General features: G+C 36.4%; 1 protein-coding gene and 2 pseudogenes across 1 annotated transcript; 2 read left to right on the top strand and 1 right to left on the bottom strand.

The window, feature by feature from the left end:
- LOC115974136 overlaps positions 1-693 on the bottom strand; it is a 10112-nt pseudogene extending 9419 nt beyond the window's left edge.
- Positions 694-24100: 23407 nt separating this feature from the next.
- On the top strand, positions 24101-25684 carry LOC115994352. Its single transcript, XM_031118467.1, has 2 exons — positions 24101-25110; positions 25591-25684. The coding sequence occupies exons 1-2, from the start codon at positions 24101-24103 to the stop codon at positions 25682-25684; spliced, it is 1104 nt and encodes a 367-aa protein (XP_030974327.1).
- Positions 25685-35727: 10043 nt separating this feature from the next.
- LOC115974057 lies at positions 35728-60982 on the top strand (annotated as a pseudogene).
- Positions 60983-72089: the final 11107 nt, after the last annotated feature.

Raw genomic sequence — 72089 nt, 5'->3', positions numbered from 1 at the left:
CTGCTGTTTTACATCCCCACAGTATATGGCTGACAGTTTCATCTCTTCCACACACATCACAGCTAGTTTCCACCTCCACACCTTTCGACTTTAGTCTAAACTTTGTTGGGAGAATTTTTTTGCACGCCCTCCACATGAAGTGCCTAATTTTGTTTGGGCAGTCCAAGTTCCAAATGAGCTTCCAAATGGCTTTAGATTTCGACCCATCTGAACTTTCCCCTCTTTCTCCATGCTTACTTAGCTTCGGCACCAACTTCTGGGCTGCCCAGTAAGCACTCTTCACAGTGAAACAGCCATTAGGAGTCCAAGCCCACACTATGGAGTCTTTAGGAAGCCTAGGACTAAGAGGAATTCCCAATACAGTTTCAGCTTCATGGGGAAGGAAAGAGTTTTCTACTGCAAATTTGAAAGAACGCACATGTGCACATAATAATATTGATCATATGCTTCACATCCCAAGACATTTGAAAAATAAAAATTATAATACAAATTAACATAGAGAAAATTGAGACTTAGTTACCTGATAAGACGCTGACGCTGACGCTGTCCCAAAAATAAAACCTCTGGGAAAACTGGTCCGGTTGAATGAAGTGTCATGACTTGATGAAACAGCAATGACATTAATCAATAAGGCAAGAAGAACTAGGAGGCCTAAGTCTGGATATCCTCGAAATGCCATAATTGATTTTGGCATTTCGTGTAGCACTAGGTATAATCTGCTGGTTTTTATAGAGGAGCATTACGTAATCTAATTTATTTAGAAAAGAAAAAGATAGAGACGAAAGGAAAAAAATGGAAAAGGACATGCTAATGTAAGTGATCATAGCTGTCTTTCAACTGATTGTTTGACATTTTAAGTACCACGTAAATTTATAGATACCCTCTAAATTACAAACTTAGACCGTCCACATCAACTCGAGAAAAAATTAATCTATTTTAGCATAAAAATTTATTTTTTCTATTTTATTTTTAATCATGTTTTCAAAACACTCATATTATTTTTAATTTTTTAATGGTCTATCTATTCATACTCTATTAAGATAAAAATTGGATTATATTAGAAGGTATAATCTGTCATCCACTCATCTTTTGTCTTCACTTAACAAAAAAAGAAAAACAAATAAGAAAAACTTATTAAGACTTATTTAAGTGAGCCTAGTTTTAGTACATATTTTTTTGGCCTCCAGGGCATTCAAGTACATGATTGCCAAAATAAGTCGGAATGCCTTATCATGCCTATTTTATTCTCATGCATTCGGCATACGTGAGTACCTCACACCTTCCCACAACATAATTTGACCCCGAACTCGTCTTTGGTGGACATAGATCATTTTTCTTATCCATTGAGTCAATCAAATAAAAAAAACTTTTTGTTTTTTGTTTTTTGTTTTTTTTTTTTCCCTTTAAAAATAAAATAAAATAAGTTGCGACTCCTTCACTCTTCAAAACCCATGATTTTTAATAAAAAATCTCAAACACATCTTCTTCTTTTTTTCCCCTCTAAAAACCCTTCCAGAGGGGCGTTGTCATGTGGTGGGTGTCCACAATTAGCTTGTGAATTTGCTATGTAGCTTGCGTTTTCAGCTTTGGAGTGATCTGAAAAAGCTACATAATTAGCTGTATTGAAGTTTAGACCTAGAAAATCAAATAACCTATTTACTAGTTTGGATTGCTTTTTTGTGAACTTGGATAATCGGTCACCAATGAGAGATAAAAAATAAAAAAATCTTTTGTTTAAAACTCATAAAATAATATCTTATTTAACAAGCATTTCTGCATTAGATTCTTGTGCTCCATACAAGTTACATAATTTAAAGAGCACAAAAATGGAAAATAAATTATCTTCAATTCATTGTTTGGAGATTGTCCATTGCTAATAGATAGTTCATAATTGGAGCATAATTCGTCTACTTCTTGAGGAAATTCTTGAACCAATGGGCAGAATATTTGGGGTATCTTTTATTCTCATTTTTGCAGTCTACAAAGTTGATTATGAATCTAACAGTGTAACCAAAGGACCACTCAAAATTGTCCAACAATGACCATGCAAAGTGATGATGTTCTAAAATCGTTAGTGAGTTGTAAGCTCCAAGTCGCTTCAATGGGTATCTGTGAATAAGAACAAAGAGACCAAACAGCAGGCACCGGTGTGGTATTGGCCAAAAACCCTCTGAAGGTCAAGTGAGTGAATGAGAAGTCTCTATGAACTCTATAGTGAGAGAGCTAGAGAGTTTCTGCGTATCTGAGGAAAGTGGAGGTCTAGTGTTTATATAGCAGCTGGTGGGCACCAAGATCCCTTGAGAGTGTAGATTTTTCCTTATGGAGAAGATCTAGTACTAGGCTTTCCGAGATTTTAGGGTGTCTTTCCATATGAGGGAGATATGAATCTGTTGCAAGTCCATCTTGCGTGATTAGCACGATGTTTCCTTGTGTGAATTTCTGTGAGGGTCAAGTAAGGCCATACCAAACCCGTCAGCTCTAGATTCTCCTCATTGGCCTTCCATTTTCCCTTCAAATAGTCCGCCTCGTTAGGATTTAGTGTGGCCTCATTGCTTTTTATGCCGGCGCTCTAGTCCCTCTATCTACTCCTGAAGGACCGATGGACTTGTAGGCACCGTCGATTACTCTTGTATGATGTGTTTGGTCCTTAGTAAAAACATCCCTATCAGTTGCCCCCTACTCCATGGCTCCGTCAGTTTCAGCTGACAGGCTGTGGAGTATTGTGAGTATTTTATGGTCATTAATTACAATTTTATAAAGAGAGTGTCATTAAATGGCGTGAGCAGCTCTAGGTTTTAAATGTTAGGTGACATGTGGCATTTACTGCTTGGCCTCATTTCTAATCATGAGCGTAGTTTCGTGTACCACACCTCTTCTCTTTATAAATAGTTCTTCCCTCTCTAGTCATTTCATTTACTTTACTTTATTCTTCATCTCTTGAGAGCTTTGAGATCATAATATACATGCCAACCCATCACCTATGCCTTTGTCAGTCTCGTGAGTCCCGTCACTTTTACAAAGCCATCTATTTATCCAGTAAGTCTTCTTGTCTCCCTTTATGTTTTCATTTTATTTCTATCTTTTCCACCTAGTCATCACCTCTATAGAGACCCATCAAATAGTTTCTTAGAATACCTCCATTGCTTGTAGGTAAATAGATGTCAGGTGATAGAGAAGCAATGAGTGAACAATCTTCGTCAGTCCGTGAGGGTGCAATCCTATGAACTTTACCCGTTAGGCTGTGAGTTTGAGGAATATTTAACCTCGTCCCTAGAAAGGGAACCATTTACTCACTCCCCTACTGAGGAGGAAGAGGAGTATGAAGAAGACGAAGGGGAGGCTATGGGTGATGAGGATAAGGAAAGAACGGGAGAGGGAGAAAGTGAAGGGAATGATGAAGACGACGAAGGAGTGGTTGACGAGGAAGGGGAACGACAAGGTTGGTGACGGTCCTAGGCCCTTCATCCTTCCTCTTATATGGATGGTGAATGACTTCTACCCAACCATGTCACTAAACGTTTTTAACAAATTTCGCAACCGTTTCCAAATCCCAGATAGTATTCCTATTCGTCTACCACAGAAATACAAGAGGTGTTACTCTAAAAAGACGGTAGAAGTCGGTATGTACAACGCCATGTTTGCTACAGGTTTAAGGTTGTCATTGATGGATGATGGTTTTTAGACCCCTTAAAACACAATTGAATTAACCTAGGTAATTAGCCAAGTTGTTACTTAGTCCAATTTAACAAATCTAGGTTATCACAATCATAGAGATCATATCAAGCAAAGCAACGGAAAGAAAAATAACACAAAGATATGATCACCCAGGAAACCAAACCGGTAAAAACCTGGGGAGGATTTAACCTAGCTATCCTTAAGGTAAACTTGAATCCACTATCTTGAAAAAATCAAAGTTCATACAATAAGACTTACAAACCCCCATGCTCGACTTCTTATTGCTACCCACCAGTAGAACTTACTAACACGACCACGTGCAAGCTCCAAATCCACAGACTCCTTCTTTCTTGGATTCACCACTAGATACAAGCACACCCGCTTGTGTTTCTTTAAGCTTTAATGGCAACAACTGAGTTGATCATCAAGGTGTAGATAAAATCTCTTCCTTGAAAACTCTAAGTTTGTGTAAAGGAAAGCTCCTCTAGATCTCACAAGAGATTTACACAAACAGCAATATGAGCAACACTAAAATGTGGCTAGGGTTTGCCTTTTATACTTATGACAAATTAAAAAAACCCTAAATGTTTTAAACAAACTAGGACTGAGTTGGAAATCTGTAGAAAAACGCATTCTACCCGTGATTCGATCGATTGAGCCTAAGCTTCGATCGTACAAGCCAGGCCAAAATGCACAGTAACTTCTGCATTAGCTCGATTCCAACTTTACATACAAGATACAAGTTTGAGCAAGACTAAAACACTTCTAAACATATTGTTTTGATCATGGTTTACCAACAATACACATTAAAATTCTAAATACATAAAAACCTAAGTCTTTAGAACCTAACAAACTCCCCCTTTGGCAATCCGTGACAAAACACAACTAGAAGCTCAAAGTTTACAAAGAAAATCCCTTTACAAAACAAATGCTCATAAAACAAACTCAATTCTAACTACTATCCATCAGTTGCAAGTGTAGACAGCAACTCAATTGAATCAACCTGTATATTTCCTGAAACACTAAACAAAATGCATAACCGCATGTGTGGAAAAATACAAGTAAACAAAATAACTTCTTGATTTCAAACAACACACAATAAAAACAAATATCAATGAAAAACTCATAAATATAAATCAATAAACAGTTGAAAACAAGAAACATATAAAGTAATAAAAGAAACTCCCCCTAACATGAATATCCTAACAAAAATATGGCAAGAGCTAAAAAGATAAAATACAATGTGAAACACCTAGATACAATCTAAACTCCACAAGCTCCAACCAACAAAAATACTCTCCCCCTGAAGACAAAACTCTACAAGCTCAAATATGTACTCCCCCTTTTTTGTGATGGAATGCCAAAGGGCAATCAAAATCCATCATCAAAAGGGAGATGGCGGTGAAGATCGTCTAAACTGTGCCAACTCTGCGTGTAAAGCACGGATCTCATCGAGCACGTCCACCAAAATTTGTCCATGAGCCACCTGAACGGTCAAGACATGATCCAACATACGTCGAATGTCTGAATCATCCAAAATAGTCAGTGGAGGAACATCAGCATCAGCAACAACAGCACCAGATGTCTCAACATCATCAGCACCTGTAGAAGAGGGAGGAGGGGGAACAGTACCAGATGACACACCTCTAGGACGCGAAGGAGCAACTCTCAAGTAAGCAGCCCTCTGCCTAAGAAAGGTGGCACCTATGGGAGCAACAACATGAACAGGCTCACCGAAAGGAAAACCATCTAGACCCAGAAACAACAGAATCCTATGAATGAAAATAGGATGAATAAGCGCATGCCCTGCGGCAGAACTCCTATGACCCTCGTTCAAAGAACTAAGGAATAGATGAGGGAAACTGATAAACGTACCAGAAACAAACGCATACAAAAACACACATCGCTCTAAAGGGATGATGTGGAGATGAGAAATAGGCCACAAAGAATGACACACTATCCTAAAGAAAAGATAGGCAGTCTCGGTAAGCTCAGCGGACGTGATCCCAGGATTAGAACCCCACTGGATAGAAGACCCAGTGATGTATGACATGACAACATCTAAGGGAGGAGACTTATCATAGGGATAGTCAAGCTCCCGAACAACCAAAACCCCAAGAGCGTTAGCCACTACCCGAGGGGTAATGGTGAACTCAACACCTCGTATCCAACTTCTAACAAAGGTGTTGGAATCATAGACGTGGCAAGAGAGATTCGAAAAGAACTCTCTAATCAGGGCGGTCGGGGGTGGATGATCTATCTCTAAGAGAGACAACCAACCTCTAGACTTAAAGTTAGCCCTAATGGCCGAATTAATCTCATCTAAAATCACAACACGCTCAGCCCAAATCTTACGCTTACAGTTAAAAGTCTCAAAGGCCTCTCTACTTTTATCATTCCTAAACACCTCACTCCTAGAGGGAGACTTAGAGGAAGTGGAGGGGGTCCTATAGGCTCTAGTTTTCCTAGGCATGGTGTTAGGATAAGGACCAAGACAAAAAGCAAAGGAACAAAACAAAAAAAACAAAGGGCAGACTGCAAGTTAGCACAAAAAAAATATAGAACAAAAATCTATATGATGCATGAACAAATTAAATGGCATGATGCATGTCCTAATGCAGTGCAATTAAGTTCAAAATAAGTTCAAATTCACAAAACTTGGCTTGAGCATAGAGTTTTTAACAAAAACCCCAAATTTTTGAAAAACCACTTGATCAATTTGAAATACATTGACTAATTGATCATCATACAAGATAGATTTCAGAAAATAATGACCAATTACATCAAATCAACAAGCCAATTTCATCAATTTAACCAAATTTGAACAAAATCCCCAATTCGAGTTAATTACAAGCCCTAGAATTTTCAATTCCTCAAAAACCACAAAATTGATCAAATTAAACCACAAGGATCATGATTATAACATCCTAGAACAAAAACCCAATGATCAATTTCACAAAATACGGTTTGAATCATCAAAAACCTCAGAATATGCTAAGTCTGAAAATAACCCTTCAATGCATTTAAAACAGAAAATAAATGAAAAAGAGAGGGTAATATGGACATACTAGCTTATGGAAAGAAAAACCTTGCAAAAGGATTGGCCGAAAATGACAAAAAAATCTCTGTGGAGCCTTGCCAAGTCGGAGAGAGAGAGAGAAAGTTTTGAAAAAGTGAGAGGAACAAGTCAAAACTGATATTTTTAAAAACCTGATTCACGAGTTTCGATTGATCGAAAATCAGTTTCAATCGATCGAAACAGACAGAGGCTCTTTAACAAAAATTTAAAACAATTTCAAAACAATTTCGATTGATCGAAAATTAGGTTGGATCAATTGAAATGGGCAAAGACTCACAAAGTTTGAGAAGAAAAAAAAAACAATTTTTGAAGAGACATTTGGGAACAACTCAAAGCATTGACATGAGGAACAAAATGCATGAGTATGTGATGATATGATTTTCAAAAACAAGAATTTAAGCCTAAATTTCCCAAAATTAAAATTTCTTGCATTCTCCATAAATTTTCAAGCATCAAATCAATTTTGCTCAGAATTCAAAGTAATTGCAAACTTGGTTGGTCAAACCATAAACACACACAATAACGTGTGCAATGTTTAGCAAAGAGTAACTTGTGTAGTGTGTGCAACTAGTAAAAGCTTGAGATACATGTGAGGTGATATGTGAATAGCAATCAATCACAAAGTCTACAAAATTCATCACATAGAATTTAAAAGAGGCTATCACCTAAAGAGTTACATCATATAACTCCCACATCTCCTAGATCATAAGCTTGCAATCATGTAAGTTTCTTGAATTTTGCCTCATAATATACACACCAATTTTAATCCATTCAGAAACTTATTAAAAGGCCAGGATAATGTACACACTAGTTTTAATTATGTGATTTTGGCATCAAGCCTAATAGTACACACCAATTTTAAGTATTAAGTAATTAAACCGAGGCTACACCTTATGTTCTTTTTGTGCATGTGCTACACTTTTTCGAGCACAAAATCTTACGATATGCACTAAGGTGTTCATGATTGGCTAGTGAACAGTGATCAGATGGTTATTTATGCCTTTCTCTAAAAGTTCAAGTCTGACAATCAAAGACATGTGACTTCAAGATCAAGACAAAGTGATAAAAAACTATAAACATTTCCCACATAACATGCACTACAAAGCTCAAACTAGTAAAGTGCAATAAAAGAAGCTCATTCAAGCTAAACAAGGTACAAAAAACATGTTATGTGAAAATAAATTGACCAACCTTGTTCTAAAAAACCAAGAAAATAGTACAAAACACAATTTGCTTCCTTTTTCTTCCCTTTTCCTTTTTTTTTTTTTTAATTTAAAAAAAAAAAAACACCTAGAATGAAATGCATGAGTGTTATGCAATGCAAATCCTAGAAAAAAAAAAAAAAAAAAAAAAAAAAAAAAAAAAAAAAAAACAAAACCAAAGAACAATGGTCACAAAGGGTAGAGCAATGAAGCACAAGGACCATGTCAAAAAGACTTAATTAGTTCTAGTTTTTTGCATCCAAAACCTTTTAGATGCACCATGAGTATTGGAGTTCTTATTCACATGGGAATGATTATCAACTCCAGGATTGGAATAAAGGTTTGAAGCCTTTACCAATTCACCAATGAGTACCATAGGATCTTGTGCTTGAGGGCGGGTACTTTTGGTTTGTTTGCTCTCTTTGCAGCTTGTAGCTTGTAACAGTTTGGATGAATGTGTTCAAACTTTCCACAAAAATGACAAACCCATGCAGGTTTATCATGTGACTTGTCCTTAGATAGGGTAGGCTTCTTAGATTTAGACTCTTTCAGATCAACCCTAATCTTCTTCGATGGTGAAACTTCTATGGATTTGACAACCTCACTCACAGAAGGTTTGATAGTTTCACTCACAATCTCACTTACAGAATGTTCAGAAGAAGATGAATGGACAAAGTTTGTGGTATGGGGAGCAGACACAGAGATGTTTTCAACACAATCTAATCCAGATTTGTTAGAAGGAGACTTTTGAATACTCAGCATTTGATTAAGTTTAGAACTAACAGATCTAGCAACAGATAAATCAAGTTCCACAGATTTAACTTTATCAAGTAAAAGCATATTCTCAGTTTTCACATTGTTCAAAAGTTCATTAGCATCAAACAGTTTTACAAGCAAATTCTTCTTATTAAACTCAAGAGATTCAATTTTCTTCAAGCCAAGTTCAACATTCATAGCATCCTTTGTAGCAACTTTGCAAAGTTTATTGTAGGCCCTTTGAAGATCTACATCATCAGAGAGTTCCCCATCAGAAGGGTTCTCTTCAGTAGATATGCTCTTATTTACTACAGCAGTAGCAGTGAAAGCAATGAATTTTCCATCCTCGTCACAATCAGACTCATCATTAGAAACTTCACCATCACTAAGGGTTACAGCCATACCTTTATCCTTAGACTTCAAATAGGTAGGACATTCAGATTTCATGTGATCATACCCTTGACATCCAAAACACTGAGGACCCATAGAATTATTAGAAGATTGACCTACTTTTCTCTAGGTTTATCATTATTGTTAACCTTAGTGGGATCATTCTTCCTAAAGTTTCTAGGTTCAGCAGTGTTCGTGCCTCTTGCCTTTCTGTTACTATTCCTGAGAAAGTTTCTAAAGTTCTTAGCAAGGTAAACAATCTCTGTAGCAGAGAGCTCATCATCAAATCCACCAACCTCAACATCATCAACTGACTTAAAAGCCATTGATTTGGATTTGTTAGTTTTGGGTAGGTCCAACTCATAAGATTGAAGAGATCCTACAAGCTCATCAACAGGGATGGAGTCCACATCCTTGCTTTCAGTAATGGCAGTCACCTTGGGTCTAAAGTCTTCAGTTAAAGATCTAAGAATCTTTCTAACAATTTTAGGTTGATCATAGATTTCACCCAAGTTAAAAGTAGAATTAACAATATCATTCAATTTAGCATAGAATTCATCAAAATATTCATCATCAGACATCCTTTCAAATTTTGAAGTCAATTGCTGCAATTTATTGATTTTGACAGCCTTTGTGCCTTCATACACAGTCTAGAGGATGTTCCAAGCAGTATGAGCAACCTCAACATTAGAGATTCTCTTAAATTCCTACATAAAAACAGCATTAAAGATAGCATTCATAGCCTTGCTATTGAACGCAGCTGCTTCTTTTTGAGAAGTTTCCCCCTCACTAACAGGAATAGTGGGCTTCTTTCATCTGTATTCAACGGAGTTCCAGACTCTCTCATCAATCAATTTCAGGATTGCTTTCATCCTTACTTTTCAATAAGCATAATTATTCCCATCAAAGTAAGGAGGAATAACTAGAGAGTGTTCGTGTTCGTGTTCGTGCCATGACAAGAGGGGTCAAGGATCAGCTCAGTGATCAAAAGATCAACAACAAGAAAGCAACCCGCTCTGATACCACTTGATGGTTTTAGACCCCTTAAAACACAATTGAATTAACCTAGGTAATTAACCAAGTTGTTACTTAGTCCAATTTAACAAATCTAGGTTATCAGAATCACAGAGATCATATCAAGCAAAGCAGCGGAAAGAAAAATAACACAAAGATATGATCACCTAGGAAACTAAACCGGTAAAAACCTGGGGAGGATTTAACCTAGCTATCCTCAAGGTAAACTTGAATCCACTATCTTGAAAGAATCAAAGTTCATACAATAAGACTTATAAGCCCCCACACTCGACTTCTTATTGCTACCCACCAGTAGAACTTACTGACATGACCACATGCAAGCTCCGAATCCACGGACTCCTTCTTTCTTGGATTCACCACCAGATACAAGCACACCCGCTTGTGTTTCTTTAAACTTCAATGGCAGCAATTGAATTGATCATCAAGGTGTAGATAAAATCTCTTCCTTGAAAATCCTAAGTTTGTGTAAAGGAAAGCTCCTCTAGATCTTACAAGAGATTTACACAAACAGCAATATGAGCAACACTAAAACGTGGCTAGAGTTTGCCTTTTTATATTTAGGACAAATTAAAAAAACCCTAAACATTTTAAACAAATTAGGGCTGAGTTGGAAATCTGCAGAAAAATGCATTTTGCCCGAGATTCGATCGATCGAGCCTAAGCTTCGATCGATCAAGCTAGACCAAAATGCACAGTAACTTCTGCATTAGCTTGATTCCAACTTTACATACAAGATACAACATTGAGCAAGACTAAAACACTTCTAAACATATTGTTTTGATCATGGTTTACCAACAATACACATTAGAGTTCTAAATACATAAAAACCTAAGTCTTTAGAACCTAACAATGGAGTTGCACCTTCAGCTGGCTAACTATCTTGGGTTATCCGTCAGCCAAATAGCCCCAAATGCGTGGAGGATATTCTTAGGGGCAAAGATGATATAGAGTCAGCTGAGTGGTGGCAATCGTCGCCTTACCCTTGACGAGTTCTTCTACTGTTATAAGCCCCAATAGATTACCTCGTCAAAGGGCATTTATCATTTCTTAGCAAGGAAGATGTTGCTTAGGTTGGTGTCGAACATGCCTGATTCGAATAGAAACTAGAAGAATAGATATTTTTTTGTTCAGATTTTTTCGTTTAGGGAACAGATTGGGTGTGTAGACCTGAGGAATGGGATAGCATGCCCAATGGGTTCAATAATACCTACGGTGTCAGATGTGCCATCCGCCCCTTTTTCTTTTTTTACATCGTCTGCTTCTCCAAATACTTATATATATTTCTTATTGTTTCTAGCCTAGGTCCGTCTAGAGATTATCGACGAGCAGGAAAGCTTCATTAGGGGCGTCTTGGAGATCCCTTTCGAGCAGAGGAAGTGGAAGGATTTAGTTACACTTGATACTATCCACGCCTTCTATGGTGGTCCAGTGTTGACACCAGAAGCCTGTTGGCTACAAGCCTTCTCCCACTGTCATAAGTTCTCTTTCCTTGCTTACCTATTGTGCATATCTACTTTTGTTTTACTCCTGCCTTCTTTATTTGTTTTTTGTTCTTCAGAGATGGATGCAGGAAGGCAAAGAGTGTTGGTAAGGAAAGTTACCACTGCGAGCAAGCAGAAAGACCAGGCGTTGGGGTCAGCTCCTAATGTGGCCCCTAAAGCCACACTTAAGAGAAAGAATAATGCCAAGGAAGACCGTCCATCAAAGAAGGGGACAGGTCAATCGATTGGAGATCAATAGTTGAAGGCTTCGTTACCTCCTCCTCCCCCTCATCATGGAACCGAGAAGGGTTTGATGACCAGGAAAGGACCCGTCACTCCTGGCCCCATCCAAAGGCTAATCACCCATAAGGATTACGCAGTGAAAATGGTCACCTCAATCATTAAGGAGGCGGACTTGGATCCTTATAGTGAACATTCTTCAGAGGATTTGGGGGCTTCTGGTCTCTATGACCTATTAAGGGTATGTCCCCGTCACTTACATTTTATACTTCAAAATATTTCCTCTCAATTTTATCCACCATGCTTTGTTTTAGGCACTGGTGTGCATGAAGGCCTTTCAGGATGTGTGGCTAGCGGTACCACAAATATCAGGAGATTGAGAACAAGGAGCGAGCACAGTACTTGGAAGCCATCTTTACCCTCAATCAGGAGTTAACGGCCAAGACTAAAGCACTCGTGAAGGAGACCCATCGGCTCGAGGAGGCAGAGAAAGCGAAGACCAACTTGGTGAAGAAGTTGGCTGCTCTTTGTAAGTAGATAGAGAAAGCCAGAACTGACGTTGTGGAGGAGTTTCGTATTTCTCAACCCTTCTTTGATGCATGTGGTGTCTACTATGGTGATGGATTCAAGGATTACTTGAAGCAGATGAAAGCTGCTTAGCGCAACTTGAACTTTTCCCATATCGTAATAGACGACACAGTCCCACTGAAGCTTGGAGGGGATGATACCGTCAGTGATGAAACCATTGACTTTGTTCACATGATTGAGCAAGAGGTGAAGGACACCACCAGCGTGGCCATCGCCCAACTTGCCCCTGACAATCCTGATATTGTTGTGGTCCCATCTGCTGAGAATCCAACTACTGTTGAAGGTCTGCCCGTCGTGAACCCAACCGCTCTTAATACTCCTCCGTCTTGATTTTTCTTTTCCTTTTTATTTAAGTTATTTATTTATTTTTATTTGTAAGACAATAATTAATGCCCCCTTCTTTTGGGGTTTTTATGAAAAAACATTTACCCGTTTGGGCTACATTTACTATTTTTATCCGTTGCCCATACTTATATTTTGTCTTTATTTCAATCGTGTATGGCTCTGTTGTATTGGTACCATTGACATTTCATTCTATCTGTCTACCCCATAGGTAGGGCTTAACGTAATTTTGGGACTAGGTACCCGTCGATATCCTTGATCTTCCGTCCATCCCAAAGGTAGGACTTAATAAAAAATTTTAAGACCAGGTACCCGTTGGTATCCTTGGTCATCCATCTACCTCGTAAGTTGGACTTGGTAAAATTTCTAAGACCAAGTACCCATCGGTATCCTTGGTCATCTGTCCAACCCATAGATAGAACTTGGTAAAATTTCCAAGACCAGGTACCTGTCGGTATCCTTGGTCATTCGTCCACCCCATAGGTAGGACTTAGCATGGTTTAGATGGTCCACTGAAGGTAGAGAGTAGAACAACATTTCTGATAATGCATCCAAGTCTTATTTATAATAAAAAGAGCTAAAAAGAAACTCAACATATTTAGAGGCTTAACATCTTTTGACATTCAACTTTTGATATAAAAATGGAAAAATGAAAAGAAAGCGATAAAATAAGCTGCATTTGACTACTTCTAGTAGTACTTCCTTAAGTACTCAGTGTTCCATGGATGATGGAGCCTCAGCCCGTTGAGGGTTTCCAAGTAGTAAGTGCCCTTCCTATGGCAGTCGGTGATCTTGTAGGGTCCCTCCTAATTGGGGCCTAGCTTACCTTGTGAGGGATCTCTGGTGGCCCTTGTTACCTTCCTTAGGAATAGGTCCTCGATCTGAAAATGGCGAGGTCTGACCTTGGTGTTGTAGTGCTTTGCCATAAAGTCCTGATAATGTACCATCATTTGTTCTGCCGTTGCTCTAACTTCGTGAAGAAGATTTAACTATAGGTGCATCCTTTCTTCGTTGCTTCCTTCATCATGATGGGATACTCGATGGTTGGTCAGTCTCATTTCTGCTAGGATGACGACCTTGTGTCCGTATGCAAGGCAGAAAGGCGTTTCTCTTGTAGATGTGCGAATTGTTGTCCTATAAGCCCACATGACATCGGGTAACTCATTTGGCCATATGCCCTTTGCCCCTTCAAGCTGAGTCTTGATCATCTTGAGTAGGGATCAGTTTGTGACTGCAACCTGTCCGTTGGCCTAGGGGGTAAGTAGGAGAGGAGTAATGATTCTTGATCCCCAACTGTTGGCAAAAATATCTGAATGCATCATTGTCGAATTGCTTTCCATTGTCAAAGACGATGACCCTGGGTGTTAGGACATATGTGGATCATGTTAAAAACATATGTTATTTAGAATTGATGAATCCTTTGACAAAACACACTTTACTTGTAATTGGTTAAATCTAAGATGTGTTTAATACTTTGAGGAACAAGGGTTCAAGTCCAAGTATTGAAGCCATGCAAATCTGTCCAAGAATCAAGTGAAGAAGTGTTGTTCTTTAAAACTCGACAGATATCTCGACAGATGTATCTATTGAGATTTAAAATGTGAAGCTCAACAGATAAGCTTGATAGCTGTATTTATCGAGAATTATGAAAATCTATTTTTTAAATATGTTTTTCATGCATATCCAAGCTATGTGTTTAGGTTTTCTTTTCTCACAACCCTAGACATATATAATGATTATTTTAAGGGCTGTCTCACTTGATGCAAAGGTTTTATGCAAGCATATTGTGACCAGAGACATATGCCCTAGTTCATATTTCTCTTGAAGAAACTACCGTGTCTATACGTCATAGGTTTTTGTGACTAATGACCTTCTTGATCTTCATCGTGTGGATGAACTAAAGAACTTTGCAGCCAACATCATTCTCAAGTTGGTGTGTTAGTCACGTACTAGGATCCGTACATTAATTGGTTAGTCACGTACTTAGAGCCGTGTATTAAAAGTAGAGATTGTCACTACATTACAAGTCCAATTGTGTATTAGGGTAAGGGTTCAACTGTAGGTCGGTATTAGGTACTAGGATTCATTTTACTTGTAACCGCTTGTTTTGATAATAGTGGATTCTTAGGAATGGTGACCTTAAATTCACTCGATGGGGTTTTTGTCTTAGAGGTTTTCCCCATTTGTAAACAAATCACGTATGTCAAATTTAATTTCTGCTTCATTTAGTTACTTGGTGATTTGTTTGTGTTACCACGCGTATTGCATGTTAATTGACTTAATTAATTAACTTGGCTAATTAATTGGTTAATTTACCATAAGGGGTCAATACATTCTTAGCGTAACACTTGGGATTCCGAAGCGGCAAATGATGCTCCTCTAGATGAAGCTTTGGACATTTTTCTCTATGATAGTGGCCAATGGTTCTGCCTCGACCCATTTGGTGAAGTATTCGATCCCTATGACGAGGAACTTGAGCTGCTGTACGGTGATGGGAAAAGGTCAAACTATGTCCAATCCCCACTGGGCGAAAGGCCAGGGGGCACTCATTGGTGTAAGTTCCTCGGTTGGTTGCCGTATGATATTGCTGAAGAATTGGCACTTGTCACACGCCTTTACGTAGGACTGGGTGTCCTTCTGCATAGTGGGCCAATAGTATCCAGCTCGTATCAACTTGTGAACCAACGAGTGTGCCCCCAAATGGTTCCCACATATTCCTTCATGTACTTCTCTCATGATATAGTCTGCTTTGTCGGGGATTAGGTACCTTAGATACCCCTTTTGTAAAGGACATCCCTCATCATGATGAAAAGTGAAGATTGTACCTTCAGCCTATGGGAATGGTCGTGATCTTTTAGCAGTATCCTGTTCCTAAGGTAGGATATGATCGGCGTCATCCAATTAGTTCCTAGGGGGATAACCTGTACTTCCATTTTGTCAATGTTAGGGGAATATTGGATGAAGGATAGTACCTGATTAGTGATGTTTGTATACTTAATGGATGCTGCTTTGGCCAAAAGATCTTCTTGTTCATTCTCTTCCCATGGGATTTGTATGAACTTAACCAAGAATTCCTCGCTTATCTTGCTTTTGACCATACTCAAGTATTCTTTCATCTGTTCCCCTTTCACCTCATAATCGCCATTGATGTGTCTGACCATAACTTATGAATCGTGGTGTATGACAGCTGCCTCAGCCCCCATTGCTTTAGCTAAGTTGAGGCCTGAGAGAACTGCTTCATATTTGACCTTATTGTTGGTGGTTAAGAACTGGAGGCGGACCGCACATTCTATTGTATCTCCTTTCGATGACCATAGCACGACCCTAGCTCCTCCGGCCCGTTACTTAGATGAACCATCTGTTAATATCATCCATGCCATCGGTTTCTCCTCTTCATCTTTCCCTGTCGTGATTTCGGCAATGAAATCAGCTAAAGCCTGTGGTTTGATTGTGGTCTTAGGTCGGTATTGGACATCGAACTCGCTGAGCTTAATTGCGCATAAAACCAGTCATCTTGTTGCATCCAGGTTGTTCATCGTCTTTCGCAGTGGCTTGTCTATTTGGACTACTATGGTGTGCACTTGGAAGTATGGCCTAAGTTTCCGAGTAGCTATGATTAGTACGAAGGCCAGCTTCTCCATCGGGGGATATCTCCCATAAGCTCCCCTAAATGCCCAGCTGGTGTAGTATATGGGTAATTGCACATGGTCTTCCTCCCGTATAAGAGTGGAATTGATGGTCATTGGCGATATAGCTAAGTAAAGGGAGAGCTCTTCACTAGGCTTGGATGGACTGAGCAATGATGGGGAAGCGAGGTACGCTTTTAGTTTTTCAAATGCTCGTAGCACTCGTCGGTCCACTCAAAAGCCTTCCTTAGCACCTTGAAGAAGGGTAGACATTTATTCGTTGCCCTAGAGACGAAACGGTTAAGGGCTGCAACCCTGCCATTTAGGCTATGCAACTCTTTGATGTTCTTTAGAGGTGCCATCTCCATTATAGCATGAACCTTATTGGGATTAGCTTCCACCCCGAACTGTGACACCATGAAGCCTAGGAACTTCCATGATGCCACGCCGAACACACACTTACCGGGGTTGAGCTTCATATCATAAAGGTGAAGGGTATTGAATGTTTCTCGAAGGTCATCTAAACGGCTGACTTCTCATGTGCTCTTTATGAGCATATCGTCTACGTATACTTTTACATTTCACCCGATTTGCTATGCGAACATCTTGTTCACAAGTCTTTGGTACATCAGCCTTGCATTCTTTAATCCAAACGGCATGACTTTGTAACAGAAGAGTCCTTAGCTTGTGACAAATGAGGTTTTCTCTTGGTCTACTTCATCCAACCTGATTTGATTGTATCTGAAGAAGGCGTCAATGAAATTTAGCAACTAGTGGCTAGTCGTCGAGTCCACGAGGAGGTCGATGCGTGAAAGTGGATAGCTGTCCTTTGGGCATGCTTTGTTTAGGTTGGTGAAATCTACACACATTCTTCACTTGCCGTTTGCTTTTTTGACCATGATCACGTTGGCCAACCATTCAGGGTAGTAGACTTCCCTAATGAAACCTGCCTCTAGTAGTTTGCATACTTCTTTAGCTATGACTTTGTCCCTTTCTTGGGTGAAAACCCTCTTCTTCTATCGGACTGGGTAAATGGACGAGCATATGTTGAGCTTGTGTACCATGGTACTAGGGCTGATCTCTGGCATGTCCTTGTGACTCCAAGCAAAGACATTTCGATTAGTCTTTAGGAAGAGGGCAAGCTTTTTATGAACCAAAGGGTCGGCTTGTGTGCCGATATGTGCGATTTGGCCCAGGATGTTGTCATCAAAGGAAACTTCCTCTAGGTCATCCGTGGGTTCTACTGTTACGCTTCTCTCTTTGATGTTTAGTGCCTGTAGGTGATCATAGATTTCTAGCATGGAGACTTAACATTTGCGGGCGGCCATTTGGTCCCCTCGTGCCTCCCTTATCCCGTACTTTGCTGGGAACTTTACAAACAGGTGGTATATGGATGTAGCTGCCCTTCATGCATTAAGCGAGGGTCGACCAATGATGGCATTGTAGGCAAAGAAGCAATCAACTACAAGGAAAGTTATTGGCAAGGTGATGGTTCTTATGAGGAAGACCTTGGTGCCACCGAGACCTATTAACGGTGCGTCTGATGGTAGGAGGCATTCTCTGTCAATCCTCAGTGAGTTGTAGGCTCCAAGTCGCTTCAATGGGTACCTGTGAATAAGAACAAAGGGACCAAACAGAAGTTACCGGTGTGATACTGGCCAAAAACCCTCTGAAGGTCAAGTTAGTGAATGAGAAGTCTCTATGAACTCTATAGTGAGAGTTAGAGAGTTTCTGCGTACCTGAGAAAAGTGGAGGTCTGATGTTTATATTGCAACTGGTGGGAACCAAGATCCCTTGAGAGTGGGGATTTTTCCTTATAGAGAAGATCTGGTACTAGGGTTTTTGAGATATTAGGGTGTCTTTCCATATGAGGGAGATATGAATCTGTAGCAGGTCCATCTTGCATGATTAGCAAGATGTTTCCTTGTGTGAATTTCTATGAGGGTTAAGTAAGGCCATGCCAAACCCGTCGGCTCTCGATTCTCCCCCTCAGCCTTCCGTTTGCCCTTCGGACAGTCTGCCTTGTCAAGATTCAATGTGGCCTCGTCGCTTCTTATGCAGATGCTCTAGTCCCTCCGTCTACTCCTGAGGGATCGACAAGCCTGTAGGTGCCGTCGGTTACTCTTGTATGACGTATTTGGTCCATAGCAAAAACATCCCTATCACAAAGTATCCCTTAACATTTGCACCATCCCTATATATACCAAAGAAAGAAGTGAAATCTAGTTAGAATTCTATAATTGTGTAATTGGGTTTGAGAGAAAGAGAGAGAGAGAGAGAGAGAAAGAGAGAGTTATTGCACTTACTTAATAGCCCTATGAAGATATAAAAGATGTTTACAGTAATAGTCAAATCTTTGGAGGACAACAAGGGCTTCCTTGTGTGACAAGGTGGCATTATTGAACTCATCAATTCCTACAAATATAGTTGGGAGAATTGAGTTTCAAATGGAAATCTAATAACTACCAATAGCATTCCAATTTTGCATGACCTTATGGGATAATGTAAGAAAAAAGAAGTTAGAGGAAATAACCCTTCTCGATGATGTAAATTAGTGGATTGTGGTACTTCCTCTTTATGTAGAGCAAAAGATCTTGAAATCCTCAAGGATAAACATGAAGCCAACTTGAAGCAGCCTGCAATTCTTTAGGGATACTATCTTAAGGCCAAAACACAATGTGTTTATCTTTTCTTTTCTTTTCTTTTTTTAAGGAAACAATGTGTATATCTTTAATTGCAACATAAAAGATTAAAAAAAAAAATTTAAGATATTCATTATGTCAGTGATATGGCATCAATCATATTATAATTATTTAGTACCATCAATATACTAAAAGCAAAAATGTTGTTTGGTTTTTTCCTCTAACTACTAGAACAAAAATGTTGATCAGGGGTGGTTCTAAAGCATATTCAGGGGGTTCAAATGAAACCCCTGACTTCAAAAGAAAAAACTATATATATAATTTTTTTTTTTGTTAGCTTGATACTTTAATTTATTTTTAAAAATATATTTTTTGCACACTCTGACTTAAATTTTGCACATCTTTATTACAAGAATTTTCGACTTTAAGAATAAAGAGTAAGTTTTTTTTTTTTGATAAATCGAATAAAGATTAAGTGTTTGTGAATTGTAAGTGTAATTCTTTTTTATAAATTTATATTATATGTGTGTGAGTGTGTTTAATATTGATTGTGTACATTACTTTTTGTTATAATGTTACGTATTTGTGTAAATTATGATGTGTGTGGATGTTTGTATGTACAATATAAATATAATATAACTTTATATAATTTAATAATTAAGAAATAGAGAAGTTTTTATTTATTTAATTTTTTAACATGTGTGTGTATTGTTATCATATTATAATAACTTTTTGTAATAAAGTTAGTAAAATTCAAGAAAAGAATTGTAAAGTTAATGATTGTTCAAGCATTTTATTGGTTAAGTAGACATGTAGTGTATAATTTATGTATGAATAAATGTGATTGTGTGCATCAATAATTAATACAGAACCAATGAGTTGAGATTAGTCATTTAGTCTAAAATATTTTTATGAAAACAAAGTCAAATAGATAATTACAACTGTATAAAGATAAAAATGTTAGACAAACTTAACAAAATAAAATGATCATAGACTCATAGCTACCCATATTGGCAATAGATATTCATAATGAACTATCATATAACATTCAAAATTTTAAAACTTGTAGAATAAAATTGTAAAACTTTATGTATTATTATTATTATTTTCCGATAACTCGATATATTCAAGTTCTCTTTTTATTAAAATTTTGTAATGACCCCCTTAAACAAAATTCCTAGAGCCGCCACTGACTAAATGACATATCATGATTGGTAGAACATAAAATGAACAAAAAAAAAAAAAAAAAGATAAATTATTGGTGCCTTGGTGGAGGAGGATTATAAACTAAACAACCAAAAGTAGAACAAAATATTTATATTCCCTATAGCAGCCCACTCTCTAGCCCAATGGATTTTTTATTTTTATTTTTTATAATTGGAATGGGCCAGTACCCATTTCTGTCTTCCCCCCACTCAATTCGTAGAGCACTGGATGGTGATGATACTGGGCCTAGTGACCTTCTGAGCCCTTTTGATTGATAAAAATCATTTACTTAGCAAAAGATATTGTTTAACTCTTTGCTGAGTTAAGTTCTAGGAAAAAATTCTATAATTATACAAAATTTATTTTTTATTTTCAAATTCATGAATGAGTATGACCTAAGAAAGGGAGAGCAAAACTAATATATTTCTAAAATTCTTACTCTAGCACAACTAGTCAACCGCACTCAATAGCGGCTTCGGAATTTTTCCTACGGGATCAATAATGGCGGACTAGAAATTTGTCATAGACGGCAAGTGAAAAATAAAATGATAAAATTTTTTTCCTATATATACAACTTTATATACAATAATCTAAAATAGCATTCTAAATATAATTTAGTATACAAAACAAATATATTGTACAATAGTCTTTTCTCAAAAAAAAAAAAAAAAAAATTGTACAATAGTCTAAAACATATAAATATTAGTAAGATAGCAACCATTGAACACATAAACAAATTTAATTAAATAACTAATCATGCATTTTTGTCAAGTTAATAATAACTTATTACATTTATAAGTAATATCAATTAAATGAAAATATATGATAAAGAAGAATAGTAACACACTAGGAGTAGGATTAAGAGTAAATGTGAAACTAAGAAAAAAAATTGTAACTAATATAAGTTTTTGCTTTTGAAGTATATGACTTTTTAACCATACATGTGGTCACTCTCTTGGAATTTAATCGAGCAAGTACTAAAAGAATTTTTGGACTTGGAAATATTTAGATCTCAAACTAATTGATCAAACAAAGAGAAAAACTAAGAAAACATAGAAAAGAGAATGAGGAAGAATGAAAAATGTGAATACAGATTTATTGGTTGTAACGGTAGTGTATTTTTTTATTATTATTATTTTTTTGCTAATGAAAAAGAAAAGTGTAGGGAAAAATAGCTTTATTTCGCTATCAACGCCAAAGTAATCTAGAGTCCTAGAGAGAAGGTTTATTATTATTATTTTTAATGAAGGACCAAAAAGTTGAAACTATATGTTCTTAGACCCCTTAAAACACAAGTGATATTTAGCCAAGTGATTACTTAGGTAAATTATTCAAAACTAGGTTAACACAAGTATATCATATCAAGTAAACAATGCGGAAAATAAAGAACACAATGGTATGATAACCTAGGAAAACTTAACTAGTAAAAAACCTGGGGAGGATTTAACCTAGCTATCCTTAAGGTAAAACAGATCCACTATGAAAGAATTGAAGTTTTACAATAGCAATTTAGACCACTAATATTCTATTGCTACCTCGAGTAGAAAACTTATACCACGACCACGAGACAGCTCCAAGTCCATAGAATACTTCTTTCTTGGATTCACAGCAACCACAAATACTCCCACTTGTGTTTTCTTTAAACTCTTTATGCAGCAACTAAAGCGATTACTAAGTTCTCGACATCAATCTTGATCTTAATAACCCTAAGTGTGTATGAAGGCAAACACCTCTAGATCTCATAAGAGATTCACACACACAGCATAAACAACAACCTGAAAACGTGGTTAGGGTTTTTCCTTTTATACTTAAGGCAAAACATAATACCCTACACGTCATATGAGCTTGGGTTGAGTTGGAAAATTTTGCAGAAAAACATTCTGTACGAGTTTCGATCAATTGAGTCTAATTTTCAATCGATCGAGCCTTACAGAAAGTGAATAGTAATTTTTTGCAATTGCTGGATTCCAACTTCACAATAAAAATACTTTGAGTAGCCTAAATCTAGACTCTAAGTTTTGATCATGGTTTGCCAACATTACATATTGAAGTTCTAAAACATTTAGATCCTAAATCTTTAGAACCTAACAGAAACATTTTTTGCTTTTTTATAATATTAAATATTTTAAGAGTAGTGCTACTGACACGATACTTTCACAATAAAATTTAGATGGCAAATTGTTAAAGATAGGTAAAAAAATTATGTCAGTTATAAGTCCATATAAAAACCAGTTACAACTTGCCACATAACCTTTATTGTAAAAATATTGTGAAAGTAACATTAAGATGATTATATTCAAGTTTATTTCAATTAGGTTTAAAAAAAAATTTAAGGTTAGGGTGTTTAAATTTTTATCTTATGGGGTCAAAACAAAATTGATTTAAAAATTTTATTAAAAAAAAAAAAAAAGGCCAAATCAGGGAGTTCATTTGATCCCCCACACTATAAAGAACAAGAATCCTGCATATATATATATATATATATATATATATATTTATTTATTTATTTAGTTTTAATTTGAATCTGTCGCTAAAATTGCTTTTTGTCCATTAGCAATAGCCAATAAAGACCTACTACCTAGAATTTGTTGTGAAAATGTTATCAAAAAGTTATAGACGCAACACTTCTCCATATTTTGAGGTTTAGAGAATATGTTGAATCACCATATATACATACATACATACATACATACATATATATATATATATATATATATACATATTTCTTCCGTCAAAGGAACAATCCAATGGCAGTATCACAAAACATTCAATGGAAAATATTTTATGAAATTCAAAACGATTGATGTTGAGATAGTTGGTGCTATTTGGAGCTTGGACTGATGTACAATGAAAAAAAAAAAAAAAATCTAATTTACTACTCACAATTTATAAGAAACATTAAAAGCCTTGTAATTTAGTTCTGGTATTTTTTTGGTATTTTCAACAAAAATATTCATGATTCAAATCCTCCACCCTTACCACCGCACAACCTTGGTGTGTTGGTCACTCCATAAGTATAAGTGCTTGTGGGGGGTAAGGGCCGGAGTTCAAGTTTCCAAGAGAGAGCTTCACACATATATACACTTAGATTATACAAGAATAGAATTTCTATCTTGTATATATATATATATATATATATATATATATATCCTCCACCCTTAAATTTTCTTATTCTTGGCAATTTGAATCTAAAAGGAAAAATCAACTCCACTTGAAGTAACCTTCACCACTTGAGCCAAAGTTTATAGAGCTTTGAAAATTCTCCACAAGAACTGGTTAATATAGCCAATAATTAATTTGAGAGGTCAGGACTTGTTTATTATAAATTTAATGCACAACAACAGAACCATTAGCATAGAGGGATTTTTTTTTTTTTTGGACATATTTGTTGATGTACATATCAAAATATGGAGAAGAAGGATGAAGAGCATGAGGAGCAAGGAATGAATCATGCCTTGACAGAAGCAAGACCAAGTGAATATGCAGAATTGAAAAACAGAGTAAACGACTAGTAGCTTAGGAACTAAAACAACATGTAGCTTTGGATTTAATTATTAATGAGTTAGTTATTGCAAGTGAGAAGCTTGGTTATTTTACTATTCACACGTGTCAAGTGTAGTTAGTTAGAGATAGATTTTTTACTCTGTTTCGTATATAAGTTGTATAGCTGATTCTTCTAATGATAATTGAGAAGTATTTTCCCAAATTCCTTTTGATATGGTATCAGAGCAAATTCCCAAATTCTAGGGTTCTTAGGGTTTTTTTTTTTTTTTACTTTCTCTCAATTTTCTTTGAGAAAATCACTTTCTCTCTCCAAGAAAATTCTTCGTTGACAACAATGGCTTCTGCTGCAACTCAAGGTGCTACTACATCAGAGAATGCTACGTCTTTGTCTTCACAAGATTCACCAATGAATGATCCCCTATTCTTGCATCATGTAGAGAGCCCGAGTACAATTCTTGTCACTCAGCCTTTGATTGGTGGAGAGAACTACTCAGCATGGGCTCGAGCTATAAGGAAAGCGTTACTCACCAAGAACAAACTGGGATTTATTGATGGTTCACTCACTTTATCATCTCCAATGGTGTCTACTCCTTCAGCTATTCAAGCTTGGATTAGATGTGACAGCATGGTTGGAACTTGGTTGACCAACTCAATGTCACCAAAACTTCAAGCAAGTATCATATATGAGGACACGACTTTGGAGATTTGGACTAATTTGAAGAATCGGTTTGCTCAGAGTAATGGACCAAGAATTTACAATCTTCAGAAAGAAATTGTAGATTTACACCAAGGTGAAGTTCCCATAACTGAGTTTTTTACTCAATTGAAAGTGCTTTGGGACCAATTGCAAAGTTTAAGTCCATTTCCTTCATGTACATGTGGAAAATGTGTGTGCAATGTGAATAAGAGGCTTAGTGATCTACAAGTTAGAGAGTCAGTGATGAAATTTTTAATGGGCTTAAATGACTCTTTTTCACAAGTAAGGTCTCAAGTCTTGCTCATGGATCCTTTGCCCTCTGTTAGTAAAGTTTATGCTTTGTTGATTCAAGAAGAGATGCAGAGATCAGTTCCTAATCACTCTGGTGTAAAGGTTGATTCAACTGCTCTGGTTGCAAAGATGCAAAACTTCAATGCTGGTAATCCTTCTGGTGGTAATGGTGTCAAGGGCAAGGACAAACTTGTTTGTACCCATTGTGGCAAGACTAGCCATATAGTAGACAAGTGCTATAGATTACATGGCTTTCCACCTAGGTTCAAGCTCAAGAATAAGCCTTCAATGGCTCATCAAGTTTCAGCCATTCAATCACAGGAGTTCAGCCTTTACTCCATGAAAGTTCAAATAGTGTATAAAACATTATGAATGTTTAGACCCCCAATAACAAAATTACCAATTCAAGCTTTATGACAAACAATAAGTGTGCGGAACATGAATAAACTTAATACAGAATTGATAAACAATCTAAACCAAATAAAATCACATCCACAACAGAATTTAAATGGCAAAGATAAAGGAAAGAGAGATGCAAACACAAGGACAACACATGATGTGTTATCGAAGAGGAAATTGAAGCCCTCGGCGTAAAACCTCTCTGCCGCCCTCCAAGCGGTAAGTAATCCACTACAAAATGTAGTTGGGATACATGAACAATAATAGACCCTCCAAGCCTAATCTACCCAGTGTACCTAAGCCTTCCAAGCTTCTTGCTCTAACGAGGTTGCGCCGAACCTATTTCTTTTCTAGCTTCCCGGATTCCACTACTTGACCATAGCATCAACCAATGTGAAATTAGTTCCTTCCTAACTGCTTCCCAAAGCACCAAACAGCTTTCTCACAGAAATGGATATGGTGAGAAAAGGTTTTGGTAAAAAGCCTCTTAAGGATTTAAGAATGGAGAGGAAGAGAGTTGAGGAATTTTAAGAGTCTCTTAATGAAGATTGGGGATGAATCAATCTTGATTTTCTCCAGGATTTCTCTCTCAAAATTATCTCTGGAAGCTCTCTTTCTTTCGTGGGTAAAAGGGGTATTTATACTAGGGTGAGAATCGAATGTGAAGAGTCAGGTTTTTCAAAATAGGGCTAGCTCCCGGCTTGACTGAGTCGCGAGTTCCAACCACGAGGTAATTGAACGGCTAGTTGTCCTATTTTGTCCTGTATTGCTCCAGCTAGCATGACGTTTCAACTTCTAGCATGCTTGGCACGTGTGCAGCTTTTAGTAGCTTGCAGTCGCGAGTCACCCACGAAATCCAGTAGCGAGTCACTGTTTTTCTTGTACACTCTTGAGCATTTCTTCACATTATCTCACTCACTACCCTTAAAAGAATCCCACCTAAATACAAGGTTACTAATTGCTGAAAAACATTCTGCCCGAGTTTCGATCGATCGAGCCTGTCTTTCGATCGATCGAGCCAGGTCGAAAGGCACAATCCTTTCCTACTTTAACTCGATTCCAACTTTACATAGACACATAACTTTGAGCTAGACTTAAACACTTCTAAACACATTGTTTTGATCATGGTTTGCCAACAATACAAATTAGAGTTCTAAATACATAAAATCCTAAGACTTTAGAACCTAATAGTTCTTACTCAATTCAATGTCAAAATTAAACAAATAAGGACTGATAATGCTTTAGAATTTCACATGCCAAATTTCTTTGCTTCCAATGGAATTGTCCATCAACACAGTTGTGTTTATACTCCACAACAAAATTCTGTTGTGGAGAGAAAACATCAACACCTTCTTTTAGTTGCCAGAGCTTTACAGTTTCAGTCCAATATTTTTTTTTTTTTTGGTGATTGTGTGCTTATTGCTGCATACTTAATCAACAGACTTCCTTCTCCATTGTTAAACAATAAGACTCCCTTTGAACTTCTTTTTCATAAAACCCCATCTTATGATCATTTGAGGGTTTTTGGCTATGAGTGTTTTGCTTCCACAATTTCCAATTCTATGTCCAAGTTTGACCCTCAATCTAGGAGATGTGTGTTCATTGGCTACCCTTTTAATGTCAAGGGTTATAAGGTTTTTAATTTACACACTCATACTGTTTTCATTAGTAGGGATGTTGTTTTTCATGAATCTGTTTTTCCCTTCCAATCAACTACTTCACCCTCCAATACTGATCTGCCTATTCCTTTACCTTGCACTACCCTCTTCCTTTTGATGACCTTTCTTCTTCTTCATCTCATTTGGTTTCTCCATCTGCTTCTTCTATGGATGATATTGTTCTTCAATTGCATCATGAGCTTGATGATGATTTTATGCATGATGTTCCTAATGAACCTCCTGAGCCTCTTCTTGATCCTATTCCTTTAAGAAAGTCTTCTAGAGTTCATAAGAAGCCTTCTTATCTTCAAGCTTATCATTGTAACATGGTTACTTCCACTCCCACTGTTGCTATTCTCCACTCAGGTACATCTTATCCCTTAACCTCCCATCTTTCCTATGCTTCTCTTTCTTCTTCCTTCAGGACCTTTTGTTGTTCTATTTCTTCAATTGTTGAACCTTCCCACTATTATAAGGCAGTTTCTGAGCCTAAGTGGCAGGAAGCTATGGCTACTGAAATAGCTACTTTAGAGGCTAATCACACTTGGACTTTAACTTCCTTACCTCCTAACAAGAAGCCTATAGGCTGCAAATGGGTCTATAAAGTCAAGTACAAGTCTGATGGGTCAATTGAGAGATACAAGGCTAGGCTTGTTGCCAAAGGCTTCACTCAGAAGGAGGGGATTGATTACATTGAGACTTTCTCTCCAGTTGCAAAAATGGTCTCCGTTAAGTCTCTTTTGGCTGTGGCAGCAGTTCAGGGCTGGTATCTTGGACAGTTGGATGTTAATAATGCGTTCTTGCATAGGGATTTATCTGAAGAGGTCTATATGGCTCTTCCACCTGGGTTTCGTAGCCAAGGGGAGCAGGTGTATAAGCTAAATAAGTCACTTTATGGTCTCAAGCAAGCCTCAAGACAATGGTTTGCTAAGTTCTCAAGTACCTTGGTTCAAGATTTGGGTTTTGTGCAGTCTAAAGTTGATTATTCTCTCTTCACTAGGCAGACAAGTCAGTCCTTCTTAATTGTTTTGGTTTATGTGGATGATGCGTTATTGGCTAGCAACAATAAAGCAGAAGTTGATGAGTTTAAGGTGTTGTTGAATCAAAAATTCAAACTCAAATATTTGGGGGATTTGAGGTATTTCCTTGGACTTGAGGTTGCTAGATTAGATCAAGGAATTGCCTTGTGTCAAAGAAAATATGCTCTTGAGGTGTTGAGTGATGCAAGATTCCTAGGATGCAAACCAGCCAAGACACCAATGGAACAAAATGTCAAGCTAAGCAAGTATGAGGGTGAAGAACTCAAGGATCTAGGAATGTATAGAAGAATGATTGGAAGGTTGCTTTACTTGACTATTACCAGGCCAGACATTACTTATGCAGTCCATAGGTTAAGTCAATACATGGCCAAGCCAAGAAAGCCTCACCTAGATGCTGTGTATAGAGTTTTGCAATACTTGAAGAATGAACCAGGGCAAGGGATATTGTTTTCATCAAATTAGAACTTCATGTCAAAGGTTTTGCTGATTCAGATTGGGCTTCATGCCCTAACACAAGGAGGTCTGTGAGAGGTTTTAGTGTGTTCATTGGAGATTCTCTAGTGTCATGGAAGTCAAAGAAGCAATGTACAATGTCTAGATCATCTGTAGAAGCAAAATATAGAGCTATGGCTGTAGCTACTTGTGAAATTGTTTGGATGTTGTATTTCCTTAGAGACATTGGGATTGAACATAAAAAGGAAGCTTTACTATTCTATGACAGTTAGGCTGCCCTTCATATTGGGTCAAATCCAGTTTTTCATGAGAGGACCAAGCACATTGAGATAGATTGTCATGTAGTGAGGGACAAGATGCTTGAGAAAGTAATCAAGTTAATTCATGTAAGGATACACTGTCAACTTGCTGATTTGCTCACTAAAGCATTAGGATTTAATCAATTCTCTAATCTGGTTTGTAAGATGGGAATGGTTAATATCCATTCTGCAGTTTCCCTTGAGGGGGAGTATCAGAATATGGAGAAGAAGGATGAAGAGCATGAGGAGCAAGGAATGAATCATGCCTTGATAGAAGCAAGACCAAGTGAATCTGCAGAATTGAAAAACAGAGTAAACGGCTAGTAGCTTAGGAACTAAAACCAAGGTTTTCAAACCCGGACCGTTCAATGAATCGTAAAACGAAGAGGTTCAAGGTTTTTGAGGTTGGACCGAGGTCGAACCGAGGTTGAACCGTGATAACGTCATAATTAATTTAATAATTATTTAAAATATAAATAAATATGTTAAATTAGTACAAATAAAAAAAACTAACTAAAATAGTCCAACTAAATATAAAGATTTTTTTTTTCAAATGTATTTTTCATATTATAACTTTTACAAACAAAAATATAGTGTTTCTTTCTTTATTTATATGTTGATTAGTTAAACTTATGATAATAATAGTTAATAATAATTATTATAATATAAAAATTAGAAGGGCAACCACCCACCTTAAATAAATTTTTTAAAAATGACATATATTATTAAAAAAGAAAAAAAAGAAGATACAAGCTGGTATCAACACTGGCGGATAGTAAAGTTTAAAAATATTTGAATAGTCAAATCACTCTAATTACTTCATTGGGCTTCACGAGGTCAAGTGGGTAGTGGTGTTGTCAGCGAAACAGTGCAGCACACTTAACAAAAACATGAATACAAGGAAGCTAGGCAGCAAGTGTCCGTGAACTTCAAATTTAAAACTTTCATTATTTCCAATGCTAGGCAGCAAGTATCCGTGTACTGTAGACACATGGAGAGTTTAGGAAGCTTTCAATATTTCCAATGCTAGGTAGCTTTCAAGTTTCCGTGTCAGTGTAGTCAAGTCATAACAAATACAGAGAAAGGGAAAGTGAGAAATCAGACCACATACTTAACAAAGTTCAGCAAAAAAGAGAGAGAGGGAGACAAACAGAGAAGAACAAGAAAAAAAAGAAAGAAGAAGCAAAAGATGAAGAAAAAAAAGAAAGGAGAAGCAGAAGAAGAAGAAGCAGTTGCTTCATGGCACCACTCCTGCTTCGTCGTCATCTTTCTTTTTCTCCTTTTCTGTGTTTTTTTTATTATTTTATTATTTTAGGTTCAGATTCAATGGGTTGCTTCATGGTGCCACCCCTTCTTCGTCGTCGTCTTCTTCCTTTTCTCCTTTTCTATGTTTTTTTTTGGTTCAAATTCAATGGGAAGTAGGGAACCGTGAGAACCGGTCTGATCACGGTTCTCAGAACCGTGGGGTCCGACCGTGGTTTGCACGAGTCCTTGTTTTTTGCTCATAGAACGGTTCTTAAGGCTAAAAGAACCGTAAAATGAACGGTTCGAGATTTTTCCGATCGGATCGTACGGTCCGGTCCGGGTTTCAAAACCTTAACTAAAACTACATGTAGCTTTGGATTTAATTATTAATGAGTTAGTTACTACACGTGAGAAGCTTGGTTATTTTATTGTTCACACGTGTCAAGTGTAGCTAGTTAGAGATAGATTTTTTACTCTGTTTCGTATATAAGTGTATAGCTGATTCTTCTAATGATAATTGAGAAGTATTTTCCCAAATTCCTTTTGATAGTACACTCCAAACATACAACATCCATAATTAGAGCATCCACAGCAGTGGAGCTAAAAATTTAACTTTTTAGCTCCACCAAAAGTTACTTTATCTATTTTACCTACACACATGCTGCAGCAGTGGACCTATTTTAGCTTTCAACACAATAAAATAATATAAACATTACAATAAAATAATATAACTACTACAATAAAATAATCCATCTCACTACAATAAAATAATATATTCACTGCACACAATTATCACAGCCACACACTCCACCAGCAACAACCTTCATGTGACAACCACAGCCCACGACAACAACCTTCATGTGACCACCACCAACACAGCCACAACCATAACCCAACACAGCCCATGACAAGAAAAAAAAAAAAAAAATCAAATCACCACCAACACAGCCCACGGCAACCACAACAACAGCTACCAAACCACCACCAACACAGCCACCAAACCGCCATTTCAACCACAATTCACAATCACAACCAAACCCAACAAAAAAAAAAAAAAAAAAATCAAACACCCAAAAACCCATAAACCCAGCAATCCAAAACCCATGAACCCAGAATTCCCGCCGTCGCCGATCATGGCGTCGTTTTACTACCGCCTTGACCGAGCATAGAGCTTCGATGGGTCCGTGGCGCGCTTGAGTTCGATGAAGGCGAGATGGGTCAGCGGCGTGGGACGGCAACTAGGCGACGACGATGAAGATCGATGATGAAGATCGGTGACGATGAAGATCAGCGATGGTGAAGCAGAGAGTAGACGAGGGAGAGAAAAAAAAAATGAGAAGGAAAGAGGAAGAAAGAAGAGAAGCTGGAGAGAGAGAGAGAAAAGAAAGAAAAAGGAAAAAATATTTTTTTAATAGAAGAGAGAGAAATTTAATAAAATAATTTTTTTTCTTTTAGATGTTATGAACAGTACACATCTATTTATAGATGTGCACTGTAGCAATGAAGCTAAATTTTTTAGATTTAGCTCCACTGCTGCAGCAAGGTTTTTGTGTTTGTGGAACTAAATTTTAGCATTATAGTATTATAGCTACACTGCTGCAAATGCTCTTATACGAGTGATATCAAAAAAAAAAAAAAAAAAATCCATTGTTGTCCACATTTATGCGAAATGGGTGATGTAGTACAGTAAAGAGTGTTTGAGAATCCATGGCCTGTCATATTAATTGTTTATGGTACTCTCTTTCTTGACATCCAACACAAAATTGAAATACTTTTTTTATTTTTATTTTTTACTTTGTTTAATGGAAAGAATCTTAGGCAAAACTTGGAGGATATCTATATTCTATGTGGTACATATAATATCAAACAATTAATCAGTCGATCATAAAAAATAAATATCAAACAATCAGTCCAAGCTAGGACTGCTACTAACATATTGCCAGTCCTTTTCCATGTCATTTTCTTTCATCTTTTGAAAATAAATTAGTTTAATGTAGTGTGACAGTTTTTAGACCTCTTAAACAATTGATTAAACCTAGGTAATTAGCCAAGTTGTTACTTAGTCCAATTAAACAAGTCTAGGTTATCACAATATAAAAGATCAAATCATGCAAAGTAGCGGAAAATAAATAAGACAATGATATGATCACCCAGGAAACCAAACCGGTAAAAACCTGGGGAGGATTTGACCTAGCTATCCTCAAGGTAAACTTGAATCTACTATCTTGAAAGAATCGAAGTTCATACAAAAGGACTTACAAGCACCCCCGCTTGACTTCCTAATGTTATCAACCAGTAGAACTTACTGACACGACCACGTGCAAACTCCGAATCCACGGACTCCTTCTTTCTTAGATTCCCACCAGCTACGAGCACCCCCGCTTGTGTATTCTTTAAGCTTTAATGGCAGCAACTGAATTGATCATCAAGGTGTAGAAAATATCTTCTCCTTGAAAACCCCAAGTTTGTGTAAAGGAAAGCTCCTCTAGATCTCACAAGAGATTTACACAAACCGCAATATGAGCAACACTAAAACGTGGCTAGGGTTTACCTTTTATACTTAGGACAAATAAGAAACCCTAAAAACGTTTTAAAACAACTAGGGCTGAGTTGGAAAATTCTGCAGAAAAGCGATCTGCCAACTATACAAATTTTAGACACATTGTTTTTATTATGGTTTGCCAACAATACAAATTAGAGTTCTAAATACATAAAATCCTAAACTTTAGAACCTAACATAGTGCTCCTCTATAAAAAGCCGGCAGCTAGCACCTAGTTCTTCTTGGCTTATTGACTAATGGCATTGCTGTTTCACCAAGCTATGACACTACTTCACTCAACCGGACCAGTTTTCCCAGAGGTTTTATTTTTGGGACTGCATCAGCGGCTTATCAGGTAATTAAATCACAATTTTCTCTATGTTAATTTTTATCATAGTTTTACTGCAAATGTCGTGAGGTGTCAAGCATATGATCAATATTATTATGTTCTCATGTGTGTTCTTTCAAATTTCCAGTATGAAGGTGCAGCAAAAGAAGGTGGTAAAGGACCAAGCATATGGGACACTTACAAATATCCAGGTCTCTTTCTCTCTCCATCGATATGAAACTTGAAAATATGAGTTACCAATGAATGTTATGCAATATTGTGTTAAAATTAATTCTAAACAAAATTATTTCAAATCTTCTCTATTTTGTTCATTTCACGGTTAAACTTTTTTTTTTTAGATCTATCAATATATAAATTGTTGCATTATTTAAAATTTTAGATTTATAAAAATTTTTCTTAACTATGAAATGGATCTATATATGTTAAATGAGGATGATTAATTGTCCACATGTTAGTAGGACCGAGTCCCACGCCCTTGGAGTTAAAGGATGGTATCCCATCCACCATGAATGAAATGAAGATCGATGATTATTTTCTTTACCTACTCCAATAAAAGTAGTACAAGGCTGGAAAAATGAGAAAACTATGAGGATTCCAAATTTTATACCTGATTTTTGCCTGAGTTTTAGGAGAGTGAAACAACATAGTTGGCCGGACCTTGAGTGAAGTACATGTTTGTTTTCGGAATCTAGCTGCTCAATTCTCTGTACATGTAGTGGCATTAAAAAAATTATTTTTCTTTGTTCCTGTTTAACACTAGCCCAGAGCCTAGAGTATATGCTCTTGCTTGCCAGAGCTTCTGTAGATCGTGAACACCTGTGGGACCAAATTAGTATTGTAAAGGTCAAGCAGACCATCTCTATGTGAAGATTTTTGTGTAGTTTTGTGTGTCTGCAGAATTACTGTATTAAAAAAATGACAAAAAGAAAACTACGAAACATGACATACTTTGGTCATGACTGGCCAAACTATGAACATGTCAAAGACATGTTTCGAAAAGGACGAGTCAATGTCAGAGCAAATAAAACATACCACAATTAATAAAGAAAATTATCTTCTTCCGATAGGAAAACTGGGGAACTAAAGGTGGTTTTGTTTTTGGAAAGAAAATACCACTCACATTTTTAATGTGGTGATCACTTTATAAATATAAGTGCTTGTAAGTTGTAGGGGATAAGGGTTGGGGTTCAAGTCTCTAGGAGAAAGCTTCACATACACACATACACTTAGATTATGTTAGAGTAGAATTTCTATCTTGTATAAAGATAAAATAAAATAAAAAGAAGAAAGAAAGAAAATAGAAATTTATTCATTTATGAAAGAAAACAATTACAATAATTAAGTACCAATAAGTATGTATCTTCACCCACCAACATGTGGGGCAGCCACTTAACACTCATTCATGACTTTGTTTGCCAACAAAACAATTAGCAATTAACATCTCAAAAACCAACTTTATAACATATAACACATCATTTTATAATATCTCTTACATCAAAACTTCTATTTTTTTTTTAACACTTAATTTAAATATTCTTTCTTTATAATTTTTTATTCTTCCTCTCTCTGTGTCTCTCTCTCCTTTGTCTCTCTCTTTCTCAACCTAGCATCGCTGGCCATCACATTCACCTACCCATACCACAACCACCACATCCTCGCACCATCGTCGCCACCAGCCAAATCCACCGCAACCACAAACAACAGTAGGGAAAAAAAAACACCCATATCCAAAGCCACTGAATCAACCCAAACCCACAAATCAACTTAGCACCCAGACTTCTCGACCTTCAACCACTACCTCTCCCTCATGCACCTCGCCGGTGATATCAACAATTGCACCACCATCCACCCACCGCATCCTCTCTCTCCACATCCACCCACCACATCTTGGACACGTCTATTTGTACGATTTTTTACCTTGAGCAAAGCCAAAATCTTGGACACATCTTCACCCATCAACCTCTTCTTCAAGTTGAAGTCATAATAGTACATCTGATTCCGAAATCGAACTCCAAACCGTCTGTGCCGTTTCGGTCTCGGAACGATGTCATCCTCATCTATGTTTCGTCGAGGATTTTCGAAACATGGAGGTGGAGCTTACGGCTTTTTTCGTCGGGCAGCCTCGATTTGGGGTGGAGGTGGTAGTCTAGAAGGTAAAAATGAGAGCATATGGTGGTCTAAGAAGGAGAAAGAGGAAGAGAGAGGAAAGCAGGGGTCTGAGAAGTTAGGGTCCAAGGCTTTTTGTCTAATTTTGTAAAGCCAAGATCAATGACTTCCTGCATGAGTCTATGTTGTAAATGTGGAATTTTAGTATATTGTAAAAATCTCGGACTCGGACTTAAGCACTTAAGGAGTGAAATCAGGGTCCAGATTAGATTTATAAAATAAGTGAAGTTTGTGGTAAGTTTATAAAATCTATGTTGTATATGTTATGGTTGTGAGGGTTAAGTACTAGTTCCATTTTTCTTATGGCTCTAATAGTCTAATTACTAGTTCTTAAGTAGTAAAAGAAAAAAAAATCCTTACAATGAAATTGCAAGTAAAATAAAGGGTGGAAGCAATGGAGACGTAGTTGTTGATCAATATCATCGCTACAAGGTATATATGTTGTTTAGGGTTCATAATAAAAATTGGAAAGAAAACCATATTATGTGGACAAAATTTAGCTACAAAATTGGTTGTTACCTAAGACTACAACCAATTTTATAGCTAAATTTTATCCTACGTATAATTAGCTCATAATTACCGAGAGTTGTTTAGCACAATTGCATAGTTTTGTTTTCTTTATAAGGAGAACCGGGGTTCTTATCATTCTTTCTCCACTTGTTTATATATATATATATATATATATATATATATATAAAGACTGTCACATGCTTTTTTCTAATTATTGACCATATCTAACCAAATACAAGAGAATCACAATATAAGAAATCTTCATTTCAGCTTTTTCCAACAATTTATATATGCTTTGTGATTACACATGGCAGGGAGATGTTTGAATCATGAAAAAGATTGGCTTAGATGCATACATATTCTCAATCTCATGGTCTCGAGTATTGCCAAGTAAGATTATCACTTTCATAATCCCATAAAAGGTCCGAACAATCCAATGACAAGGACATAAAAATGAATATCATCAAGTACACATCTTAGGTTAGAATGGAATGACTATTGTTTTGTGACCATATTATGTTCCTAACAATCTCTTTTTTGTGACTTATTTTAGAAGGAAAACTATCTAGGGGTGTGAATAGGGAAGGAATCAAATACTACAACAAACTAATCAACAAGCTCTTAGCCAAAGGTCATGAATAATTCTTAAATTCCATCACATATCATCAACTTATCATGCACTATTAATTCACTTTTTTTTACTATGATTGAATGCAGGTCTACGACCCTTTGTGACCCCCTTCCACTGGGATCTTCCCCAGGCATTGGAAGATGAGTATGGTGGTTTTTTGAGTCCTCATATTATGTAAGTGGTAAATTTACCTTATGATCAACGATTTTATTCATTTGAATTTTAACTAGTGTACTTTTAACAAATTTCATTGTGATTATGATCTTTAAAATTTTAATTGATGACTAAAATTCTAAGGAATCGAAAGGGGGGGGGGGATTTTGATTACTACTATTTTTAAGTAATGACTTATTTGTGAAGTCGCTGGCTTATTGTCTTACAAAACTATTGAATTTGATATTATTTGTTAAGAATTTATCACTGAAAACTTGTTATGTGAGATCATGATATGATACATTAACGGAATATTAACCTACAATTTAATAAAGAAAATTAATTTCCCCTTGTTTTCAATATAGTCCTATATTGAGTTATTTGACTTCTTTTTGTTTCCAATATAACCCTTCTGTCCAATTTGTTCCACTAAAATGATATCATTTTGAAAAATGAAAAATATTAAGGCTAATAGCGGGAGACAAAATTAGATAGAATGACTAAAAACTGAAAATATATTAAAGATAAAGGATTGGAATAAGAAACGAGGAATTCACACGATTGAATTGAAAATCTGTAAAAGTTAGAAAGTGTAATTTCACTAATTTGTGATTTAGTAAGTATTTGTATCAAGTGCTAAGTATTATTATCATTATGCATTAACAAATGTATTACACTAACAAAGAAAAATTGTAATCTATGTAAAAATGTTTTGCTGCCAAGTGCTTTATAGCTCAACTAGTTGGCCTCTTCAAATTCTCCTTCCCCAGTTATTGGATTATATATATATATATATATATATATATATATATATAATCCAAATTTTAGAGAAAATCAAATTAAAATCTAAATTGAATTTCAATTGGGAGTCATGTATCCTATTTAATTTTTAATTTTTGTGCTAAGTGAATTATTAGGTATGAAAATTGAAAATTTCAAATCCAATTAGATTCAAAACTGGTTTTAAATTGAGGTCCAATTTTATGCCACATGTTCATTTATTTATCTATTTTTTTGTGACAAGTGAATTATTGGGTTCAAAAATCGAAAAATGTGGATCCAACCAAATTCTAAATCATATATATATATAATGAGAAACCATGATATATTTTTAAAATCTATGGTTTAAAAAAGGTATAAGCTAATACCATATATAATTTCAATATTTTATTTAAAATATATAATTTGTTCCGTATATTTGTGATTGTTTTTAATTGTATCCGTACATATGCACAAGGTTACACACTAATTTATATAAAAGAGAGAGCTTTTTGCTTTTGGGATAGTTAGGCCTTCTAGATCTATAATTGAATTGTGCTAAAAATGAAGTGCTCATGTACAAATGCACAATTAATTTTTGTAATGCAGTTATTCAATTGTTTGAAAACTTTTGCATGTATATGTTTAGGGATGATTTTCGGGATTATTCTGAACTTTGCTTTAAAGAATTTGGTGATCGTGTCAAACATTGGATCACACTAAATGAACCATATAGCTATGTCTATGCTGGTTATGTAGAGGGGAAATTTGCACCGGGTCGGTGTTCTAGTTGGCAACAGTTAAATTGCACTAGTGGAGATTCTGCGATAGAACCATATTTGGCTGCACATAATCTAATTTTTGCTCATGCATCCGCTGTCAAAGTGTACAAGCAAAAGTATAGGGTTCCATATATACACCAAATTGCCTTATGTTTATTTTTCTACTTTTTTCTTTTTCTTTTTTTGTTTCAAAATTATACTCCATTCAATAAACGTGGTTGCATTGCACTTGATACAAGACAATCTAAGGTGCGTTATTTTAAAACTATTTGCAGTGATGATAAACTTAGATAAATTCCCGAGTAAAACTTGTTTTTCAGTATTAGTAATTAAGTATTTATCTTTTCCGTTAGTGTGCAAGTGGATTAACTGTTTGTTGAAAGCTTATGAATTAATTTGTTAAAAGTTTATCTAAGTGATGATGAAATTAGATAAACAAGCAAGCATTCGCTATGTGCAGGAAGTACAAAAAGGTATTATGGGTATATCCTTCAATACAGACTGGTTTGTGCCATTCTCAAACGCGACACAGGACCGTGATGCTGCGCTAAGAGCCCTTGATTTCATGTTTGGATGGTAAGTAAACGAGAACTACATGACTCTTTGTTTTGGACATCTATTTTACTATATTTGCTAGTTATTTCCAAAGAATAGAAAAACCCTTTGCTAGTTTAATATAATTATACAATAAAGACTTAAAATTTTGTGGTTTGTGGCAGGTTTATGGATCCCCTAACCAATGGTGACTATCCACATATCATGCGATCTCTTGTTGGCGACCGATTACCCAAATTCACGAAAGAGCAATCCAAGATAGTAAAAGGGTCATTGGATTTTCTAGGGCTAAACTACTATACTGCTAAATATGTAGCCGACTCACGTCACTTCAAGGTTGAAAACGCAAGCTATTTGACAGATTCGCGAACTAACACTTCTACTATGAACTAAATCTTTTGGAGCCATGATTTTGATTTTCTGTTGTAACTCATACATACTAAAAAGACCATGCTTTTTTTCTTTTTTTCTTTTTTTCTTTTGTTGTGGCAGGTGTGTGCAATGGAATCCCCATCGGTCCAAAGGTGCGTAAAAAAGTGAATATACATAATATTGATACGGATCTTTAGATGGTTATAGTAGTTTGATTCAATTTTTTTTTCTTTTATGGAATTCTTAAATGGTTTAATTTTCACCCAACTTAAAGATTATATATATACACACACATAAAAACTCCATAACAATTTTGTTGTTTATTAGCAATTTTCTGTGAGTAAAAATTGAACTTTGAGATCATTGAATTTTCAAAATGTCACATGTCACTTCTATTAAAAATTCAAGAGAATTAAAGGATATAAAAAGTTAAGAGTCTTTTAATTCAACTGATTGAAACTGTCTAGTATTTTTAATGAAGACATCTAGGGTTTAAATCCTCTCACTTCCAACTATTAATGTATAAAAAAAATAAAAATAAAAAAGATATAAAAAGGAAGATAGCTAAAAATTTTTGAATTAAAAAGAAGTAACTTTGTAATCCAAATTAGAAATTGTTTCCAAATGACCACGCATCCTTAGCATGATGATCACTCCAAAAGTACAAAATTCTTGTGGGGTGGGAGGGCAAAGGGCGGGGTTTAGTTCTCCAAAAGGAAGCTTTACACAAATATATATTTAAATTGAGATGGGTTCAAGTTACACCTGGTGTAACTTTGTAAGAATTACACCTTTTTTAAACCATTGATTTACAAAAGATCTAACAGTTAAAAATTCACTAATAATTATGTCATTATTAAATATTTAATGCTATGAAAAAGTCAGCTCACTCATTTAATACTGGCATTTTATTTTCTCTCCCTTTATTCATTAAAAGTTTAGATATTTTAGAACTCTTAAACCATTACAGCGAGAGATAAAGCAAGGAAAAAAAATTTTCAGAAGAAGACAAAGACAACTTCGAATCCACGACAAGCCACTAGACAGGACTGCCCATTTGCATAGCCATTAACTCAGACTGGAAGTGACTATTTGGATGGATTATGCATGTCAATTGCAATTATAGTTGGACTTGAACATCCAAGTATTTCTCTTTTTACTGTACTTGTCTTTCAAAATATTTTCTTTCCCCTAAATTTCTAGTGGCACGGAAATCCTTATAAAAGACATCTAATTTTATTCAATGAAATTTGTATATAAAAACCTTACATCAATTCACTTGTACATGTATGTTGTCTCCAACCAACTCATGTCAAGACTCAATCTCAAAAGCATATATTGTAAAGCTCTCAGTTTTTCTTTTCATCGAACACATAATAAGAGCCTTCATGGAGGTCCTGGCATATGAGAGAGAGATAGAAGAAGAAGACAACGATGGAGTGTGAAGCAATTGTATATATAATTGTATAAATTTTATTTAAAGTAATTTAATTTTATCATCAAATATCTATTTAATTTCTTTTTTAGGATGAATAGATTCTTGAAAATGACAAGTGCCCTTTAATCAAGTAAAAAACAATAAATAAGGAGAGAGACAAAAGTGGAAAGTAATAACATTTAATGATGTATTTTTTAACCGTTAGATCTCTTAAAAATCTATGGTGTAAAAAAGGTGTAACTTTACAAGAGTTACACCAGGTGTAACTTGAACCCATCTCATTTAAATTAGGCTAGAGTAAAATTTCAATTATGTATCAAAAAAAAATTTGTTTCCAAATAAAAACATTTCTAAAAAAGATCATAAATATAAGAAATTATCATATAATGATTTTAGTTTGATTAAAAAAATCAATAAATAATTTGACAACAAAAAAATGAAAAACAACCCAACGCCATAGAAATATTATTGGAGAACTCAGCGCCAACAAGTAGAAGCCGCCAGAAATTCTCTAAAGTTCTAGATTTTGATATTTGCATAAATTAAGGACTTTTCCTTAATCCTAAACATAGACACACACAGTATGAAAAATGCAATGAAATATGAAAAGCCTTTCACTAATCTTTAACCAGATTTCTCAATCTTCTTTATAGTTTATTCTCGAAACCCATGGCCAAAAAAAAAATAATAAAAAGGTGGCAGCTTAAGCCCAACCCAGAAAAATGCAGCTGAAACACCAAGAAATGCAGCTACAGAGCTGATCTTGGGCTGCGTTCGACGCATGCGGCTATACTTCTGGTGCTGTAGCTGCGTTTGGGTGAAACGTGGCTCAAACACAATCTGTAGCAGCATTTTTCAAAAAGTGGCTTAAAAAAACAAGGCCTAAGACCTGCGTTTTTTGTAGTGCCATAATATCAAGTTGAGGAATAAGTAACACCTCCCCGTAGTATTTAATGAAAAAATTTTGAAGAAAAAGATTTCCATGGCAAAAATATGTAATACCTAATGGTTAACGAATAGACGTATTAATTTGTTTTTTTGGGATCTGAAAAGATACATTAATTATTTTGTGTGGTATTCCCGGTTCTCCCTTTTGAAAATGAAAAGAAAAAACAATGTGGCATCATTTCTTTGGAGGGTGTAAAAAGAGAGTTTTATACCGAATCCATAATGAATTTAAAATCTTTCTTTAAAATGCCATTTCAGCTTACTTCTGCTTGGATTCATGTCTATCCAAGAGGAATTCGAGACGCTCTATTATACACAAAGACAAAGTACCATAATCCATTAATCTTTATTACCGAGAATGGTAATTTTCTTTTGAACTTTTCAATTATGGTTGCGTTAAAGTTATGGCACTAGCCATAGAAAAAAAAAAAAATTGAAAGGAATGCTAGTTTGGTTTCCATTCGAATCTAAAAATTTGCTACTATATTATAGGAATGGATGAGTTCAATAATGCTACATTGTCGCTTAAGTAAGCCCTTGCAGACAACTCTAGAATTGATTATCACTATCTCCATTTTCAATTCATTCATAGGGCTATCAAGTAAGTAAAGAAGACCTCTCTCTTTCAAATCTAATGATGATATAACTTTGTTTGTACTAATATCAATATGCCGTATAAACAATTATGGAAATTGTTATTTCTAAAGCCCAATTAATCCAATTTTTTCAATGTAGGGATGGTGTTAACGTGAAGGGATATTTTGCATGGTCATTATTGGACAACTTTGAATGGAGTTCAAGTTACACCGTTCAGTTTGGCATCAACTATGTAGACAACAAAAATGGGTTGAAAAGACTGTAAGAGGCAAAATTTTAAGCCAATTATAAAATGCCACATCAAAGTTTAGTGGCAAATTTTATGTCATTAAATTAATTAAATTAGATAACGACATGTGTCTTCCAAATTGGCATCACATTGGCAAATCAAAATTTGCCACGTGCCATTTGGCCCACAAGATAAAGATAAATTTCCTATTCAAAATTTATGGGTAATTATCTTTATTAAAATAAATAACTAAATAAAATAAAGATAAATTTTTTAGTCAAAATTGGTAGATAATTATCTTTATTAAATAAATTAAATAGAGATAATTATTTATCTTTGTTGATTATTATCTTTATCAAAATAGATAAATAAAGATAATTATCTCTATGAAGAATTTGGGCCAATCAAAAAGTCTGCTACATACTTTCAAGCATATCAATTCATAGTGGAGCTTATCCTCTGAAATCACTATAAATAGAGGACATCCCCTCTCATTTTCACCAACCAAGTTTTCAAGAGACCTAAGCTCTGGAGAAATTCTGTCTCAAGAAACTTTGAAGAACTTGAGGAACAACAAATCTCTATCAAGCTCAAGGCTAGAGATTTGTTGAGAAAACCGTTAAATCCATCTTCCAACCAAATTCAAGAAGATCTATTGTTCGAGTTCTTTGAAGTTCTATTGGAATTAAGCTAAAAAAGCCTCCATAAACCTTAACAAACCCAAATCTTTGAAGCTCAACGGATCAAGCCTCTAAAGCCTTGAAGAACTTCAATCCTAGAGCCTTCACCTTCGAAGAATTGAAGAACAAAAAATCTCTAATAAGCCTGAAGCTAGAGATTTATTGTGAAGACCGATCAATCCATCTTCCAATTAAAGTCAAGAAGATTCTTGTTCGAGTCAAATTCAATGAAGATAGAATCAGAGCGTATTATTTTGTAAGAGAATTGAAATAGAGATTATACTCATTATACATCAATACAAATTTATATTTGCAAACCTATTTCTTTTCAATTGTTTGATTTTCTACAATTAAGAAAAATTTGTGTTTACAAATTTTTGGCACGCCCGGTGGGACAATCTCTACCTCTCATCTTTTCTTCATCAATTTGTCATATCTTTTGAAGTATTATGGCTTCAAAGAAGATTCAAATCAACAACCCTCTTTTTGGAACAAGTGAAGTTGATCCTACAATGGATTCAAACTATTCATCAAGTTCTGACACTTCCTATGCGAGACCTATGACAAGGGGAAGAATGAAAGCTCTTGCAGAGGTGTATGCTCAAACAACACCCATACCCCAGCCCTCACCTGTTTCCAACACTTCTAAAGTTGAAAAGTCGCAGGCAGCTTCATCTATGCAAGGGGCAGCAAAGACGTAATGGGCCTTGTTAAAGACATGTTATCTCATCTAGCTTTGTCTCAAACTTCAGAATCAATCCAAGGAGTTCCAATAGCTGGAGAAGAAAACAAGTCACTTGATGGCTTTGAGTTTTCCTTTTCAGAAAATATTCCTACTTCCAAGCTTAAGGACTTTCCTCGCTCTGTTAGCTTATTCACCATACCAGTCATGATGACTAACACTACATCTCTGGAGGAACAAGTCTCAATTATAGCTCAGACTTTAGAAGAATTAATGAAGTCTATGAAAGAAAGGGAAGCATTGAGAGACACACAAATAACTCTCCTAATGGATAAGATGGGGAATACATCTAGACTGAATTGTGAAGATGAAAGCTCTAGGCCAAAACAAACCCATAATGACAAACCCGAGAGTTCAACAAAGGATCTCAATTTCTCTACAGATGGGTTTATCTCTCTTGACTAGCTTAAGGAGTTAATCAAGGAAGCTATCAAAGACCAAGTTGGGGGTGGAAGTCAAGCATCCATTGCCTACTCTAAACCATACACTCAAAGGATAGATCTCTTGAGGATACCTCAAAACTATCAGCCATCGAAGTTCCAACAATTTGAGGGTAAAGGCAATCCAAGGCAGCATGTAACTCATTTTGTGGAAACCTGTAACAATGCTGGTACTTATGGGGATCTCATGGTTAAGCAATTTGTTCAATCATTGAAAGGAAATGCATTTGATTGGTATATTGATCTAGCGCCTGGCTCTATTGATAGTTGGAATCAAATGGAAAGAGAATTCCTAAATTGTTTTTATAGTACTCGACGTACTGTTAGCATGATAAAGCTCACCAATTCAAAGCAGTGGAAGGAAGAGCCGGTCATTGATTACATTCAACGGTGGAGAAACCTTAGTCTTAATTGCAAGGATCAATTATCTGAGTCGTCTGCAATTGAGATGTGTATTCAAGGAATGAATTGGGCTATAAGCTACATCCTTCAAGGAATAAAGCCCAAAACATTTGAAGAATTAGCAACACATGTGCAGACATGGAGCTTAGTATTGCTTCTAATGGTCACCAAGGCCCGCCTGTTCAAAAACCCTACAATGGGAGAGAAAGACAAGATACTTGCAAAGGGGGCAAATTCCCTCATAAACTGGAAAACAAGCAGTCTTTGATTGTAACTATTGCTCCTCTCAAAGTTCCAATTAAACCCAAGATAAAAGAACAGACATATACTCTCACACAAGAAAGAAGAAGAAGACTAACATTACAAGAAATGCAAGAAAAGCAATATCCATTCCCTGATTTTGATATCTCCATCATGTTGGATCATCTACTTGAGTTGGAGTTAATTGAGCAACTAGAGATGAAACGTCCTGAAGAGGCTGACCAAACAAATGATCCCAAGTATTGCAAGTATCATAGCCTCATAGGCCACCCCATAGAACAATGCTTTGTGTTGAAAGATAAAATCATGGAGCTAGCCCATCAAGGAAAGATCACGTTTGATGATGAAGTTGCAATTGCCAATCTAGCCATGGTATCCTCAACAACCACTTCTACTTATTTCACCATTCAATTTGGCTCATTTGAACCTATTGAGGTGAAAATAGCTTTCTCCCTAGTCCTAGTTCCCGAGGATTATATCTTTTCATCTCTTACATAAATCAAGTAAGTGGTGAAGAAGAATCTTCAGATAGTGAGAAAGAAACGGAGCGAGCTATTGTGTATAGAGCATATTGGTCTTCAATCATTTTCATTGATGATGATCATTTGTTGGGATCCAAGATTCATAATCGTCCCTTATTTGTGACTGGCTACATTCGAGAACAAGAAGTCAATCATATCCTTATTGATGGTGAATCTGCAATCAATATCCTTCCACTCAAAATATTGAAAGAACTTGGAATCTCCTTGGATGAAGTACTTCCCAGTAAATTGATGATTCAAGGCTTTAATCAAGGTGGACAAAGAGCTATTGGAAAGATTAGACTTCATATGCTCATTGGTGAAATGGAATCAAGTGCGCTCTTTCATGTCATTGATGCCAAGACCACTTACAAAGTGCTTATTGGAAGACCATGGTTGCATGAGTATGGTGTTATGCCATCTACGTATCACCAATGCTTTAAATATTTCCAAGATGGACAAGTTAAGAAGATAGTAGCTGATCACAAGCCCATCACAAGCCCTTTACTGTAGATGAATCACATTTTGCTGATGCAAAATTTTACTTGGAAGATGATATGCTAGAAGAAGCACAAGTCATTGTTTCACCATCTAGCAAAGACGTAAACCTCCACTACAAAACTTCAAGGATTGACTCTCCAATTGAGGAGAAGGAAGCCAAGCAAACAAAGACTTCCACAGAAGAGAAGAAGCATCAAGTTTCTAAAGCGACTAAGGTAGCTCCTGTGTTACACTATGTCCCAGTCACCAAAAGAAAAGAGGGCCAATCACCCTTTTCAGGAGATGGAGAGTCAGTATTGGAAGATCTACACGGATTAACTCTCCCAGTTGCTAAAATAAAAAAATCAAGAATCTCAAGCCAACCATTGAAAGGGTTTACAAGACCGTCCCAAGGGTCGATTGTTGAACATGGGACTTTGCCCACCAAACGAACCAAAGAGGGTTTTGACCCTAATGCATATAGACTCATGGCTAAAGCTGGTTATGACCATGGAAAGCAGAGTGGTTTGGGTAAGCTCATCCCTGAAGCTTCTGGAAAATAAGAACATAAGGTGTCAAAGGCTAAAGGTTTTAGTTTAACAAGTTCTAAGGCTGGAATTGGAAACACCCCACCAACTCATGTTCAAATTCCCATCCGAAAAGCTAGTGTTTTTGTAATTTTGGCAAATTATGAGGAAGAAGAACAATCTTCGAATCTATCAAAGAAATCATCTGTTTTTTACCGCATTGGGCGACCCACTTCACATATCTCAGTCTTTGATAGGTTGGGGACTCAAGAAGATAACTCTGTTGTTGACACTCAAGGCTCTATTCTCACAAGACTCAGTCACTCAACTACTTCTCAAGTTGGCACCCGAGGTTCAGTTCTCACAAGGATCAGTCATTCAATCCCGCTTCGACTCTCAAAAAATTTAAAGGGAAAACGAAAGCAGAATGAGAGCACAAATTTCTTTCCTAGAGGTGCTAACGACACACTTGTTGATCAAGATTCAAATGAGATTCGAAGCTCCATTCCATCTCATATGAAAACGTAGAACCATTTGGGAAGTGAATACTGGAGAAGCCTTGACTGTAAAAACACGTACGATGGTGACCATAAACCAAGAAGTCAAAGATGATGTTAAGGATGCTCCACCCATATTTGAAGAAGGCATACAAGCTATAGTTGATGAATTGAAGGAAATCAACACTAATACAACTGAAGACATTTTAAGAATTGGCCTTATCAATGGCAAGTTCTTGAAGCATTACTATGATTGAAGTTTGAAACACTCCTTGGTAAGAGCCTAAACTACCTACCTCAACCCTCAAAGGGTACATGATGTTTTCCCATTACTCTTGAAAGTATTCTAAAAAAAAGAAAAAAAAAAGGCCCTGTTAGGTTCTAAAGTTTAGGACTTTATGTATTTAGAACTCTAATTTGTATTGTTGGCAAACCATGATCAAAATAATATGTTTAGAAGTGTTTAAAGCTAGCTCAAAGTTGTATGTCAATGTAAAGTTGGAATCGAGTGTAAAGCAGAAAGCAGTGTGGCTTTCGGCCTGGCTCGATCAATCGAAGCTTAGGCTCGACCGATCGAACGTCAGGCAGATTCCTTTTCTGCAGATTCGTCCAACTCAGCCCTATTTGTTTTAAAACGTTTTTAGGGTTTCTTATTTGTCCTAAGTATAAAAGGCAAACGCTAGCCACGTTTTAGTGTTGCTCATATTGTGGTTTGTGTAAATCTCTTGTGAGATCTAGAGGAGTTTTCCTTTACGCAAACTTAGGGTTTTCAAGGAGAAGATATTCTCTAAACCTTGATGATCAAAACAGTTGCTGCCATTAAAGCTTAAAGAATACACAAGCGGGGGTGCTTGTAACTGGTGGAATCCAAAGAAAGAAGGAGTTTGTGGATTCGGAGCTTGCACGTGGTCGTGTCAGTAAGTTCTACTGGTTGGTAGCATTAGGAAGTCGAGCGGGGTGCTAAGTCCTTTTGTATGAACTTCGATTCTTTCTGATAGTGGATTCAAGTTTACCTTGAGGATAGCTAGGTCAAATCCTCCCCAAGTTTTTACCGGTTTGGTTTCCTGGGTGATCATATCATTGTCTTATTTATTTTCCGCTGCTATGCATGATAAGATATATTTGTGTTAACCTAAACTTGTTAATTTGACTAAGTAACAACTTGGCTAATTACCTAGGGTTAATTCATTTGTTTAAGGGGTCTAAAAACTATCAAGTGGTATCAGAGCGGGTAGCTCTTTTGTTGTTAATCTTTTGATCACTGAGCTGATCCTTGACCCTTTGGTATGGATTTTTGGAAATTCTTTCTGCTTATTCATCAACTTGCTTACTTTGTATGTTTGTCTCTTGTTGAGTTTGTTAAATCTTTCCTTGAACATTTTGGTCTTATCTTATGTGGTAATAATTATTTGTGTTATACTGCCTTAACCGCCTTAAAGGCACGTGATTCTTGTCTTTGATATTTGGATAGTGGTTGTTCCAAGCATATGACAGGAAACAAAGGATTATTCAAAACCCTTTTTGAAGGAAATATTGGTACAGTCACTTTTGGAGATGGAAGCAAATCTATCATCAGAGGCATTGGAACTGTGGACATCCCAGGGTTACCGGTCTTTGAAGATGTTTGGTATGTTGATGGACTAAAGGCAAATTTACTCAGCATCAGTCAGATTTGTGACAATGGTCTAAATGTTCTCTTCACTAAGCATGAATGTGAAATACTTGATGGTGGAGGTGACTGTATGTGTATTGGTGTACGAACGGCGGACAACTGTTATGGATTGACACCAAGCATAAGCAACAAGTGTTTTAGTGCAAAGATTGATCAAGTTGATTTGTGGCATCAACGGCTGGGGCATGCAAGTCATAAGCAGTTAGAAAAGATTTCAAAATGTGATGCTGTTGTTGGTTTACCTAAGTTTGAGAAGATAGACAAGTGCATATGTGGACCATGTCAGATAGGTAAACAGATAAAATCTAAACATCCGTCTATGGCTAGTGTTCAAACTTCAAGACCTCTGGAGTTACTGCACATTGATCTTATGGGTCCTGCTAGAGTTCAGAGTTTGGGAGGAAAGAAATACATTCTAGTGGTTGTGGATGACTTTACCAGATATACTTGGGTTGTGCTCTTGAAAGATAAAGCTGAGGCTCCTAAGAAGATGATACATCTGTGTAAGAAATTGCAGGTTGAAAAAGATACAGTGGTAGCCAGAATCAGAAGTGACCATGGAAGAGAATTTGAGAATACCAAGCTAGCTACTTTCTGCAATGAACAGGGCACACATCAAGAATTTTCATCACCCAAGACACCGCAACAAAATGGAATAGTTGAACGAAAAAATAGAGTCGTTCAAGAGATGGCACGTGTGAGGTTGCACAATACAAAATTGCCAAAATCTTTTTGGGGAGAAGCAGTTAACACTGCTTGCCATACACTAAATCGGGTGTATTTCAGACCTGACTCCAAGAAGACTCCCTATGAACTCTGGAGAGGGAAGAAGCTAGTTGTCAAATATTTCAGGATTTTTGGTAGTGATTGTTACATTCTACGTGATAAGGAGCACCTAGAGAAATTTGATGCTAAGAGTAATAAAGGGTTTTTTCTACGGTACTCCTCTATTAGTAGGGCATATAGGGTGTAGAATCTGAGAACCAAAACTGTCATGGAATCTTCAAATGTTGTGATCAATGATGAAGTATGTCCAGAAGCACATCCAGAAAGTAATACTCAGGTTCAAGATAAGCCAATGGAGGTTAATGACTCACTCCCTGATGATTATGTTGTGAAACATAGTGATGAGGAGCTAATGGTGTTGAATTATGCAATATCTGTGCCATCAAGTCCTGAACTATCCACTCCAGTTCATGAGACTCAACAAGTTTAACATGAGTTTAGTCCTTCATCAGAACAAAGAGGTACATCCAGATCTCTGGTTAAAGGTCCTTCTTCTAGAATAAGACTGAATCATCCCTCCTCAAATATATTGGGAAGTCTAAATGACAATATGAGATTAAGGTCAAAAGCCTTAAGTGTAATTACACACTCATGCTATCTGTCCCAATTTGAACCGAAGAAGGTAGATGAAGCACTTCAAGATGCTGATTGGGTGAACTCTATGCATGAAAAACTTCATCAATTCGTTCGGAATGATGTGTGGGAATTAGTTCCTATACCAAAGGATGTGAATGTAATTGGAACTAAGTGGATCTTCAAGAACAAGTCAGATGAACATGGCACTGTCATCAGAAATAAATCAAGACTTGTTGCTCAAGGTTACACACAAGTGGAAGGGATTGACTTTGATGAGACCTTTGCTCTAGTAGCAAGATTGGAATCCATTAGGATATTGCTGGCTATAGCTAGTCATCTAAACTTCAAGTTATATCAAATGGATGTCAAAAGTGCTTTCTTGAATGGCATGCTGCAAGAAGAAGTTTATGTTGAACAACCTAAAGGATTTGTTGACCCTCACAGACCTGATGATGTGTACAAATTGAAGAGAGCACTGTATGGTTTGAAACAAGCTCCACGGGCTTGGTATAATAGATTGACTGCATATCTTACTGAGCACGGCTTCAAAAGGGGATTTGTAGACACTACTCTCTTCATAAGAAAGGATAAGAATAGTTTTGTTGTAGCTCAAATTTATGTAGATGACATTGTTTTTGGTGCTACTAATGACTTTCTTGCTCATTCTTTTGCAGATGAAATGAAGGCAATGTTTGAAATGAGTATGGTTGGTGAACTAACATATTTCTTGGGATTACAGGTGAAGCAAACGGATTCAGGGATCTACATCAACCAAGCCAAATACGCAAAGAATCTAGTCAAGAGATTTAGACTGGACCATGCAGCCCATGCTAGAACACCAATGGCCGCCAATGCAAAACTAACAAATGATCCATCAGGTGAGTCTGTTGATGTTACACTATACAAAAGTATGATTGGATGTTTGTTATATTTGACTGCTAGTCGGCCTGATATTGCCTTTAGTGTTGGTGTTTGTTCTAGATTTCAGTCTAATCCTAAGGTTTCACACTTAAATGTTGTAAAAAGAATAATTAAATATGTTGCTGGAACTTGTGACCATGGATTATTTTATAGCAAAGAGTCTAATCTGTCTCTTGCGGGATTTTTTGATTCTGATTGGGCTGGTAATGCTGATGATAGAAAAAGCATCACTGGTGGGTGTTTCTATGTTGGTGCTAACCTTGTTGCCTGGATGAGCAAAAAGCAAAATTCTGTGTCCTTGTCTACCACCGAGGCAGAATATATTGCTGCTGGAAGTTGTTGCTCACAACTTCTTTGGATGAAAAAGGTTTTAACAGATTATGGGATATCCCAAGATACTATGGTGGTTTACTGTGATAACTCTAGTGCTATTGACATATCTAAGAACCCTGTTCAGCATTCTAAGACTAAGCACATAGAGATTAGGTATCACTTCATTAGGGATCTTGTTGAAAGAAAAATTGTGTGTCTTGAGTATATTCCTACAGAGCGCCAGAATGCTGATATTTTTACCAAACCTCTTGATAGAAGTAAGTTTGAGACTCTTCGTCAAGTGATTGGTGTGATTTTGTGTCCCTAATCTGTCTTTGGCCTCATGGTCCTTGTGCTTCATTGCTCTATCCTTTGTGACCATTGTTCTTTGGTTTTGTGTTTTTTTGTTGTCTCTAGGATTTGCATTGCATAACATTCATGCATTTCATTCTAGGTGTTTTTATTTTTATTAAAAATAAAAAAATAAAAAAAATAAAAAATAAAAAGGGAAAAGGAAGCACATTTTGTTTTTGTACTATTCTTCTTGGTTTTTGAGAACAAGGTTGGTCAATTTATTTTCACATAACATGTTGTTTGTACCTTGTTTAGCTTTGATGAGCTTATTTATTGCACTCTACTAGTTGAAGATTTGTAGTGCATGTTGTGTGGGAAAGATGTGTATGGCTTTTGATTACTATGTCTTAATCTTGAAGTCACTTGTTTTTAAATGACGAACTTGAACTTTTAGAGAAAGGCATAAATAACCATCTCACCACTGTTCACTAGCCAATCATGAACACCTTAGTGCATATCATAAAATTTTGTGCTCGAGAAAGTGTAGCACATGCACAAAAAGAACATAAGGTGAAGCCTCGGTAAAAGTGCTTAATTCTTAAAATCTAATTGGTGTGTACTATTAGGCTTGATGTCAAACTCACAATAAACTTAAAATTGGAATGTATATTATGAGGCATAAATACAAGAAACTTACATGATTGCAAGCTTATGATCTAGGAGATGTGGGAGTTATATGATGTAACTCTTTAGGTGATAGTCTCTTTTAAATTCTTTGTGATGAATTTTGTAGACTTTGTGATTGATTGCTATTCACATATCACCTCACATGTATCTCATGTCTTTGCTAGTCGCACACACTACACGAGTTACTCGTTGCTAAACATTGTACATGTTATTGTGTGTGTTTATGGTCTGACCAACCAAGTTTTTGCAATCACTTTGAATTATATGCAAACTAAATTTGTTGCTTAAAAATTTGTGGAGAATGCAAAATTTTTTTTTTTGGGAATATTGGGCTTAAAATTCTTGTTTGGAAAAACATATCATCTCTTACTCATGCATTTTTGGTCTTAAATTTTAATGCCTTGAGTCAAATCAATTTGTTTTTCAAAAATTGTGTTTTTCCAGAAAAATTTGGTGAGCCTCTGCCTGATTCGATCGGTCCATTCTGTTTTTCGACCGATTGAAATTTTTAAAATTTTAAATTTTTTTGAGAGAGGGAGCCTCTGTCTGTTTCGACCGGTCGAGGCTGATTTTCGACCGATCGAAACTCGTGTTTCTGGTTTTTTAAAAAGGCAGAATAGGACTTTTTCAAAGTCACTATTCAAACTTTTTCAAGTTCCTCTCTCTCTCCGCGTTGGCTCTTGGCTCCACCATCTATTTTTGTCGTTTTCCTTCAAGATTCTTATAAGGTTTTTGTCCCTAGAAGCCGGTAAGACCCTTTTGCCCTTCTTTTTCAAGTTTATTTCTTGTTTTCATGCATTTTTCATGCATTCTCATGGGTATTTTCGCCATCTTCAAAATTGTTGGGGTTTTTGATGATTCAAGCCAATTCTTGTGTAATTGATCAATGGGTTTTTGTATCATGATGTTATATTGATGTTCCCTATGATTTAATTTGATCAATTTGATGGTTTTTGAAAAATTGAAAATTCTAGGGTTTTGAATTTGATCCGAATTGGGGATTTTGTCAAATTGGCTTAAATTGATGAAATTGGCTTCTCCAATTGATGTAATTGGTCATTATTATTGTTATTCTATCATGTGCAATGATCAATTCATCAATTTTTTTTTTTAAATTGATCAAGTGGTTTCTTTAATTTGGGGTTTTTGTGTTACAAACCTTTATGTGCAAGCCAATTTTGTAATTTGAATCTTTTTGACTCAATTCACTGCACTAGCACATGCATCATGACATTTAAATTTGTTCATGCATCATATAGATTTTGTTTCTATTTTTTGTTTTTGTGCTAACTTGCAGTCTGCCTTTGGTTTTGTTTTGTGGTTTTGTTCTTTCGCTCTGTGTTTTGATCCTTATCTTAGCACCATGCCTAGGAAAACTAGAGCTAATATGACCACTTCCACTTCCTCTGAGTCTCCACCTAGAGTAGAGCTGTTTAAGAATGATAAGTGTAGAAAAGCCTATGACACCTTGAACTGTAGGCGTAAGATCTAGTCTGAGCGAGCTGTTGTGTTAGATGCGCTTGATCCGGCCATTAGGGCTAATTTTGAGTCTAGGGGTTGGTTGCCTCTCGTACAGATAGATCATCCTCCTCTGACCGCCCTGATTAGAGACTTCTATTCGAATCTCTCTTGTCACATCTATGATTCCAACACCCTTGTTAGGAGTTGGATACGAGGTGTAGAGTTTACCATTACCCCTCGGGTGGTGGTTGAGGCTCTTGGGGTGCCGGTAGTTCGGGATGCTGTCTATCCCTATGATGAGTCACCCTCTTTAGATGTTGTCATGTCTTACATCACTGGGTCATCTATCCAGTGGGGTTCTGATCCTCGGATCACGTCCGCTGAGCTTACCGAGACTGCCTATCTCTTCTTTAGGATTGTGTGTCATTCCTTGTGGCCTATCTCTCACTTCCACACCATCCCTTTAGAGCGATGTGTGTTTTTGTACGCCTTTGCTTCTGGAGCGTCTATCAGTTTTCCTCACTTGTTCCTTCGTTCTTTGAACGAGGTTCATAGGAGTTCTGCCGTAGGGCATGTGCTGATTCATCCTATTTTCATTCATAGGATTCTGCTCTATTTAGGTCTAGATGGTTTTCCGTCAGGTGAGCCTGTTCATGTGATAGCTCCTATAGGTGCCACCTTTCTTCGTCAGAGGGCTGCTCAGTTGAGGGTCCCTCCTTCTCGTCCTAGAGGTGCGTCATCTAGTAATGTTCCCCCTCTGCCCTCTTCTACAGGTACTGTTGCTGCTGAGCCTTCAGGTACTACTGCTGATGCTGATGCTGCTGTTCCTCCACCGACTGCTATGGATGATTCAGACATTCGTCGCACGTTGGATCATCTCTTGATCGTTCAGGTGGCTCAAGGACAGATTTTGGTGGACGTGCTTGATGAGATCCGTACCTTGCGTGCGGAGTTGGCGCAGTTTAGACCTCCTCCCTTTTGATGATGGATATCTTGTATGCCCTTTGGCATTCCATCACAAAAAGGGGGAGTACTTGTGGTTTTTGTTTTCAGGGGGAGACTTTTTGTTTTTGGTTGGAGCTTGTGGAGTTTTTAGATTGTATCTAGGTGCTTCACTGTGTACTTAACTTTTTTAGCTCTTTCCTTGTTTTTGATGGGATATTCATGTAAGGGGGAGTTTTATGTTTTTGTTGGTACTTTATTTGTTTCTTGTTTCAAACTGCTTATTGATCTATATTTATGAGTTATTCATTGATATTTGTCTTTATTTGTGTGTTGTTTGAAATCAAGAAGTTATTTTGTTTACTTGTATTATTTCCACACATGCGGTTATGCATTTTGTTTAGTGTTTCAGGAAATATACAGGTTGATTCGATTGAGCTGCTGTCTACACTTGCAACTGATGGATAGTAGTTAGGATTGAATTTTTTGTTTATGAGCATTATTTTGTAAAGGGTTTTTCATGTTGTAAACTTTGAGCTTATATGTTGTGTTTTGTCATGGATTGCCAAAGGGGGAGTTTGTTAGGTTCTAAAGTTTAGAACTTTATGTATTTAGAACTCTAATTTGTACTGTTGGCAAACCATGATCAAACAATGTGTTTAGAAGTGTTTAAAGCTAGCTCAAAGTTGAATGTCAATGTAAAGTTGGAATCGAGTGTAAAGCAGAAAGCAGTGTGGCTTTCGGCCTAGCTCAATCAATCGAAGCTTAGGCTCGACCGATCGAACGTCGGGCAGATTACTTTTCTGCAGATTCGTCCAGCTCAGCCCTATTTGTTTTAAAACATTTTTAGGGTTTCTTATTTGTCCTAAGTATAAAAGGCAAACCCTAGCCACGTTTTAGTGTTGCTCATATTGCGGTTTGTGTAAATCTCTTGTGAGATCTAGAGGAGTTTTCCTTTACACAAACTTAGGGTTTTCAAGGAGGAGATATTCTCTAAACCTTGATGATCAAAACAGTTGCTGCCATTAAAGCTTAAAGAATACACAAGCGGGGGTGCTTGTAGCTGGTGGAATCCAAAGAAAGAAGGAGTCCGTGGATTCGGAGCTTGCACGTGGTCGTGTCAGTAAGTTCTACTGGTTGGTAGCATTAGGAAGTCGAGCGGGGGTGCTTGTAAGTCCTTTTGTATGAACTTCGATTCTTTCTGATAGTGGATTCAAGTTTACCTTAAGGATAGCTAGGTCAAATCCTCCCCAAGTTTTTACCAGTTTGGTTTCCTGGGTGATCATATCATTGTCTTATTTATTTTCCGCTGCTATGCATGATATGATATATTTTTGTTAACCTAGACTTGTTAATTTGACTAAGTAACAACTTGGCTAATTACCTAGGGTTAATTCATTTGTTTAAGGGGTCTAAAAACTATCAGGCCCGCTAGGTTGAAAACCTTTTATAAGGCGGCCTAGGCAAAATTTAGGGTATTAAAAGCTCGCTAGGTTGAAAACCTTTAAAAAGGTGGCCTAGGCAAAATTTAGATCACCAAAAAAAAAAAAAAAACTCTGCCCCTCCTGAACTACGTGTTGACTTGATCCCCTTTTCGGGTACGTAGGCAGCTTGGTATCATTTACTGAGTTCAGTCACATCTTCAAAAAAATCTCCTTTTGAACTACGTGTTGACTTGATCCCCTTTCGGGTACGTAGGCAGCTTGGTATCATTTACTATGGTCAGTCACATCTTCAAAAAAAAAAAAAAAAAATCCCCTTCTGAACTACGTGTTGACTTGATCCCCTTTCGGGTATGTAGGCAGCTTGGTATCGTTTACTGAGTTCAGTCACATCTTCAAAAAAAAAAAAAAAATCTCCTCCTGAATTACATGTTGACTTGATAAAAAACTTTCCTAAACTACGTGTTGACTTGATCCCCTTTCGGGTACATAGGTAGCTTGGTATCATTTATTGAGTTCAGTCACATCTTCAAAAAAATCTCCTTTTGAACTACGTGTTGTCTTGTTCCTCTTTTGGGTACATAGGCAGCTTGGTATCATTTACTAAGTTCAATCACATCTTCAAAAAAAAAAAAAAAATTCCCCTTCTGAACTACGTGTTGACTTGATCCCCTTTCGGGTACGTAGGCAGCTTGGTATCATTTACTGAGTTCAGTCACATCTTCAAAAAGAAAAAAAAAAAAAAATCTTATCCTGAACTACGTGTTGACTTGATAAAAAACTTTCTTGAACCACGTGATGACTCGATCTCTCTCGAGTGCAACACAGGCAAAACTTGGTATGTCACACTAAGTGCAATCATAGTTTTGGGTGAACATCACTATGAGATAGTCACTACAGGAATGCAAAGTCACCATGAAAGAAAACATCATTGTGAGAATGTCTCTTGGCATCTCTAAAATGTGCTTTCTCTCTCGTCTTTAAAGTGTAAGTAGTTCTACCTTTCACTTATAAAGTCTTAGTGGTACGTATCTCCTAACATCTTCAAAGGCTTGGTGGTATCTCCTTGCATTTTTGAAGTCTAGATTGCAACCCTTCAAAGTCATGTCATCTTGCATTGTCAAAGTTGGCATTGCATTGCCTCTCTTTTGAATTTCATTGCTTTCCTTCTAAGTTGTGTTTCCTTACATCTCTAAAGTTTGCATAGTGCTGCCTCTCATCTTCAAAGACTTGGTGGTATCTCCTTGCATCTTTAAAAACTCGGTGGCACCTCTTTGCATCTCTAAAGTTTGGACTGAGTTGCCTCTCTGTTGAGTTGGATCACCTCAAATCCTTGAAGTTTTGGTGCCATCTTCTCACATATTTAAACTTTGAATGGTGTCATCCCATATCTCTGAAGTCTGGTACTCATCATTTTACACCTTTAAAAAGTATCATAGCAAGAAGCCAATGCACATCCATGGCAAAGATGCCAAAGCACGTCCTTAGATTGTTGCATCGACAGTTGCTCCATTGCAAAGATACCAATGCACATCCTTGCATGGACAAACTCCATCTTCAAAATCGTTTTCATCTTCAAGATTGTCTTTGTCTTCAAGGCAATCTTCATCTTCAAGGCCTTGCATCGACAATCTTCATATTCAAGGCAATCTTCGTCTTCAAGATTGTCTTCATCTTCAAGGCAAGTCTTTACCCTCAAAACTATCTTCATTTTCAAGATAGTCTTTATCTTCGAGGCAATCTTCATCTTCAAAGTCCTGTATAGATCGTCTTCAAGCCATTCCCAATATAGAGGTATGTAACTCCACTCTCCATCGATCTTGAAATGAGTGCCCCAACGTGTTCTGCCTGAAATTATACGACGGCCAAGAGTCACTAGATAACGAGACTTTGTAGTGTTCTTGTGAAGAGGGCTATGCAAAGCCCACGCTCCAGAGGGGGAATCAGAATTCCAAGAGACATCATAGGTCCACTCAACAATGTCTCTTGAGTCTTTAAGTTCAGGCCACCTTTCTGCAAATCGGCCAATAATCAGCCTTTCAACGAGCGTTGATATGTCTACTTCCTTAGTGTCATTCGATTCTTTAGTAACAACAAGATACTTCTTGCCGAATAAAGAGAAGTCTTTGAAGAGCACCATGATGATAGGGCGAACCTACCAAAAAAAAAAAATCTACAAAAGAATATAAACTACGGTGCAAAGAAGGTTAAAAAAAAGAAAGAAAAAAGAAAGGGGCATGGACATGCAATTAAAAAAAAAAAAAAGTTATTATATCCTCATGTGCAAGTATTGCTCCACTTCAAGATATCAATGGACACACATCCTTGCATAGACAATTTCATCCTCAAAGTAGCCTTCTTCTTCAATGCAATCTTCATTGTCAAGATTGTCTTCATCTTCAAGGAAGTCTTCATATCACGGATAGACTTCGTTGTCAAGAAAGTCTTCGTCTTCAAGGAAGTCTTCATATCCAAGATAGACTTCGTCTTCAAGATTGTCTCCATCCTCAAGATTGTCTTCATCTTCAAGGAAGTCTTTGTATCCAAGATAGACTTCGTTGTCAAAATTATCTTCGCTTCGTCTTCAAGGAAGTCTTCATATCACAGATAGACTTCGTTGTCAAGATTGTCTTCGTCTTCAAGGAAGTCTTCGTATCTATATCACAGATAGACTTCGTTGTCAAGATTGTCTTCGTCTTCAAGGAAGTCTTCGTATCCAAGATAGACTTCGTTGTCAAGATTGTCTTCGTCTTCAAGGAAGTCATTGTATCACAGATAGACTTCGTTGTCAAGATTGTCTTCGTCTTCAAGGAAGTCTCCGTATCACAAATAGACTTCGTCGTCAAGATTGTCTTCGTCTTCAAGATTGTTGTTGAGGTTGTTGTCTTGGTAGCTACTTGGCTTGAGGAATAAAATAAACTCTTGCAAGTTCTTCGTAGTGCCACTAAGTCATCATGTTACCTATTCTAAATGGAGGTGGAACAATACAAAACAAAAAAAAAAAAAAAAAAAAAAAAAAAACAAAAAAAAAAAAAAGACATGCAGGAAGAGAAATTCACAAGTAAGAAAAGGCTTTGATCAAGAATGTACCTCCAAAGGTTTGTGTGATTCAACTCTTGCAAAACTTAACGCCAAATCCTTAAAGATGGATCTGCTGCATGCAAAGAAAATCGTCAAATAGTGAGGATTATACGAAGAAACTAGTGTACATTGAATCTATCGAACTAGATATCATATATATGTGATATTAGCTTAGAAAGGTCAATCAACATGATCAAGATAGGACCACTACATTGTTCATTATAAGCCACGCGCTTCCTTTGAATCAAAATAATTGTTGTACCTGATGGAGGGAAAAGTCTCTGCTTCCTGTACTTAGATACTACTAATTTTTTCTAGTGGCATGGATGACTTCGGGAAGGTTGAAATCAAATCTGCACCAGCAAACATGAGTCAATACGTTCGAGAGCACACAGAGAAAAGAGAAGAAAATAGAATAATAATAATAAAAAATTAAAAAATTAAAAAAAAAAAAAAATCTTATGCCTTCTTCAAGAATTGTTTTTGAGATTTCTGAACTTACGCACTATAAAAAAATTGTGAATTCTGTGTGACTGGGGGTATCCTTTTATAGTGCCAGTTAGAGAGATTTTAATTGCAACCGAAACTCATCTAGCCAAGACTAGATTAACCAGGAAAAGAAGTCAAAATAAAGAAGAATTCTTGAACGAAGGAAGAAGCTAAATTGGAAAAGAAGTCTTGAGTTGTGTGTTCAAGTTCAAGTAGGACTCTTTGAAATATAACATTTCAAATACTTATTCAGCTTGGACTAAAAAAAAAAAAAAAAAAAAAAAAAAAAAAAACGTGGCTTCTTGCATGGTGGAGTCTTGCATGTATTACATCGCTGGATTCTTGCATGAATTATGACTCTTTTAAGTCTTGACTTGCCCCTGCCAATGGATTTGAACGTGGCATACTTTAACTATTACACTTTGATAAGGAGTGAATCTCTTCTCATAGTGGGGATATTTGTTTAATTCCTACTAGGAGTCTAACTAAGACCACTTTGACTAGAAAACAAATTTATCTAGTCAAAGACCAATGTGGCTAGGAAAAGAAGTCAAAATGAACGGCAATTCTAATGTCTGATGGGAGGCATGAAGGATCATCATTGCAGAGGATAGAATTTCAGTCCTTATATGATTACTACTTTGACTAGGAAACAGATTTCCTTCCTAAAAAGTTATCTTCGCCGGACAAGCTAGGAGCAAAGCTCTTCTCATGGTGGTAGACTCCCGCACATGTTCACTTGGAGAAATTCCTGCTTGCGAATTCCTAAATAAATGAAAGGTGCTGAAACTAATTGCATCAAAGCTTGAAGTTGTGGAGACTTGATCACTTTCTACACTTAAAATTGTGGACATAATCAAGTCTCGAGGGGGCATTTGAAAGAGGCAAAATTTTAAGCCAATTATAAAATGCCACATCAAAGTTTAGTGGCAAATTCTAAATTAATAATTAAATTAGATAATGACATGTGTCATCCAAATTGGCATCACATTGGCAAATCAAAATTTGCCACATGTCATTTGGCCCACAAGATAAAGATAAATTTCCTATTCAAAATTTATGGGTAATTATCTTTATTAAAATAAATAAATAAATAAAATAAAGATAAATTTTCTATTCAAAATTGGTAGATAATTATCTTTATTAAATAAATTAAATAGAGATAATTATCTCTAAGAAGAATTTGAGCCAATCAAAAGTCTGTTACATACTTTCAAGCATATCAATTCATAGTGGAGCTTATCCTCTAAAATCACTATAAATATAGGACATCCCCTCTCATTTTCACCAACCAAGTTTTCAAGAGGCCTAAGCTCTGGAGAGATTCCGTCTCAAGAAACTTTGAAGAACTTGAAGAACAACAAATCTCTATCAAGCTCAAGGCTAGAGATTCGTTGAGAAGACCATTCAATCCATCTTCCAACCAAATTCAAGAAGATCTATTGTTCGAGTTCTTTGAAGTTCTATTGGAATTAAGCTTAAAAAGCCTCCATAAACCTTAACAAACCCAAATCTTTGAAGCTCAACGAATCAAGCTTCTAAAGCCCCGAAGAACTTCAACCCTAGAGCCTTCACCTTCAAAGACTTGAAGAACAAAAAATCTCTAATAAGCTCGAAGCTAGAGATTTATTGTGAAGACCGATCAATCCATCTTCCAATTAAAGTCAAGAAGATTCTTGTTCGAGTAAAGTTCAATGAAAATAGAATCAGAGGGTATTCGTTTGTAAGAGAATTGAAATAGAGATTGTACTCATTATACATCAATACAAATTTATATTTGCAAACCTATTTCTTTTTAATTGTTTGATTTTCTACAATTGAGAAAAAAATTGTGTTTACAAAGACATCCCAAATTGTCTGCTCATTGGTTTAAGAAATTCCTCAAGGAATAAGATAACAAATTAACGACTATGCTCATGTTGAAATATATAGTAGCATCATACCATCTCCAAAATAATGTCTGTAACCTATAAAATAAAAGAACATTAATGTTATTGTATACAAACTCAAATGTTTCTTAATTAAATTACTATATATATACTACTTGCGTATAATGTTTAGTTTCTCCCTTGGGCGAAGCCATATAGTTATCACTAAGATAAATCGCACTTGTTGTTGAGGCCCTAAAATAAGAGATTTCAATTAATTAATTGAGGCCCAAAAGCAAAATTTAGAACCTTTATGAATCATCATCCATCTGGCTGCTTTCACAGAAATAGGCTACCCAGCCTTAATGGTTGTCGAATTACTTAGAAGACCTAGTGGACTGATTTGGATCACATGAAATGAGTCCTATTTTGCAAATAGCAATCGATCCCAAATAGAATTTGATAGGCCAAAAATGAATTGACCCTTTGTGATGAATTAATTGATTAATTAGCCAAGTTTATTAATTAATCAAATTAACATGCAAATGCATGGTAGCACAAACAAATCACCAATTAAACTAAGTGCAATGGAAAATAAATTAACACAGTGATTTGTTTACAAATGGAGAAAACCAACACGGCAAAAACCCCACCAGGTGATTTTAAGGTCACCACTCCCGAAATTCCACTATTATCACAACAAGTGGTTACAAGTAAAGGAATCCCAGTACCTTATACCAACCTACAGTTGAACCCTTACCCCAATATCCAATTGGACTTGTTCTGTAGTGACAATTGTTGGGTTCTAAGACTTTAGGTTTAAATGTATTAGAACTTCAATTTGTAATGTTGGCAAACCATGATCAAAACGTTTTAGTCTTTGTTTTAGACTTGCTCAAAGTATGTTTATATGTAAAGTTGGAATTGAGTGTTTTGCAAGATTTACTGTGTAAATCTGCCTAGCTCGATCGATCGAAATTTAGACTCGATCAATCGAAGCTTGTGCAAATCGTTTTTCTGTAAAATTTTCCAACTCAGCCAAAGCACGTTTAAAGTGTAGGGTTTTATGTTTTGTCTTAAGTATAAAAGGGAAAACCATAGCCATGTTTTAGAGAGTTCCTTATGTTGTGTGTGTGAATCTTCTGTGAGATCAAGAAGTGGTTACCTTCACACATACTTAGGGTTTCCAAGATTCAAGATTATGTCAAGAACTTGGTGATCAATTCAGTTGCTGCATTAAGAGCTTAAAAATACACAAGCGAAGGTGCTTGTACTCGCTGGGAATCCAAGAAAGAAGTAGTCCGTGGACTCGAAGCTGTCACGTGGTTGTGGTAGTAAGTTTCCTACTCGAGGTAGCAATAGGATGTTAGTGGTCCAAGTCGCTATTGTGTAAACTTCAATTCTTTCATAGTGGATTCAGTTTTACCATGAGGATAGTTAGGTTAAATCCTCCCCAAGTTTTTTACCGGTTTGGTTTTCCTAGGTTATCATATCGTTGTGTTCTTTATTTTCCGCACTTGTCAATGATATGATTTGTATGTGTTAACCTAGATCTGCAAAGTTCTTCAATTCATCCCAACGATGAAGATCAAGAAGATGCTTGGTTAAAAAACCCTACGGTGCACAAACATAGCAACTTCTTCACAAGAACGATGAACTAGGGCAAATTCTGTCTTTGGTCACAATTTGCTTGAACAAAATTTTCTTAACACTTGTGTAACTTGTGTCCACTTTGACAGCCCTTAAAATAATCCTTTTATATGTCTAGGATTGTGAGAAAAGAAAGCCTAAACACATAATCACGGATTAGAGTCAAAATAGAACTGAAATTCTGTTTTTCATAAACCTCGACAGATGCCTATCTATCAAGCTACTGTCGAGCTACGAGGCTAGAACAGCTCTTCAAGCTTGATAGATAACTAGCTATCGAGCTTTAATGAACTTGCACTTTTCAGCTTGAATCTTGAATCTTGGACAGACTTGCATGGATTCAACACTTAATCTTGAAACAAAGTTTCTTGAAGTATTAAACACATCCTAAATCTACCCAAATACAAGTAAAGTGCATTTTGTCAAAGGATTAGCCAATTACATAAAATAGTGACATATGTTCCTAACAAGTGAATCACATATGTCCTAACAAAATCCTTTAGATTTAGTGGTGAATACATCAATGGTGCAATGAAAGGTTTTCTCTATAAGTTGTCCACAGATTGTAGAGATGTTTTTCTTGAGATTGTAAACTTCTCATGCTATAGTGGATTTTCTTCATTGGGAAAGATTTATGTTGTGAAATTTTAAAATACTCACAAGTGCACAAACCATATCGAATTATAGTTTGACAAGAACAAGGTTGAACCCACAAGGGACTTGTATGAATGTAGGAAAATTAGTTAAATCTTGACTAAATAAATTATAATCTAGTTTAATAAAAATTGGTTGTTATGAAATTAAATAAACTAACCCAGAAATTAATCTAAGAAAAAATATAATATAAAGTAGTAAAAAGAATAAACAATCTAGAGAAAGGAATTAAGAATTTTGAAATCCATCATGTAAGTCATATCAACATGGAAAATATTATCACTAATTTTTCCCAAACTACTATAGATAATCTAGAAACCAATCTTACTATCATGGAAAATATTCTTGTTAAAATCCCTATTTTAAAAATTTAAAGCGTGCTCTTTTTCGCTTCCTAAGTATAAAATAAAATCATTAATTGTATTAGAATATCCAATTTTAAAATTAAACAATTATAAACTATACGGTACATGAATCAAAGCCCATCCCAAGATTAAGGCCCATGTAAGTCAGACCCACCCGAGTTGTATTGAACAATGATGAAAGGCCCGAATAGGGAATAGTTCGAACCGATCACCACGAGATATTGCCAAGGGCATGATATAATGCCTTGGGGAAATCCACTTGCCAAACACAAATCTGGAGGCTAGTGCAAGTTCCAATGGAATCATTTCAGGAGTGTGTAGTGAGTCCTGTTTGATCAGTAGTATAGGGCAGAAAGGGACCCACCTGCTTGGGGCAGACCACTCCTCATGATGGCAAACCCACTAAGGGAAGGCTATAAGAGGGGGAAGAGAGGTGTGAGAAAGGGGTTGTCAATTTTTGGGGGGAAGAGAGATATACGAGAGAAAAGAGAGAAACCACTAAAAAGGGGTAAACTTAGCACCATTAATCTTGTGTCTTCTCGAGAAGCACACGGACAGGAGAAGAGAAAACTAATTGGGCTGGGAACATCTAGTCTTGGGCCGTTGGGTTGGCTTTCAGAGGTTTTCCTATTGTCGAAGATTCCATACCCCTCAAAACAAGTAAATTGGAAGCCAGACCCAAAAATTCATATAGTATTTTGGGCTTGGCACTACATAAACCAAGTATTTAATTAATTAAGATAAATCCTAAATTATGAGAAAAACATCATTAAACTCATATCTATATTCTTATATTAGTCAATTAAGATGAAGGAAGAACAATTTAAATCATTAAAAAACAACTTTTGTTGAAAAAAATAAATCTCATAAAATAATACTGATAATCCTTAAAAAGTTTTATACTCAACCTTAATTGAAAATTTAGCTGCTCATAGTGATTGAAAGACAACACAAGAATAAAATACCAAGTATTAAACTAAACAAATAAAATAGAGAAAGTAATAGTCACAATATTGCCATAGAGAAACAAACTCTTCATGATTAAATTTTTTTTTCTCTTTTTTTCTTTTATAGATAATTGTTAAAATAATCTTGTGTTTATCATTAACTTGGTGATAAATTGTATAGGATTGTAATGCTATTTAAGTGAATCTAAAATGTATTCATAAAAGTATAAAAAAAATTTAACCGGAATGGGGGCCAGAATTTACATATTCATTTAAAAAGTTAAACAGGTATGAATGACTCTTATACTGATAGTGATACACACACACACACACACACACACACACACATATATATATATATATATATAAAATAGGCCAAGAATGTATTGACCCATTTGGTAAATTAATCAATTAATTAGCCAAGTTAATTAATTAGATTCAATTACATGCAATAAGCATGGTAGCACAAACAAATCACCAAATAACTAAATACAGCAAAAAATAAATTTGACACAAGTGATTTGTTTACGAATGGGGAAAATCACCGAGACAAAACCCCACCGGGTGAATTTAAAGTCACCACTCCCAAAAATCCACTATTATAAGAACAAGCGATTACAAGTAAAGTAATCCTAGTACCTTATACCAACTTATATTTGAACCTTTACCCCAATACACAATTGGACTTGTAATGTAATGACAATCCCTCCTTTCAATGCACGGCTCTAAGTACATGGCTAACCAATCGATGCACGGATCCCCGTACGAGACTAACACACCAACTTGAGAAAGATGTTGGCTACAAAGTTCTTCAATTCATCCAGACGATGAAGTTCGAGAAGCTCCTTGGTTAAAAAACCCTTGGCGCAAAGACGCAACAACTTCTTCAAGAGAAAGATGAACAATCACTTTGAATCAAGTTGCATCACCTTAGACAACCCCAAAAATAATCCTTATATATGTCTAGGGTTGTGAGAAAAGAAACCTTACATAAATAGCTTGGATATGCATGAAAACAGAGATGGAAATCTAAATTTCTTAATTTTCGATAGATACAGCTTCTATCGAGAGCTGTCGAGAATCACATATTAAATCTCGATAGATACATCTGTCGAGCTTTAATAAATAACACTTCTTCACTTGATTCTTGGACAGATTTGCATAGCTTCAATACTAGACTTGAATTTTTGTTCCTTGAAGTATTAAACTCATCCTAAATCTATCCAATTACATGTAAAGTGCGTTTTGTGAAAGGATTAGCCAATTCTATATGACATATGTTCTAACAAGTTATACATATGTCCTAACTATATATATATTGACTTTTTAAAAAAAATTTGGGGGGAGGGGGGGGGGGGGCTATGGCCCCAACATGGCTCTACCACTGGTTGTTCCATTGGTTTTCCCTAGATTACCGTATTCTACGTTATGTATTTTTTTTTTTTTTTTGGTCACTTTTAATTTTGCACAATATTGGTGATTATTTGCACTAACCAAGGACCTTGCATAATATGATTAATTGGTTAATTCATGATAGGCCAAAAATATATTGACCCCTTGTGATGAATTAATTGATTAATCAGCCAAGTTTAATAATTAATCAAATTAACATGCAAACAAGTGGTAGCACAAACAAATCACCAATTAAACTAAGTATGCAGTGGAAAATAAATTGACACGGTAATTTGTTTACGAATGGGGAAAACCAACATGGCAAAAACCCACCGGGTGATTTTAAGGTTACTACTCTCGAGAATCCACTATTATCATAACAAGCAGTTACAAGTAAAGGAATCTCAATATCTTATACCAACCTACAATTGAACCCTTACCCCAATACCCAATTGGACTTGTTCTGTAGTGACAATCTCTCCTTACATTGCACGGCTCCTAGTATGTGACTAACCAATTGCGCGAATCCCAATACGCGACTTCAATCACCAACTAAAGAAGGTTGTTGGCTGCAAAGTTCTTTAGTTCATCCAAACAATGAGGATCAAGAAGATGCTTGGTCATAAAACCCATCGGTGCACAAACACAACAACTTCTTCACAAGAATGATGAACTAGGGTAAATTTTATCTTCAGTCACAATTTGCTTGCACAAACTTTGCTCAACATTTGTGCAACTTGTTCCACCTTTGACGGCCCTTAAAATAGTCCATTTATATGTCTAGGTTTGTGAGAAAAGAAAGCTCAAACATACAATCATGGATTGGCGTCAAAATAGTCCTGAAAAACTGCACTTCATAAACCTTGAAAGATGCCCTATCTATCGAGCTGCTGTTGAGCCATGGGCTTCAACAACTCTACAGGTCTCGATAGATAGCTAACTGTCGAGCTTTAATGAACAACACTTCTTAGACTTGAATCTTGAACAAACTTACATGGCTTTAACACTTGATCTTCAAACAAAGTTTCTTGAAGTATTAAACAAATTCTAGATCTACCAAAATACAAGTAAAGTGCATTTTGTCAAAAGATTAGCCAATTGCATAAAATAATGACATATGTTCCAAATAAGTGAATCACATATATACTAACAATCTCCCCCTTTGGCAATCCGTAACAAAACCATAACAAATAGATGAGCATATGAGAGAAGTCATAAACCACTTAACTCATATTTACTTGTTAAATAAAATAAAATCTATCCTAACATAAACTCTTGAAAAACTTTGCAAGAAGAGAGTCTATGGCAAGAAAGACTTTAACAACCTGTATTTCTGAAACACTTTAAACAAAACTCATCAAAACATCTTTGTGTGAAACAGAAATAATAGATTGCATACAAGTATAAGAAACATATGTATAAAGAAATAAAAGAAACAACACATGGAGAGATAGGTGAAAGAACTGTAATAACAACCTCAAATGTATATATATAAATAAGTACAAGGTTTTCTATCACAATATGATCACAAGGTCTAAGGTACATGAACAATGTATCTAAAATAGAAAGAAAAGAAAAGATACATAAAATCCTTACTACATCCCTTAGTGTGCACTCTCCCCCTAACAAAAATTTCCTATACTAACCCCCCCCCTAACTATGACTACTCTCATAACCAAAACTACTCCCCTTTTTTTTCACGAGTGATAAAGGGTAAGAGTGTCAAGTACACTTCTCGTCAGAGCTAGGAGAGCTAGCATCTCCATCCTCACCATCATCATCATCATTGGAGTCGTCATCGTCCTCGAATGCCTCGAGTGCCTCGAGAGGAGGAGAGGGAGACTCCACAAAACCACCAAGGTGAGCCTGCCGTCTAGCAATACGGCCGACACAAGTGTTCACCTGATACAACTCAATAGAAAGTGTATTAAGGCAAGCATGCATACGCTGAAGCTGCGCCATGATAGTGTCCAGAGTCACACCTCCAGCTGAAGTAGAGGGAGTGGAGGTGGATGGAGATGAAGGAGTGGAAGGAGCTTCCGTATCGGATCGCCTCAATCGAAACTATGCCTCGCTCTGTTTAAAGGTAGCATAGTCAGTGGCACACATAACGGGGAAGTGGTCGGACAAGGGAAAAGGAACAGAAAAATGGTATAAAATCTACATGATAGCTGAAGGGAAGATGAGCTTATCATGGTTGTCGTATCCCTATACACATCTATAATAAAAAGAATAAAATGTGAAAGAAAATCTATAGTGCTCAAGAAGGGAAAGCAAAAGTCGAGCACGAGGCTTTGTGATAGAGTTATAGTGAGAAAGAGGGTGCAAAACAAAAGTCATCACCATGTTCATGAATCTACGACCTTTAGCAAAGGTTGAACATGGTGTAAACTGACAATCACCCCAATTAGAAGGGCGCTCACAGAAAGCGGAAATCATCTCATCTTTGGACACAGTCCGCAGACGCTCACAACTAAGGTAGTCAAGATGCTCTACCCTCGAGACACGGAGCACATCAGATACCAACTCCGGTGTGACAACTATGCACGTACCTCGAACACGAGTACGAAAGAGAGGTACTGAAGAATTAAGTCCATGCATGTTGGAGTAAAACTTTTGGATCAGCATGGATGGACAAGTGACCGGGATGTCACACAGTGACTCCCAACCCCGACTGTGAATGACAATGGGTAGGTCAGTGTCGAAGAAGTCCGACAAGATGACTCGATGTTCTAAATGAACACCTTGTCGAGAAAAGTTCTTCGAGAAGTCCTTTCGGGCATCCTCATCACGGAGCCGAATAGAAGAGGGGGTAGGATCAGAAGAAGACGATGCCTCGGAATGAAGACGGTTCCAAGATAGAGTAGACTTACGTTTTGGTGCCATTGACGCACTAACGTAAACTAGAGAGTGTGGGGGGGGGGGGGGAAGAAAGAAACACTCAGAAAAGTCCCAAACAGTTCAAATATACAGAAATATATTGAATGGAAAGAACGAATGCATGAATATGCATGAGCATGTGACGTGCAACATTAATATCATCATGGGCTCAGCCCAATCCAAACCTACCAGCACACAAACAATTTAACATATATAACAAACATCTAAATGCATGAAAATTTAGTTATAATGCACATGGAATGCAATGTATGAAGTTTTTAAGATCAAATCTTCAAAACCTATCCCAAAAATTTCACAAAAATCTCTTTGATTTTGAAAAACCCCAATTTTTGTAGAAAACCCAAAAACTTAGGTTACAAAGCAGGAAATGCATGAAAATGAGGGATTAGAAACTTACCATGTGAAGAAAAACTTGAATAAGCTCGAAAATCGCTTGAGGAATAGGTTAGGAGTGAGTGAGAAAGGTTTGGGAGGTGAAAAGATGCAGACAGATCGAGAAAATGAGGATCAGATCGCGTTTGAACCCTTAAATAGGTGTTCAGTAATTCTCGATAGATAGAGGTGTCAAGAGGTGTCGAGCTTTAAAAGCTTCGATAGATGCAACTATCGAAAAGTGTCCAGAGGTGTCCATAGCAAAATAAGCTCGATGTATCGAGGAGCTATCGAGGTGACAAGAGATTTCTCAATCGATCTACCTAGCTATCAAGAGGTGTCAAGATTGCAATGAAAAACAACAGATGAGCTCGATAGATAAGCCAGGTATCGAGAGGCATCAAGGAGGTATCAAAATTTCTTAAAAACAATTTTTCAAGAAGGGAAAAACATAGATATGAATAAAATCAAGCATGCAACTCAACCAAGGATCCAATCAACATTTTGAACTCTCAAAATCATCTCTCAAAAAAAATTTTAAGCACATAGATCCCAAAAACACACATACACTAAACAAGTCTAACCAATTTTATATTTCAAAATAAGTCAAGACAGTTTAGTGAGCATACATTAACACATGTAAACCTTGTGATGGCCAAATCATATTGTACCTGCACATGTATCAAGAGTAGTAAAGAATATTGCATGTTATGTGTGAAAAACATCACAAGATTGCATAAGTGTATACATGTTATGACGATTTGAGATATGAGAAAATCACTTTGACTTACACACAATTATAAATGTTTGATGGGGACTATCACCTTCGAGGTACATCCTATAACTCCCACATTTCCTAGAATACACGCTTGCAATCATATATAAAGCATTTTGATCTTTTTGTTTTGTATTTTTCTTTGCATATTTTTTCTTTTAAGCAAATCGTGTATGGGCATATAAGAGATAGAAAAGAAATATCCAATGATGTTAAGCATTTGACATTCCAATTTTGCTATGCCGAAGCACACAAATGTCATTTATGATTGGCAGACAACAGTGATGAGATGGTTATTTATGCCTTTCTTTTAGGATTTTCTAGTCCTCATCAAAAAGAGTGATACGAGTGTTAAGTAAAAGAGATAACTTAATCTTAGTCATCACAAACACAAGCCACAAAACTCACTTGCTTAGTTGTGCATAATGATGCTCATCTAAGCTGCAAGATATACAAAGTTTAGAAACTTTGTTTCAATGGCCATCCAAGGTACATAAGTACCAATGTACACAAAACACACTATTTTTGTATTTTTCTGATTTTTCAATTTTTTTTATATGAACAAAAAAAACTGAAAACAAACAAAAACATGTTAAACAAAGCAAAGCATAAAACTAGACTGACTTAAAAAGGTAAAGCAAAACACACAAGTAATGCAAACAAAAACAAGAAAGGAGAGACAGAAGAAGTGACAGAATCACTTAGAGCCCTTTTCCTTCCACACCTTCGAAGAACCTTTCCATCCAGCGAACCCTTGATCGAGCAATAAGGGGGAAGAATTAAAACCATTCAAGCTCGAAAGGAACATAAGGGCTCTAAGAAGATCTCCAAGAGGAGCAAAAGAGGATGGAAACTGATTCTGGTTTCCCGATGCTATCATGTCGTTGCTCTGTTGAGTGGCTAACCACTTATAGCAATTAGGTCAAGTATGACCGGTTGCTCTATAGTGATGACAGAGATGCTACTTCTTCTATTTAGGCTTTTGAGAGTTAGCCTTCTTAGCCCTAGGGTTTTTAACGGTGCTCCTAAGATAGATTTACCCATGTCTATATTCTCACTACCTAAATCAGTTTTGACATTAGTGTTCTCAATTTCAACATTATTTGTAGGAGGAAAAAAATAGTAGAACTAGTAGAAGCAATACTAGGAGAAGAGAAATCATACCTTAATTCGGTTCGATCGGAAGCAAATTTCTAAAGACTAAGCATTTCATTGAGCTTAGAGCTTGAAGTCCTTTCCAGTTGAGCTTTGACTTGGAACAGTTCTGCCTAAAGCTTCTTGATTTTCTCAGCTAAGAAGTTATTCTCAAACCTCAGTACTCCAATAGTTTGATTGGATTCATCAAACTTTGTGGAAAGCTCTTCACGCTCAAGTTCCACATCACTAAGCTTCTTAGTGGTCAACCTATACAACTTCTCATGCTTTTCTAAGACCTTGTATAACTTCGCATAAGCTGTGTGGATGTCATCTTGTTCATCCATCTTCTTAAACTTGGACTCCACCAATTCCTCTTCTTCATCCACATCTTCAACAATCCCTTCAGTAGGATTGACAGGGGTAGTGAAGGCATTCAAGATTCCATCATCCTCATTGTCGGAATCATCTTCAGGCTCAGTGTCGCTCAATGTAGTAGCTAGTGCCTTGCTCTTCCCAATGGTTTTAAGATATGTGGGGCACTCTTGTTTCATGTGGTCAAAGCCTTGACACCCAAAACACTTCAGTCCTACGGGAACAGTGTACTGACCACCATCCTTAGCATCCTTCTTCCCTTTATCTTAGCTCTTGAACTGAGAAGAATTGGATTGCCTACGGTCCTTGTTGAAGTCCTTCCCATTGGCATTCTTCATGAACTTCTTGAATTGCCTTGTAATGTAGGACTTCATCTTCGAATTCTCATCATTTGAAGACTCATCAGTATCACTGCTCTTGGCTTTCAATGCCATGCTCTTGCCTTTACTTGACTTGCCAATTCTTGATTAACCTAACTCATAGGTCTGCAAATTACCAACCAGCTCTGTCAAAGGAATCTTGTCAATGTCCTTTGATTCCTCAATAGCAGTAATCTTGGCATGGAA

Source organism: Quercus lobata, chromosome 1, assembly GCF_001633185.2.
Source record: "Quercus lobata isolate SW786 chromosome 1, ValleyOak3.0 Primary Assembly, whole genome shotgun sequence".
Classification (NCBI taxonomy): Eukaryota; Viridiplantae; Streptophyta; class Magnoliopsida; order Fagales; family Fagaceae; genus Quercus; species Quercus lobata.
This window is presented reverse-complemented; position numbering and strand designations above follow the sequence as displayed.

Coding starts and splice junctions, on each gene's coding strand:
- LOC115994352 (XM_031118467.1), top strand. CDS start 24,101: ATGGCTTCTGCTGCAACTCAAGGTGCTACTACATCAGAGAATGCTACG. Junction 25,111..25,590: donor TCCATGAAAGTTCAAATAGT/GTATAAAACATT, acceptor AGCACCAAACAG/CTTTCTCACAGAAATGGATA.